The sequence below is a fragment of the Vigna radiata genome, chromosome 5 (genome assembly GCF_000741045.1).
Source record: "Vigna radiata var. radiata cultivar VC1973A chromosome 5, Vradiata_ver6, whole genome shotgun sequence".
Lineage (NCBI taxonomy): Eukaryota > Viridiplantae > Streptophyta > Magnoliopsida > Fabales > Fabaceae > Vigna > Vigna radiata.
Window position 1 is genome coordinate 26,631,535 of NC_028355.1, and position 67,950 is coordinate 26,699,484.

At 31.3% G+C, this 67,950-nt stretch overlaps 8 protein-coding genes across 22 annotated transcripts in view; 5 read left to right on the forward strand and 3 right to left on the reverse strand.

The window, feature by feature from the left end:
• Positions 1-4,284, forward strand: part of LOC106762867 (U6 snRNA phosphodiesterase) — a 9,739-nt gene extending 5,455 nt beyond the window's left edge. For all 11 annotated transcript variants that reach the window (XM_022781241.1, XM_022781242.1, XM_022781238.1 and 8 more), the window contains 4 exons: positions 2,444-2,693; positions 2,785-2,881; positions 3,390-3,455; positions 3,873-4,284. In XM_022781241.1, the coding sequence (XP_022636962.1) occupies positions 2,444-2,693; positions 2,785-2,881; positions 3,390-3,455; positions 3,873-4,067 (608 nt within the window). In that variant the 3' untranslated portion in view covers positions 4,068-4,284. The remainder of the gene's footprint in view (positions 1-2,443; positions 2,694-2,784; positions 2,882-3,389; positions 3,456-3,872) is intronic.
• Positions 4,285-12,987: 8,703 nt separating this feature from the next.
• LOC106761229 (annexin-like protein RJ4) lies at positions 12,988-16,011 on the forward strand. The gene is made up of 6 exons (XM_014644757.2): positions 12,988-13,143; positions 14,431-14,576; positions 14,708-14,926; positions 15,033-15,245; positions 15,368-15,457; positions 15,552-16,011. Exons 1-6 carry the CDS (start codon positions 13,071-13,073, stop codon positions 15,753-15,755), a joined length of 945 nt encoding a protein of 314 aa, XP_014500243.1. The 5' UTR covers positions 12,988-13,070; the 3' UTR covers positions 15,756-16,011.
• Positions 16,012-18,859: 2,848 nt separating this feature from the next.
• On the forward strand, positions 18,860-20,948 carry LOC106761518 (annexin-like protein RJ4). Its single transcript, XM_014645074.2, has 6 exons — positions 18,860-18,980; positions 19,167-19,312; positions 19,463-19,681; positions 19,966-20,178; positions 20,421-20,510; positions 20,594-20,948. The coding sequence occupies exons 1-6, from the start codon at positions 18,908-18,910 to the stop codon at positions 20,795-20,797; spliced, it is 945 nt and encodes a 314-aa protein (XP_014500560.1). The 5' UTR covers positions 18,860-18,907; the 3' UTR covers positions 20,798-20,948.
• Positions 20,949-21,344: 396 nt separating this feature from the next.
• Positions 21,345-28,275, reverse strand: LOC106759725. 2 transcript variants are annotated; one of them, XM_022781244.1, is made up of 9 exons: positions 27,820-28,275; positions 26,958-27,017; positions 26,551-26,799; positions 26,357-26,433; positions 25,603-25,679; positions 23,339-23,471; positions 23,045-23,252; positions 22,742-22,968; positions 21,345-22,028 (listed from the first exon to the last, which is right to left on the reverse strand). In XM_022781244.1, exons 1-7 carry the CDS (start codon positions 28,229-28,231, stop codon positions 23,097-23,099), a joined length of 1,164 nt encoding a protein of 387 aa, XP_022636965.1. In that variant the 5' UTR covers positions 28,232-28,275; the 3' UTR covers positions 21,345-22,028; positions 22,742-22,968; positions 23,045-23,096. The 2 variants fall into 2 exon arrangements, with proteins under 2 accessions (XP_022636965.1, XP_014498531.1); XM_014643045.2 differs by lacking the exon at positions 21,345-22,028 and having other exon boundaries at positions 22,486-22,968.
• Positions 28,276-29,660: 1,385 nt separating this feature from the next.
• On the reverse strand, positions 29,661-35,711 carry LOC106759694 (flavin-containing monooxygenase FMO GS-OX-like 2). 3 transcript variants are annotated; one of them, XM_014642999.2, is made up of 7 exons: positions 35,034-35,711; positions 34,797-34,867; positions 33,953-34,102; positions 33,653-33,735; positions 33,146-33,281; positions 32,426-32,599; positions 29,661-30,081 (listed from the first exon to the last, which is right to left on the reverse strand). In XM_014642999.2, the coding sequence occupies exons 1-7, from the start codon at positions 35,557-35,559 to the stop codon at positions 30,025-30,027; spliced, it is 1,197 nt and encodes a 398-aa protein (XP_014498485.1). In that variant the 5' UTR covers positions 35,560-35,711; the 3' UTR covers positions 29,661-30,024. The 3 variants fall into 3 exon arrangements, with proteins under 3 accessions (XP_014498485.1, XP_014498483.1, XP_014498486.1); XM_014642997.2 differs by lacking the exon at positions 29,661-30,081 and adding an exon at positions 31,549-31,903 and having other exon boundaries at positions 35,034-35,709; XM_014643000.2 differs by lacking the exons at positions 29,661-30,081; positions 33,953-34,102 and adding an exon at positions 31,549-31,903.
• Positions 35,712-36,958: 1,247 nt separating this feature from the next.
• LOC106760545 (CSC1-like protein At3g54510) lies at positions 36,959-47,913 on the reverse strand. 2 transcript variants are annotated; one of them, XM_014643968.2, is made up of 10 exons: positions 47,387-47,913; positions 42,929-43,069; positions 42,309-42,372; positions 41,925-42,137; positions 41,454-41,654; positions 41,047-41,345; positions 40,361-40,640; positions 39,855-40,133; positions 38,960-39,193; positions 36,959-37,308 (listed from the first exon to the last, which is right to left on the reverse strand). In XM_014643968.2, the coding sequence occupies exons 1-10, from the start codon at positions 47,671-47,673 to the stop codon at positions 37,156-37,158; spliced, it is 2,151 nt and encodes a 716-aa protein (XP_014499454.1). In that variant the 5' UTR covers positions 47,674-47,913; the 3' UTR covers positions 36,959-37,155. The 2 variants fall into 2 exon arrangements, with proteins under 2 accessions (XP_014499454.1, XP_022636966.1); XM_022781245.1 differs by having other exon boundaries at positions 47,357-47,913.
• Positions 47,914-53,874: 5,961 nt separating this feature from the next.
• Positions 53,875-57,181, forward strand: LOC106759838 (NADPH:quinone oxidoreductase-like). The gene is given in 4 exon segments (XM_014643187.2): positions 53,875-54,028; positions 54,108-54,299; positions 56,575-56,869; positions 56,871-57,181. Coding segments are annotated over 4 exon segments (624 nt in total). The 5' UTR covers positions 53,875-53,928; the 3' UTR covers positions 56,908-57,181.
• A 3,692-nt stretch (positions 57,182-60,873) lies between these two features.
• LOC106761197 (NADPH:quinone oxidoreductase-like) lies at positions 60,874-62,540 on the forward strand. The gene is made up of 3 exons (XM_014644721.2): positions 60,874-61,052; positions 61,333-61,524; positions 62,034-62,540. Exons 1-3 carry the CDS (start codon positions 60,953-60,955, stop codon positions 62,336-62,338), a joined length of 597 nt encoding a protein of 198 aa, XP_014500207.1. The 5' UTR covers positions 60,874-60,952; the 3' UTR covers positions 62,339-62,540.
• The last annotated feature ends 5,410 nt before the right edge of the window (positions 62,541-67,950 follow it).

Here is a 67,950-nt window from a genome sequence, read left to right on the forward strand (position 1 = left end):
TTACTAAGTGTATATGCAAGAATTGAATGAAGTTTTGGAAAAAAACATAGCTCTAGACCGAAAACAATCATTAAAATTCTTGAAAAATAAATCACAATTAAAACCAAATTGATCTATTATCAAATTCTCCTAGACATAGAGCCTTGCTTATCCCCAAACAAAAGGTAAATTCTAACTAAGAGCAAAAATAAAAGTAGAAAATGTAACTTACAAGACTCATAAGGACACTTGTACTACTATCTACAGTCATACTATGCTTTCTTATGTATAATCCCACATTCAATTTCAGCTAGGGTGTATACAACAAGAAACCATAATAAGGATGTAAATTTATGTTATCATTGGAATTATAAGTCATGACAATCCTTCAATAGTAAATCACATGGCTATACATCTCACTCTGTGTTTCTCTCTTCAGTTCAAGTGTATAATGTGAGTTTATCAGTTGAACCATGTAAGGAAATAAAAAATCACTTTATTAATGAAAATGACACCAATTACATTCTCATAATCTCTATTTGTAATAATCAAATTCTTTAAAATAAAGAAATATAAATATGTTAAATGAAATAGGAAGATTGGAAAGTTGTTTTTTCCTATTTACTATGGAGATATTGAGGATATTTTTATTCTAATAATATGCTATTTCCAACACATGATAGTTCATGAACTAAACCATTATGAGACAAAAATGTGGAGAATTGATGATTCACATATTCTATAACATTATCATACCTAATTCTTTTGGTGCTTTTTCCAAATAGATTTTGTACAAGATGAAAAAAATTAACACATTTGAAAGACCTCAAATTTACTTTTCATAATGTCCATGTGACATGTGTACAATTTCAATATAACAAACCATTATGCTCCACAAATAAAGTAGGCCCCAAACATTAAAGGGAATTAGGTCAAATGGGAACTCATACTCAAACCGTAGCCAAATGACATATCATCACCCCTTGGAATGGGCACAGGTCCTGATAACCATGTCTGCGGCAGTGGCTACAAGTGGACTCGTGCCAATATTGGTTGTGGCAAGTGATAGTGTATGACAACTTTGCTTACAACACAAATTTCAGCATTGTATTGCCGGTGTCGGACAAACCATTGACGTTAATGATGATGGTGAACAACTGTCGTGAAAACTATTAATGTGATAGTTAAAGTTGCGCTCCCAAGATTGAGATATTTGATAACAACTTGAACCATGTAACGAAATGAAAATCATATTTTATCGATAACAATCACAGCAATTATGTTATCATAATCTTTGTTTGTAATCAAATTCTTTAAAATAAGGAAATAAAAATATGCTGAAATGAATAAGAGGATTCTAAAGATATTTTGCTTAAGCACTCACTTATATATTGTAATTAGGCCATATTTATAGTCGATTTGGGATTTTCAACTCATTCTTTTATGTCAAGGATTGGACACCTCGAGCATAGGATTGAATATTTCTGGATGGTCTTATAATAGGTGGTACAATAGGTCCAACAAACTTTGCTAGTATATGCTTTGGTGCCATCTTAGAAAGTGGATTTTAAACTAAACTTAACCTTACATCCACTTATTGTAATTTGGTTATATATCTAATCAATATGAGATTTCCTACAATAGCTTAATTGTCCTTGTGAGTCTCACCGGTTACCTTTTCTCCTTTTAATTTTTCTCTTAATTAAAATTTACTTTTTTCTTGGGGATAAACAAAGGTTGAGTTTGGGAGAATTTGTTAACAACTCAGATTTGGCTTTGATGTTAATTTATTTTTCAGGAGTCGTTATATTTCTTTTATATTGTGATAATTGCTCTAAATAGAAAAAAAGCCATAGTAAAGTAAATCCTGAAAATTAAATCACAAGTAAAGTCAAATTAAGCTATTATCATACATTCTCATACAAAGATGATTTCCTTGTAGTTGCACAAGATATCTATGCCTCCAAATTCTGAGTCCTTTTCGGTTTAGATGTCCTTGTGCCCTGTGATGCATCTGCAACAAGCACAGAGCAAGGTGCACTTGGTCTGGCATTTCAAAGCACTTGTTGGAGCATATTGTGAATGAATGTTCTCGTATGAACAGACACCTTCACTATAACAAGGTCCTGCGTAGGTCAAGCAACTGGTCTGTTGTCTATGTCTGAACTTTCTGCCCTTGATTCCTGGGAATTTCTCGTGTTAGAAACAGGATCACCTACACGATGTAGTTGTAAAAGTGATATCCTTAAAATTGAAAGGGGCATTCTAAGTTTCAGTTATGATTGTCGTTCCTAGAATTTAGATCAAGTTCAACTACCACATGCAAGGCTATTTTATATTTTATTTTTCCCTTACCAGTACCTTGTTGATTTCTTCATATATTTTTAATAGACTTCACCATGCTAGTAAATTTGTTCAAAAGCTTTTCATGATAAATCATACAATGTGCAGCTTTTGTTTACAGTTAACATTTCTTCTCCGTCGAAGAAAGAACTATCTGCTTTCTTGAAAAAAGTGTCATCTCGGGTGCCAAATCTTAATGTTGTTGACGCTGATGTCCCATTAAACATCCTGTGCCAACATGATGAGAAGCTCGAACAAGTTGCCTTAGGAAGAGAATTTCACATAAGTTTGGGAAGAACGGTTCCAATACGAGTGCACCAGATTGACTCAGTGATCTCAATGCTCAAACAGAAGCTTCACATCCAACGCCAGTCAGTTTTATTTCTTCTATTCTTCACTTGTGAAAATGGAACAGTTTTTTTCTTTTCCACCTATTTTCCTCATTGTTTCCCTTTGAAGTAGGTATTGGATAGACTTTAACAAGTGGGAGGTCTTTATTAATGATGATCACACACGCACCTTTCTCTCGGTAGAAGTTGTTCAAAGAGGGTTAATAGAGGTATGATTTGTGGCCTTACATTTTCCTTTTGCATGCCCCTGTTACTTGTTTTACTCTTAAATCATACCCCATTTGGAATTATGTGTTGCACTTGTTGCTTAAATGTGATTGTTAGTGGCTTAATATTTGTACCTTGGTTTGTTTCCTATAAAGCTGCTGATTTAGAAGATGTTAATGGAAATCATGTCATTCGTAATATAACTATATAGGAAGTTTGGAATATTGCATTTGAAACTGAACAAATCATTTGGGTGACATGAAAAACTAAATTAAATAAAGATGGAAATGTAAATTCTCGAAACTCAGTTCATTCTTTTTATCTTGCATAGGAAGTTGCATATATATATAATTGGGAAAAGACTAGAGATGGGATGTGAAAATCTGGAAAATATAATTGATATGTGAAAAGACTACTAATTTCTCACTGTTTAATCTTATGCCAATTCCTTCCCTCCTTCTAGTTTATCAATTAATATGAAATATATTTTTTCTTTAAAATAAATTGCAGATTACAAAGCAAATTGAAGCAGTCAATACAATTTACAGGCTTCATAATCTTCCTGAGTTTTACAAGGTGAGTAGTTTTGTTGAGTAATGCCGCCACCCTAACCACTGCATCATAACTACTGTCTTATCCCCATTTTTTACCTTTCTAGGCAAATTCAAAACTGTAATTAAATAAATGGACAAAAAATTTCAAAATTACAGATATAGACAAGTCATACAATCTCCACACAATTTTAAATGAAAAAGTTGTACAGGGATGGACGATTTCAGTTTTGACAAACGTGTGGAAGTGTACAATTTTACCTTTTAACATATGTCAGAACTTAAGTCGTAAACTCCCTGCATGACTTCTTCATTTGAAGTTGTGTGGAGGCTACACTTCCTCCATTCATGTAATTGCAGTTTTCAATTTGTCTAGAAACAAAAAAAAAACATCTTATCTCTGTTTCTATTATGGTATTTGAACTTGAACTATACTTTACAGGATCCACGTCCGCACATATCCTTGGCATGGTCACTGGGTGACATTGCCCATTCACTGAAGAAAGTTGTGGACGAGGAAATGAAGTACGCTGGGGGAAAATCTTTCAAAAGTATTTTTAGCTGTAAATTCAAAGGTATTGAATGTAAGATTGGCAAGAAAGCATATGCAATATGCAAAATTCCCGATGGACAATAATAATTCGTGCTTTCTAAAGAAAATGTTTCCTATAATGTTGGGTTTTCTTTGTTTGGTGGCAATGTGATCATGAATAGATTACCAGGTAGATGTGAATGTGTAACATAACATCGTTATTTATTCCTTGTGAGTTGTAGACTAAACCAAATGCTTGTAGGAGTTCATCAGAGCTTTGTAGAGATTTCTTCGTGAAATATTATCATTATTGAAATATTCAGAGACGAGATGCATGCTCACTTTTCTTCCATTGCATTGTTGTATATTTTTTTATTAAAATAAAATAAAAAATAAAAAATTACATCGTTTGAAAAGAAAAGAATGCCATTAAAAAAGGTGAGTAATTGTTAAGGATACGGCAATTACTTTTTACACCCTGTTATTTCTTCTTCCTCTACATCCCAGAATGTGTAAAGATAAAATTAAAGTAAATGGCTATTATTTTCTGCATCGCCATGATTACTAGCTGTGTCCTGAGAATTACCAACTGCACCTCCACAATAATAAGAAAAGACTCATTTTGAAAAATTTGTTGAGGTGCACCTAGATATTGTGGGAGCGCAGAAAGTAAACTCCCAACTAAATTTGTATACATAGCCCAATATCTCATCCTATCTACACCCTCGTCTCTTTGCCTATTATTAGCTTGCTTGGTTTGGTTCACAAATATCTTAATTAATATGAAAATTATAATAAAAGAAAAAAAGAATTAAAATAAATAGTGTAATGTGGGACCCCAACCACAAGTTTCCTTTAATATATAAAAATAGTCTGTCATTATTTTTAGGTTTTGAATATAATTTGAGTGATGAGCTTAAATTTTTTTGATTGAATTTTGTATATAGCATGTTAGAAGATAAATGATTGCAAAAATAATTATTAGAATATCAATTAGGGTATTTCATTGATATATTCAAAATATTGTTCTTATTCTTGCAGAATTGAAAAAAAAAGGGAGAAAACGTGAGTACTTGACCAACTTTTCATAATTTTTTTTTTCTAATTTTAAAGAACTAATTACAACGTTTTGCAGTGAGATTATAGACTAGTAAATACTACACAATCGGATTAAGCTAAAAAAAAATTATCTCTAACTTTCAAAATATTGGTTATAACTAAAATTAGTTAATCTTTAATATTTGTTATTAAGTACAATTAATTATTAACAATAATTAAATCTTTAAATTAATAACAAAAATCTGTTTTAAAAAGTATTATAAATAATGTTATCATAAATTTACTAATAATATAATAGTTACTAATAATAATAACAAATTATAAAATTCTTAAAATTAATAAAAATACACTTACTAACATTAATTTAAACCGACACTAAAATTGTCGTTATCGATTCATGTTATTTAAATTAAATAAATAATTAAAATTTGAAATACTAACTTGTTAAATTTATATTAATATATTTTAAAATTATTTAAAATTTAGTTAGATAACATTTAAAAAAATTAGAAAGCCTGTAAAGACCTATAAATTTGATTTTAGAAATGACAGTTATTTAAAAATAGTGAAACTCGATTATTTTAATATTAAACAGTTTTAATATAATAGTTTTGTTATAAACGAGTTTTTAAAACACATATTTATAAAAATCACTTTTCTAGAGTCCTCTGTCTTTTCACTAAGAGTTTTCATCATCTATTCATTTGATTGAAGAACTGAGACTGTAAGATTGATCTTAGTAACGAGCTTCAATTTGGACCAATTAGCTTCTTTGTTTGAGTAAGTTGAGTTTCAATCTTTTTTTTTTTTTTTATGTTTTCTTGTACCAGTTGCATGTAGTCTTCGTTCAACTTGCATTTGTCTTTTGAGTCTTCAAGTTGAGTCTTCCTTGATCGTGTTTCTGTTGTTCATAGGAGCAGATAGAATTTTTTGAGCTTTTGGTATTGTTTTAGGACCCTATAACTTTTTGGTCATTTGTCATGTAAGGGGAGCTAGTTACTTTGATTTTAGTTGATAAGCAAGTTTTGATTAATGCTTGTATGCTTATATGCATGGCAGTTGGATTGTGTAATTGAGTTGTTTAATGAGATATGACCTGTTGAGTTATAATGTGATTGAAACTCTTCTATGATTGAATGATTGAGTTTGTATTTGGAGTGAATTGTATTATTGAAATGCTTATGATCTGAGAATTAGTTGGTTTGAACATCTGTGGTTGGTGTGAGATTGGTTTTGTAGGGCTGAAATAACATAAATCTGAAGAATTTTATTCTGTAAAATTATGCAGACTCATTGAATAAGCATATACTCGTTGTGCGAAGTCAAAGTCAGAGAGTTCACTGGCTTTTTAGTCTTTGGACGAGAATATACTCGCTAGGCGACTTTGAGGAGAATTTAAGTTTCTAAGTTCCAATTGTTTTTCTCGTTGAGCGAGCATATTTTGTTGAGCAAGTGTGTTGTCTGGCACTACTAGTTGAATAAGTAGATCTGATGGCTGAGTGAGAGTGCTTTCATTGAGTGAGAGTGCTTTCATTAAGCGAGAAGATCTGACAGCTGAGCAAATGGACTTTGGTGAGCGAGTAGATCTGGTGGCTAAACGAAAATACTAGAATTTTAACTAAGTTTTCATATATCTCTTATGATGTGTTTAATGAATGTGATTATGTGAATGTTAAAAACAATTATTGGTCTATAATATGATTAAGAGTATGTATGACATTTATTCATGTATGATAATATGATGACTAGTTTGTGATATGTAATTGAGAGTGGTTGGAATTGGTTGTGATGTTGTTAGTGTGTGCTTTGACATGTGAGGATTTTGAAAGTAGGTATCATGATATACTACCAACCATTCAACTCATATAAAGATGAATGAGATGAGGGAAAGAATGACAAGAGATCTTTATCTTGAACTTTTGGTCTCAGGTGTGAAAAATTAATTTTGTGAGTAATAAAGTGATAACCCATACATTCATGACTCTATAGAGTTAAATACTACGTACTATAGGTGTGCACCTATATTCAATCATATGTCAAAGCATGTATTGGATAATTGAGTCTAGAGTCAACTTATTATACGTTTATGAGTTATTATAAATGTTGAACTAATATATGATGTGTTAAATTGTTTATAATTTATTTTTTTCAACAATAGTTTATCGTGTTATTTTTGGTGTGTTGTTTGGTTCTTTTGTCATAATCTCCATGAAGGATAAATGTTGAAGATTTTTGGAGAACAATGATGTTATAAAACATCTTTTTATTGTTTAATGATTACATTTAGTTCTTTTAAATGTATTTATTATTATAGTTATTTAATTCTATATAAATATTAAATGTTAAAATTTGAATATTACAAAACTAACTCAGAAAAGTCAAATTTCAAACATGTTTTTCTACCATGCATACAAAATAACCCCTCTCTGTATATAAATACATAAAGAATAAAATCAATTTTAAATAAAAGTAACTTCAATTATATTAATTAAATTATCCTAAAAAATTAATGTTTCAACCATAAGAAACCTATTCTAAAAGCCAGTGAAAAATAATCAGAAATAATTCATCTCAAATAATAAAATACTGAAAATTAACATGCACTAAGAAAATAACATTTGTGGTAGAATGAACACCTATTCCAATTTATGTACTCTGTACAAAAGTGATTATTATGTTTTCAACACCGCAATGAATATTAGTTGGAGATAATTTATCTCAAATGTTAAAATACAAAAAATACTTAACAAATGAAAAACAACAAAATAAATAATTATTGATGGAAAAAATTGATGTTGTTTTGCATTTTATTATATAAAAGAGGTGATACACATCTTATATAAAACATTAAATAAAAGATGAACCAACCCACTATCTCAGCATGAACCTTTTACGAATAGTAACTTACGTAAGCTACTAGTCTTTGCAGTCACTTTTAGTTCAAAGACAAAGCTTAAAAATGATGTAAGTGTGAGAAAGAAGATAACGTATTAGAGTTTTGGTAAGAAAAAATGCAAAAACAATTCATTAAATATGTTTTCTTTTCGAGATGATGTTCAAGGAAATTCTAGAATGATCTTACATTGTCATCCTTTCTTTCTTATTGATGTTGTTAATGAGTTTTTGGAGGAAGAAATACGACTTAAGTCCAATCTTGCTTTTGATAAAAGAATTCTCTTGCTTTTGATAAAACAATTATTGCATCTCTTGGATTTCGTTGTAGTGATTATGACTTTTCTTTGTTTTTAACTACTACTATTATTCTTTAAATGTTGATTACACAATCACTAAAAATAACATAGATGAGATTGTAGACTTAAAATTTGTCAAAATATTTTGAAATAAAATATTTAAGTCCTCTTTATCATTTTTTTAGGATTGAAGTTTCATATACATGTAGAGCTTAGTCATGATTGTATAACATGTTTTTCTTTCTAATAATACTTGAACATTTGACTTCTCAATTAAGCTCAATGAGAAATCTATTTCATTATTGTATTCTTGTTGAGAATTTGATGTATTTCCATTACTTGTCCTAATATTATCCATATTTTTAGATATTTTTTTTCTCATTATTTTTTTGGATTATGATATGTTAATAACTTTTTAATAATAGACTATGTGTCACTATTTTATCAGTTCATATATTTGAAACGGACTAATCACGAGCTATTACATAAATGATTCTAAAAAAGTTATAAAAAAGAGTTGTTAAAAATATATTTTCCTATCTTTCTTAGATGTTATATATTTATTCTTATATTGATCGCGTTGATGACTTCACTGTTACGAGTCTATCATAGATTTTGTACATTTCTCTTATCATTTATAAGAGTAAAAAATAATATATTATTTCTCATTTTTTTATTGAAGTTGAATATTGTCCCATAACTCTAACCACTAATGAGTTAGTTTGATTGCATTGGTTTCTTTGGGACATTAGTCATTTTTTTCTTCTGGATAACTTCTAAGTAGTATGGTAACAAAAGTGCTATAAAAATTAGTGATAATTCAATTTTAACAAGCATATATGGAGATATTGATTGTTATTAGTCGATATTTTTATCATACTATATTTAATCTCTTTAGCCATACATTTTATCTACGAAATCTTACCCTGTTTTTATGTTTTGACTAACAAACTCTATGTTCATGGTGTTAGTCTTTTTGTTCTTATCATAATAATGTACTTATATCTTTATTATATTTTTATTATGTCTTAGATATATAAATTTTCTATTAAAGTTAATATTAGAAATTATATTCCTCTCCTGTGTCCTTATTTGTAATTTTATTGCTTTCATACATTTTTAGATCTTTTAAATAAAACTATTTAGTTGTCAAATGTTATTACTCGAAAATGACATGTGGAAAGAAAAAGGAGGTGTATGTTTTTGGAGTGGACAAATGGCTTTCAGTGGTAGTATTTAAATGATTTTTTCAAATTCTCGTGCCATTTTCAGATACCCTCTTTCTCTCCTAAAAATCTTCTCTCTTCTTTTTTCCTTCTTCTCTCTAAAATCCTCTTCCTTTTCTCTACAAATTCTAACATTTTCTTTCTCCAATCACCAATCAGCCACCGTGTGAGTATTCTTGGTGACCAGAGCTTTCATTCAAACCGATCAAGCTGTGGTTCTGAAGTGGTAAGTTCAATCTCGTCATTTTTATGGTCATGCGTTTCTGTCACATGCAAAGCTTTGTTTAGGCTTGCATGTGTTCCTCAACTCTTTCTCTTACACTGTTATCTACTCTTGATGTTATGGTTGGTCTCTCTTCACCAATCAAATCTTGTAGGAAGCCTTAAAAGTACATACGGTCTCGGCAATCTTGTGGAAGTCTATAGAAGTTGTATATTGGATTCAAGGTAAGGGAAACTTGTAATTTAATTATGACCTCTGTTAAGAATGTTGGTTGCTGGAATGATGTTATGTTGATGATTTGTGTGTTACCGGAATGCTGCATGGTTGTTGTATGTGTTGATGATTGAGAAACGGTATGAACTGGTAGAGATAAGGTCTAATATGAATTCTACAGTATTCTGCATAAGTCTGTACTGGTAGACCAAGAGGTCCTTAGTGATCGTTCGTCTGTTATGTATATTTGGTCTTAGCTGGATTCTTCTTTAATAGAACATCAGTTAATGACCAAACGGTATCGTATTATATAATAGAGTGTAGTCTTCGGCCATAAGTATAATTTATTCTGCCACTTGACATTCAACTTATCTAAAGTACAAAATATAACTAAATGTTTGTAATGGTGAAGTCGAATACACTTATCTATTCCTGTATAAGCTTGAGAGTGTTAGGTCTTATACTAATATTCGGTCTGGAGAGCGTTCGGTCTCAAACTAGTATACAGTCTCTTTAGTGCTCGGTTTCATACTACTACTCGGTCATGTGTAGTCTTGATAGTACTCGGTCATGTGTAGTCTTGATAGTGCTCGATCGTATACTGTCTTGATAGTACTCGGTCATGTGTAGTCTTAAAGAGTGTTTAGTCTTGTACTAGCACTCGGTCTCTTAACGAGTGTTCGGTCTTGTACTGACACTCGGTCTCTTAACAAGTATTTGGTCTTGTACTGAAGCTCGGTTTATTAAAGAGTGTTTGGTTTTCTACTGACACTCAGTCTCTTAAAAAGAGTGTTCGGTCTTGTACTGCCACTCGATATCTTGAAGAGAACTCTATGTTGAAGATTAGTATTTGATATCCATTGTAAGTGTTCGGTCCTTGACTGTGTTCTGATCATACTAGAGTTATTCTGTCACTTGACCGTTCGGTCATGTTCTTAGATCATAATGCTAAATTCCTTTCAGTTTTATTCATGATTGTGATCTTTCTATATTGTTTGGTTTGGTATATTGATAGTTAAGTATGATGGTATTTAAAGATGTATATGAAACAAATTATATGGATTTGAAAGAGAGTTCTAAGGTGGAATGTCTCCAAAAATGATTGTGATTGGTAAAGTATGAATGTGGTCAGTCTCTACTGTTGTTTGTCCTGATATTCCATGGTTACTCATACTCATGTAGAGAAGGGTAATTCATATGTGGGAATGGCAGGAGGTTCTTGTCCACAAGGTTGAGATGGACTAAGGATTGACCTTGGGTGGCAGCTGTTGAGGGCATCCCAGCTACTACACCACCCGAGTGCTAGAACGTCGAGCTACAAAATTCATACAATTCGGATGACTCAAGGAAAATGGTTGGTTATTATTGATTATACGTTTGGTCAAATCCTGAAATGGTTGTGATTGGTAAAGTATGAACCCGGTCAATCTCTACAGTCGTTCGTCCTGATATTCCATGATTACTCCTACTCATGTAGAGAAGGGTAATTCATGCGTGGAATGGCAGGAGGTCCTTGTCCATAAGGTTGAGATGGACTAAGGATTGACCTCGGGTGACAGCTGTTGAGAGCATCCCAGCTACTACACCACCCGAGAGCTAGAACGTCGAGCTACACAATTCATACAATTCGGATGAGTCAAATAAATGGTTGGTTATTGTTGGTTATACGTGCAGTCAAATCCTGAAATGAGTATGAAGATTGTATGTTTGATATACATGATTGTTTTATTTTTCTCATCTCTTTGTAAATGGTATGTTTGTTTGGAATTAATTAAATTACATAAGTTTACCCTTATTTTCCTGTCTTGTCATATTATTACGTTCGGTCGTTCTTTTCACTGTGATGATCACCCTGTGGGGTGAGCAGAACGTAAAGATATTCTGGAGCAGGCGCTAGAAGAAGAAGATTGTTTATGATAGGGTAAGACCGCTCAGTCTTGTATTCAGTTTGTATTAGTGTAGTACCGTTCGGTTCAATACAGGGTTATATGACCATTCTGTTTGTACTTGAAATCGTACCAGTATAGGTTTTTATATAAAGTTTTAAGTTTATGGTTATATTAGATAACTAAGAATTAACTTTATTTCTTTGTAACGGTTCTATTGTAATATAAATGTAAGAACTCCTGAACTCCTAAATATAGTTTATAGCTATATTTTTGGAATATTACATCAAATTTCTTAATTACAATTAAAATTTTAATTTTTTTTATTCATAAATATTAGTGGTTAGCTTTGCCAGGAAAAAAATTAAACCAAAAACTTCTTTTACCTTCTCTACCAAAACTTTCAAACTAATTTTATATCGCTCAAATGTTTGTTGAGAAAATAGAATCTAGAAGTTTTCTCTCCATTTTTTCTCCGACTCTTATCATTAAACCAATCTTGTAACTTCAAAATTATAAAATTATATAATTAATCTAATTTTTCCATTACAACAACTTATATTAAATATAAACAAGAACATAATTAATAATTTATTGAAGTATAACTATATATTAAACAGAAAGATTACATCATAGTAAACTTTTGCCATCACATAATATGTTAGAGTCAATTATCACAATATATAAAATTATTTAACTTCACTTTGGTTGATCAAGATAAGAATATCAATGCCTATCACACATGACGTAACTATACTACGCTCTAAAATTTGGTACTTCAGTCTAATACAGAGTACACTTTGAAATTCGGTACTTTAATAACGCGTGAAAGTTTGAATTCAAAATTAAGAAAAAGACGAAAAAGTAAAGAAATATAGAGATAATGAACCCTATGACAGTAAATGAGCCGTTGTACAGAACAGAAATAAAGAACCCTAAGACAGTGGTGACATTTGTTCTTCATGCAAACAGAAAGGGACAAAATCCCACCTCACGCTATGTAAATTCATAATTGACGCTTCATACGCATTTTACTACCAAACAAGCTTCTTTTCTCTTTCTTTACATAACTTTATATGGAATGCTTACTATTCTTTCCCTTTCTTCACTTTGTTTCTTAACGCGTTAAAAAGATGCTTATTGAAGAAAGTGCACTGAAACGTACTTAGAAACATGTAATATTGTGAAGGCGTTAACTCCAAGGGAACCATTCCTTCTATAAATTGAGATGAGAGCAAATCTGCATTCTCACATCACACACACATACTTTCTTTGAGAGTGTTAGAAAAGGTTAAGTAAGAGTTATTCCAATGGCTACTCTTGTTCTTCACCATCAAACTTCTCCTGCTCAAGATGCTGAAGCTCTTCATCAAGCTTTCAAAGGTTTTCATAAACTTATACCATTTTAATCATTTTACTTTCTCTGTTATCTTCTTCCTGCTACATTACTTGATTAACTTTCTTCTGTTCATTGTTAAGGAATTTTTTTGTTACTTATATTTTACTGTCATGAACCATTTCAGACATTCTTGAAATGCCAAAACCATGGCAGATGTCTACATTCTCTATTAATATTTCTTATTGTTCTCATTATTTTTCTTTTAAAACTTAGCAGGGACAAAATGATACTCTTTTTGTTCAATAAAAATAAAAGTTTTCTTGATTTTTAATTTGATTTTATTAAAATTAATTTTCTCTTCTCTGTACCAAATGATACACCTTGGAACAAAGTAAATCATGAGTTATTCTGTACACTAGTAACTTGTGCCAACCCAGTGAAAAGAAAAAGCTGGGGTACTGGACAATGAAGAATAATAATAATAATAATAATATCTTGAAAACTATAAAAATCAGCATAAACCTAACCCATGTTAAATTGTGTATTTTTGCAATCTTTTTTAGAATAAAGTCATAAAGACATTAAAGTTGATATACATCATTTTAAAATTTTTTGTACAAAATTGTTTTAATATTTTTATTAAGTTAATAGCTATATGAATGCACATGCACACACCTATCTATTTACTTTATATATATATATATATATATATATATATATATATATATATATATATATATATATATATATATATATATATATAAAGTTAAATAACTATATAAATGTCATGCACATAGATATTTACTTTAAATATATAATGTTTTATTATTTCATATTAGAGATAAGACAAATGATTTATTTTCTTAATTTGAGAAGCTAAAAAAGTTTGTAGAATTAAAAGGAATTAAGAAATATTAAAAAATTGTCCTGTCCCTGTAAATGCTGTCCCAAATATCAAATATAAATCTGATTAGAATAATATATATTTTATAGAATGAAAACACAATTGATAACACAGTATACTTCCAAGACATTGGTATTATTGAAGACTCTTTACAAAAATGTAAGAAAAAAACAACCAGTAGTCCTTGTTATCAAATACCAATACAGGAATTGCATGTCACTACAAATTCTTTAATTTTCGTCTGACATGGGATACAAACATACAATGTGAAAAAAATATTTTTCTTTAACTTTGTTCTAAACAACATTCAGTAAAGACATAACAATATAATTTGTTTTGTTTAATGAGATACAAACATAACTGTGACAAAATGAATATGATGACATGATACTTAAAACCAAACATGACATTGTTATTTATGATTTAGGATGGGGTTCTGATGGCAAGGCCATTATAGCTATACTGGGTCACAGAAATGTTCATCAGAGACAGGAAATCAAAAAGGCTTATGAAGAGATTTACCAAGAGAATCTCATCAAACGCCTTGAGTCAGAGATCTCTGGTGATTTTGAGGTATCATAAGAACACTATCCCATATGACTTTAGAGTATCTAAGTCAGTATTGGTTACGAGTAATTGGTTTTTGATAACAATCATGTACTTCATTTATCCTTACATTATGATGAATTGTGTTCATAAATCAGAGAGCTGTCTATCGGTGGATGTTGGAGCCTGCAGATCGTGATGCTGTTTTGCTGAATGTAGCAATAAAAAATGGTCCAAAAGAGTATAATGTGATTGCAGAGATTGCTAGTGTTCTTTCAGCTAAAGAACTCTTAGCAGTGAGGAGTGCCTATCATGATCGCTACAAACGTTCTCTGGAAGAAGATGTGGCAGCACACACGACTGGCCATCTTCGTCAGGCAAGTCATTTTCATACGAATAATAATTTGAGTGTTTGATTTTTTTGAAGTCTCTTAATGAAATTGTGAATACTAATGTTATCAAAATCTGTGATTGTTTGAGCAGCTTTTGGTTGGGTTGGTGAGCTCATACAGGTACGAGGGTGATGAGATCAATGAAAAATTGGCACAAACTGAAGCTAATATTCTTCATGAATCAATCAAGGAGAAGAAAGCCAACTATGAAGAAGTTATAAGAATTCTCACCACAAGAAGCAAAACTCAACTTGTTGCAACTTTCAACCGCTACAGAGATGAACATGGAATTTCCATTAGTAAGGTACTGATAAATGCAATACCCATTATATGTAACTCATTAATTTCTACATACACTAAATTTGTTTTTCCATATTTAGTTTATCTTAAAGAATGATTAAAAATAATAGTGTATTTTGTTTGCAGAAATTGGTTGATCAGTCATCTGATGATTTTGTCAAGGTATTGCACACAGTGATTCGTGGCATCAATGACCACAAAAAGTACTATGAGAAGGTCAGTTTGAAAACACAGCATTAAGAAAAAGACTAACAAATAAGTTTTTTTCTTATGGAATGACTGACCCTATAAAGTTTTGTATTATGAATAGGTTTTACGCAATGCAATAAAAAAGTTTGGAACTGATGAGGATGGTTTGACTCGTGTGATTGTAACAAGAGCTGAGAAAGATTTGAAGGACATCAAAGAGGTGTACTACAAGAGGAACAGTGTTCATCTTGAAGATGCTGTGTCCAAGGAAATCTCAGGAGACTACAAGAGGTTCATCCTTGCACTGCTGGGGAAGCAAGACTAAAGAACTTGCCCTAATTAAGGGCATACCTAGAAATGAGTTTCTGATGTGTTCCTTCATTAGGTCTGTTTCCCTGTAAGAGGTTCAGTTTGTGTCTTGTTTGAGGGCATATGTGCCTTTTCTTTCAGTTATGTGTCTTGTTTGTTTGACAGCATCTATATCTATATATATGCTGTTTCCTTTCAGCATTCCTTTCAGTTATGTTGTCTGTTACTTCATTTAATAAAGCTCATTATCAGAGATTGAGTTCTTCATTTAATTCAGTGTTTCTAGTAAGTGATAATCTTCTTCATTCAAACACTTGATAATGTTGAGAGATTTAATCAATTTACATAAATCTCTTAAAAGTACATGAAAATGAAAATGAATAATAAAATCTCATATTTTGTACCAAAGATATAATCAACAAAATAAATATTTACCAGAAAATGTGAACTTGAAACATTTTAAGAAACTCATAAGTAAAATCACAAAAGAAGAAAAAATAATAACAACTTATAGGTCAAAACACATAAATGTGTGTAAAACTCGTATTAGTTTCAAGAACTCTATGAATATAAAAAAAATAAAAACATAAATAAACGTGAAAAATATTAGAAGATAATGATGATGATAAAGATAAATGAAAAAGAAATCATAAGTAGAAACTGACAAAAATCCAAGATAAGGTTCAAAAATTAAAAGAATTCTAACCAATGAGATAAAAACAACTCTTCAACTTCTTAATGATTTACACTAAACTTTATTAACTATTTAAACCATACAAATATGGAAAATAGATCTATAGAGAACTCATAAGTCTTTGATTCCAAGATTAAGTTACATTATGCTGATACATTTTATAGTTTTTCGTGATCTTATTTACCCGTAATTTAAAATCAAATAAAGATATTAGTCTCTAAAAATTATGAAATAATATTTATTTTCTGCATAGAAAATAGAATTTTTTATATGAAAAAGACAACTGTTTTAATATTTTTTAAGAAATCTCTAATGATTTTTTTTATTTCTTTTTTATATCCAATAATCTCACATAATTTAAATATTGATATAAAAATAGTTTAATATTTTTAAAGACAAAATCCTAAGAGAAATTTTTCAAACTCAAAAACAAACTTATTATCTCGATAGCTTAAGGTCAAACACTTTTAATATTTTTTTGGTAGTTATTGTTTTCTTTTTCATTTTCTTCTTTATTTATTGACGAATTGTTAAATAGTTTAACTTTTAAAAATAGTCAAATTTGAAATAAGAACAAATTATTTTAACCCGTAAAATAGAACAAATTAAAACACATTTTTCATCGTATAGAAGAGAAAACTAGATGAAAAAAAACATGAAAAAAAAAAAACAAATCAGCTTTGATTTTATAGAAAAAATAATAATTTTATAGTGTGAGAAACATGAGAACTGATTTTATCATTTTTTTTTTCCTATAAAGTAATTGAATTTACAAACCCTATGCAGTGGTTGGCAAATTAGGTCGGCACCTAAAATTTATCATTATAAACTATTACTGTATTTGGCGGGAGGTTGTAACCAAACAAATAAGACAATCATGTACAAAATAAAATTAAAGGAAAATATTTTTTTAATAATTTTCTTTTTATAACTTTTTATAAGGGGTTTATGTATTTTTAATAACTCATGATTTATCTATTTTAAATATACATATCAATAATGGCACGTCACTGATTCGTCTCCATTCACTATAATTCATTTTTTTTTCAAAGTTTTAATTTCTAAAATTATTTTGTTCTCCTCAGCAACTTAATTGAGAATACTCTTTAATACATTTATTTTATAACACATTATTTGTGTTGGTTATAATTTATTGATCACTGTATAATTTATAAGAAAAAAAGAAAATCATTAAGGTGAATTTTTTAAATTTGCAATTAATTTTAATTAATATTTTTTTCTAAATTTAAAAAGGAGTTGAATTTGATTGTTTTGTGAAGGAAGGATTTGGTAACATATTGAAGGTAGAATGATAATAAATAGAAAGGAAGTAAAAAGCTATCTTTATTTCTAAAGTAATAAGTATATTTGTCATTGAAACTCTCAAGTCATATTTTCTATTTAATTATACCCTTATTTACTTAATTCTTAAGTATTTTATACATACCTTAAAAATAATACTTTTCATATTGGGAAGTTAAAGGGTAATATAAATGAACATTTAATTATGTTTCTTTATATGCGAGTGAATTGCCTTCTTAAACAAATAAATACAAAGAAATGGAAGCAGTAAATATTTACTTTTAGGTGAAATAGTACATAGAAACCATTATTTTATTAAAAAGTTTATACTTTAAATATGCTAATCATGGTTTTTAGTAAAAATGATGGTTTAAACTTTTTTTTTGTCCCTAAGTTATAAGCGGATGTTCAGTTTAGTCCATGTTTTTAAAAATGTAAATCTTTGGTCCCTAAGTTATAAAAAATGTATCAAATGAGTCCTTTTTTGACTTGAAATACTGTTTTTGGTTGTTTCTTAACAACTGATACATCTTTAGATTGCTCTGATTTGTTTCTTAATAATAACAACACTTTAGATTGTTATTTGTACTTTGACCATGAACATCCAAAAAGGACTCATTTGATACATTTTTTATAACTTAGGAACCAAATGTTTACATTTTTAAAAGCGGAGACTAAACTGAACATGCGCTCATAACTTAGGGACCAAAAACAGGTTTAAACCTAAAAATGATATATTTATTCACTGACACTTTTACCATTTACACAACCCAGCTATAAATAAAGTATTCCTTCCAAGCTCAATTTTAGCCAAGACAAAGAAAATTTATGGATTCAGATATAACTAAGTTTTAGCTTCTTTTTTTTTTTTTTCATTTTATCTAATGTTGTGAATAAAAAAATGTGATATCAATTTAAAAATGATAATGATATTTAGACTATTTTTTTGTATTGTGGAATAATTTTTGACCAATCACATATTGACATGTAATCAATATTTAAATGTTGTGAAAGAAAATGTTATTTAAATATCGTTATCCGATCACAGAATCAAATATGAACAGAGGACATAGTGAACACAGAAAGCTATTGTAATATATATATATAACTTTGCACCTGTGTGTATAAATTTAAGTAGCCAGAAGCATAGACTAAAAGTAAAGAATTGAAGCATGGCTACATTGGTTGCTCCTCCCAACCACTCTCCTGTGGAAGATGCAGAATCTCTGAGGAAGGCTGTGAAAGGTCAGATACTAACATGATTCATCATATTTCCAAAAATTCATTTGATCACAAGTTTTCATATTTTAAGTCCATGATCAAATTTCCAATTATTTGTTAGGAACTTGGAATAGGTGATGAGCATGTCAGATTTTTCAAAATTGTGATTTATACAAAAAAGACTAACATTAGATTCTGCAAATTTTGTAGGTTGGGGAGCTGATGGAAAAGCCATTATAGCAATACTAGGCCATAGAAATGCTGCACAGAGGACCCAAATCAGAGAGGCATACCAGAATCTCTTCCAAGAGGATCTCATCAAACGCCTTGAGTCCGAGCTCTCTGGTGACTTTGAGGTACACGAAATTGGCACTGGAAATCTCAGAAAAAGTTAAACACCATATTGCTTTAAAGTGGTGGATTAGAAGCTATGTCAATCTATTTTATTTATAATGTAATTAGTAAGTATTGTTGTGTTGTTGTGTTGGGTTTTATGTACGAAACAGAGAGCAATGTATCGTTGGATATTGGAACCTGCAGAACGTGAGGCTTTGTTGGCCAATATCGCCCTTAAGAGGGATGAAAAAAGCTACCAAGTGATTGTGGAAATTTCCTGTGTTCTTTCACCCCAAGAGCTTTTTGCTGTGAGATGTGCCTACCACAACAGGTTCAAACGTTCCATTGAGGAAGATGTGGCTGCTAATACCACTGGCCACCTTCGTCAGGCATGTCATATATAATTGCACAAAACTCAGATTGAGTTTCTTCATGTGATTCTTCTTCCATCTTAATTGAGTTTTGCCACCATAATTTAGGTTGACTTTTAATGCAGAACACTATGATTTACTGAATGAAACTAATTTTCATTGGAAAGTTTCACTCAAAATATATACATTTTGTAATTTATACACACTTCCTATTTTGCATTTGAAGAGAAAGAAGTCAACTGGTGAAAATGATTTAGGGTATTTATTCTTGATCTAATTAGGGTTTGGTCAATTTGTTTCAGCTGTTGGTAGGGTTGGTGAGCTCATTTAGGTATGGTGGCAGTGAGATTAATGCACGATTGGCACAATCTGAAGCTGATGCACTTCATGAGGCTATTAAAAACAAGAACAAAAGCAACGAAGAAATTATTAGGATCCTTACCACCAGGAGCAAGACACAACTTGTGGCCACTTTCAACCGTTACAGGGATGATCATGGCATTGCCATTACAAAGGTACAACATGGAAGAGCCTCTTATTTACTTTCTTAACTGTCAACTGTTAAGATTTGATGATGTTATAATCATTTTTAGACAAAAAATTGAAGTATGTCAAAATCATGTTATAATTATGTTTTAGACAAAAAAAATGTCTTCCATGACGTGTGTCTGTGTTTCACGTGTCATATGTGTCGGGACACAGGGAGACACCATTTGAAGAACTAGTTTTCTTAGCTTGTTCATTTTTCCCTATGCAGAAACTGTCCGATGAAGGGTCTGATGAGTTTCATATGGCAGCCAATTTAGCTATTAGTTGCATCAATGATCATAAGAAGTACTATGAAAAGGTGAAAATCTTGTGTGCTTCTTTGAATTTGACATGCAATACATTTGTCATACAAAGAATTGTTACTGTGAATCCATTATGCAGGTTCTGAGAAATGCCATGGAAAGTGTTGGAAGTGATGAGGAAGCACTGACACGTGTGATTGTGACAAGGGCTGAGAAGGATCTGAAGGAGATCAAAGATGTGTATTACAAGAGAAACAGTGTTCATCTTGAGCATGTTGTTGCCAATGAAACTTCAGGAGACTACAAGAAGTTTCTGCTCACTCTGATGGGCAATGATGACTGATTTATTTATTCTAAGGATACAATACAACACACATTTAACATATTTCATAGTCTCTTTTTTGTTTCATTTCACTAGTCTTATTTCTGTGAAGATATTTCCTTTTATATAGATCCTAAATCAAACGTTTAATTCTTGGATCAAAATTTGACAAGATGTTGTATTTGTTATGACGTATTAATTTTCTTGTTTTTTTTTATAATCGCATAAAAGTTAAAAATTAGTATATTGATGTAACCAAAGTGACTAAACAACCTAGTATAATATTTTTGTGAGAGTAAATTAATATAATTCTTTGTATTTTTTTCTTACTCTCTCATATCTTTCAATTCTTAATATTAATTTTTGTAAGAGTAAATTAATAATATTTTTGTAAGAGTAAATTAATATCCATTTCATTTAATTTTCTACACATTGCCACGTCAATGTCTTACATCAAAAAGATTGTCAGCACCACTACACAGTAATTGATTTCAAACAAAACTTAAGGGACCAAAATCTCACAATAATTGTTTTAATAAAAGTATATTTTACCTTTTATATAACCTTTATCTCATAGTTAATTGACGTGGAACTAAAAGAATAAAGTATGCAATGAACAACACAATGTCTGTTTGAACGTGATAAACGTCACTTTGTAAGTGTGGCGGCTCTGCATAATGTTATAAACATCACAAAATTAAATTTTATAGAAGTGAAGTTTGAAAATTGTAAATACTGTTAGTTAAATTTGTCGTAACTCTTATTTCAAAGCAATTTCAATGCAAAGAGATGTCTACAGATATTCGACAATCTCACATACACGTAGGCGAAGGTACTCGGAAACGTATTGGCTTGAAGAGTGTAAGTAGACAAATTGAAAGAGCATGAGTACATCTCAACCTTTTATAAGAACACAATCAAACACGAATACATTGTTCATTGCAGAGAGATCAGTACTATAAAAAAACAAAAAAGAATGGGTGTGAGAAAAAATTTCCCTTACCTAATTTTAACAACCTACGAAGCCCTTCGTACAGCACCATATGTCATCTATCCGTAACAGAAAATAAAACAAAAGGAAAAGGAACTTACAGCTAAAAGCAGCCAGTTTTCTCCGACTGTCAAGTGCTGATCAACATGTTTCCTTCGCTGAGTTCAATCTCAAATGGTAACAAATAGCCCTTTGCATGTACCTACCTACTGGGTTGCCAAGCCATGGTAGCATAAACCAAGACAAAGCAAGGGATGGCACCTAAACATAGAACTGTCTCAGGGGGCTCTGGTTGCAAGTAAAGAGGGAACAAGAAAACTGATAAGAGAATATGCAAGATAAATAGCACTAGTGCCAACGTTTTGTTATCCAAGACACTCATTTCTTCTCTGAGGAAAGCCAAAACCATAATGAAGAGAAAAAGAGGAACTCCTTTTATTGCCTTCTCAGATTCTTCGATTTGAAGGTTGTAATTTATCTCATGTATTCTTATTTCACCAACAACAAATGTACACAGTTGACACGTTCATTCTTTAATGTTGTGTCGGAAATATTAAAGCGTTTTTACCCAACACAGGATAAAAAACGTATCTACTGCTATCTTTTTTAGTAATCGAACTGACAACCTAGGAATGGAGGGGGCACTGTTACAATGTAATGTTATAGTGTGACTTTCCTTGGGGGAGAGATGGGAGGTTAAACCTAAAATTTGAGAAACTTGATGAACCAGTGCTGTATTTTCAACAACACGATAATAATACATAGAGTTGGGACCAGGGGTTCCCATTAAGGAACAGGAAGAGGGAAGAAAAGATACAAAATTAAAACTCAGTAATCCAGAAAGCCAGATTTCTAGAAACATTTATGTACAAAGCATTTGCCAAGAGTCGTGATTAATTTAGCACAGGTAATAATGCAGGTAAAAAATTACACAATCATGTGTAACACTCAGAATTATTCTGAAGATAAGCTACCGTTCTCACGATGACTGTCTCTACTGGTATCATTCATTTAACAATGTTCGGTGCAAGTTAGGACCAGCCTCGGAACATAACGGTCACTGGTTGAAACAGACATTATTCCTTTAATTGATGTCTGCTTTGGTAGACAAGGCGTAACGTATGTGGACCATCTGCATAATATATGCTATGTAGTACATACAGAGAAAAAGCAGTGTCACGTCAGATCCATATTCAGAACCCTGCACCAGAGAAAATGAACACAACAAATTACTTCAAAGATTTAAATAGAAAGTGTGAATGCTATATAGTGCTGACCTGTAAGCAACTTTGAAAAAGAAAATGTTTCTTATGTATAAGCTTCTGAGGCTCATATTTTACAATACAGAGTCTCCTCGATACTCCTAATTATAACACTCATGCTGCCACCGCTTTCCAATGCTTTAATAGCAGCTCGGTGCGCAGCTCTATGCCACTTGAGCAAATTATATGACTGCAAAACTGACCATCTTGCTTGGTTGGACATCTGCCCAAATACAAGAATGTCAAAGTTTAAATATTAATATCACAAAATATAAACCACCAGAGCAGATGTATCAGTTGTGGAAAGACCTCAGCTGTTGACAACGGAGGATCAAGAAGAAGACAGATGCCTCTAAATAGATTTTCATCATTTTCTCCACCCTCTGCCTCACCGTATACAAGCGCTTCAGCTGCAATACCAGCAAAAAGTACCATGCAGTACCTAAACCATTGGTTAGTGGTTGGTAGCATTACATAAAGCACCAGTATCACTTGGAAAAAAAATTTGGGATGGGGGGTGGAGAAGGAGGACTCGGTCCAAAACTTTCAGCAACAAGTTATTATGTTTCATATGTCCATCAACATAGGGCTAAATGGGCCAGAAGACAAGTTTGTATGTGCCTACTGGGATAGTGACCAGAATTGAAACAGGAATAGTGAATTAATACCTGAAGAACCTATAGGTAGGAATAAAATTATTTAACTTCACCATTACAGTTATTGATGGGAATAAGATATCAGAATTCGAGGACAGAGGTTCCTCCCAGAATAAAGAAGAGAAGAAAATCTCATTATATTCTGCATATATTTCTCATTGATAAGAATTAAACAAAGGATGAAGACACATGAAAAGGAAAAGAAATAGGATTTCCGATATTAACCCTAACAAGGAGTCTGAAGATAAAAGATACAACAAAGATCTTTGTTAAGCCTAAATAAAAATATGGTGGTGATCTTTCATGACTATATCATATGGTATGGGGATGTAGAGTAAAGGATTTCTATTATGTGTCTAGTAAGCCCTCAGCATATGGAAATTAAGTTGTCTAATGTGTTTGCCATTTAGAGTGGAAAGTAATATATTTTGCATATTTGGACTTCGTTTTTGTAACTATTTCTTCTATTTTTCCCAATTTTTCTTAGTACAGGTTCATCCTTGGCTATGCTTGTGTTGTAGGCACATATTTTGTGTCAAAAGAGGACTTAATCCATTGAAAAGAAGCTACAAGAACTCTTTGAGGAAGCTCAAGTCTCAAGATATTAGAAAGATGTTAGAAAAAACAAATTATAGAAGTTTTCATTAGGCATGACCATGGCATCTAGAGGCCTGGTTGTGACCTTCTCTCAAAGCTTATTATAACCATTATTTTAAAGGCAAGGTCGTCACCTTCTCTGAAAGCTTATTTTTCTCAATAGCAAAATGTCCAACCATGACATTCACAGGAATGACCATGGCCCGTGGCAGAAAAATGTCACCCCCATGACTTCTTTCTAGGCTTTCTTGTTCTACATTTTAATTGTAATTTGGGCCCATAACTCTCTTGCCCAATGTCTTTGAGTAGTTTATTCCTCTCTAGGCTTAGGCATTCTACATTTTATTCTCTATTAAGTAGATGCCTAAGGAGACCAAGGATTCTTCTCTTTTCTAGGTTTGACATTTCTGATACTTTACTTTTTCCATGACTATGAGTGAGTAGTGTCATGATTATGGGATTAAGGCATAAGTTGACGAATATTGAAGTTTAATTTATTTTTTCTACAATTTCTTTTCATTTCTCCTCCTGATTTCTCTTCTATTGGTTTTCATCTTTGTGAAGCGATTAACAATCATTTTTCATTGTCATAAATGCTTAGGAAAGGACCAAGAAGTGAATCTAATCATTGGAACTAAAAGGGAGGAACTTAGATTTACATCACAAGTGTAGATTTAATCCTTCAAGGAATCGATGAATTAGCAAGAACCTGAAAGTTTTCTTACATCAATTTTATCCCAATTAATATGCTTTCCTAGTTCCATTCTTAATTTTCTCCTTGAATTCTTCATTTCACAATCAATACCCAAATTCAATTAACTTCTTTTCCTTTTAATTCACATTAAATCGAAATAATTACAAAGCCAAAAGCACAGTCAGAAAGTTGATGATAATCGTGCACTTGCGATTCTTGTATCACTGTCAGAAAGTTGTATTGTGTAGCCACAAAATGTTAAGGCCTAGGTATTGGAGCTTGGCATAAAAAGGCTGTAGGAATGGTATTTATTAAGACAGGAAATGAGGTGAGAGGATGATGAGCTATGTTATCCATATGGTTCTAAATTTGTTGGAATTACTAGCTAAACCCCTATTGGAACTTGTAGCAATTAATTTTCAGATTTATGCAGAGTTTTTTTTGTACCTAGAATATACCATGATTATACTTAGAACTAAAATCATACTTGTAAACACAATTTTTTAGTGCAAATAGATACTATCTCAGCTGAGTAACTCATTCAAGCTACTCAGAAATTTCATCATCATAATGTCTAAAACTTTCTAATGTATCACTATAACTAAAAGTTGCAATGTTATACATACCTATCAAAAGTTGTACCATCAAGTCGGCCTTCAGCTAGGTTATTAGCAAGTTTTTCATCCCAAAATTGAGTCCCTGCCTGAAAAACAAGGATTTACTGCAAGTAAAATGATGTTGAACAATTAAAGAAAGACTTAGGCCTTGTTCACTTGAGTGATTTTGGGAGAGAGTAATTGAGAGGATTTGATGATAAAATTTTTTGTTGTTTATTTGAATAGATTTGGAGGTAAGTAAGAGTGAATTTGGAAGTAAATTTTTTTAATCTGTCACATAAATTAAATCCTACACTAATTCTCACAAATTTTACTTCCAAATCTACTCTCACTTACCTCCGAATCTATTCAAATAAACAACAAAAAAAATTACCTTCAAATCCTCTCAATTACTCTCTCTCAAATCCACTCAAGTGAACAAGGCCTTAAAGATTCAGGATTTCTTATTGTTACAATACAAGTACATAATGAAGCACATTATGTAAAAAAAAAAAAAACTATTACAGTAGAAAAATAGGAAATAAAAACAAGACTTGTACTTGTAACTGTACAAGTGTAAACAAATACAAATCATTCAAAATCAAAGACACTGCAGATTGATCACTAAACTCTCCGATGCATTAACCAATCAATGTAGTCAATTTTCAAAAATCAAAGTAAGATAATGAATGAAAAATATTCAATCATATTTAACACACAAATAATTGTACACTACAATGAAAGATTAAGAGCAAAAATAAACTATCCTTGAATAAAAAAATACCTGTCCTTGAATGCCCATTTGCATTGCAACTATAGGGTCTAAAATCACCCCCCGAATTGGGCAACCCATTAGGTAAGCTGAAATTGCATATCACGGACCTTGTAAGACGGGTAGCCAATTAATCAAACATAATCCAAATTGTATAACCCCACATGTGACCTTTAAAATCCATCAAAATAAACAACACTATTTACCTGTTACTAGATGTCCAGCTTCATGAACAAGAATTCGGCGCCTAAATGGTGGCCAGTAACTTGAGATTTGAGCTAAACAAGTACCGCCGAGAAATATAGCATCTGCAGTGGCTAGACCCAATACCACTGCAAGATTGGGCCTGAGGTCAATTCCTTGTGTTATAAGAAAGGAAACCGCACCAAGAAATGCAGCCAAAACAATATTTGAACCATCTGAAAGACCCCACTTCTTGGGAGCAAGTTTAGTCACTGCCCAAAAGAAAGGAAAAGTTATAAAGTATAATCATTTTTCTGCAGCATAGAATTGTATAAAAGGTTACTCGTCACAACATAACATAACTTAAAAAAGCACTTTTAGTAATTTATAGCTAAGGGGAAAATATTGTGTCAAAAATTCATAGTTGTACCTTCTAAACCAGTTGAGTAGCTCAAGACATCCGGTGTCACTTTCCTCGGTCCCTCCAAAACTATACAAGACACCAGAAAAAAGGGGGAGAGAAGATAAAGGAAAAATAACACCTGTTAGTGAGTGCATGAAAAGCCTTCACTAGAATGATTATAGAAAATTGTTAGAATCTTGTAAATATAGTAATAGTGAATATTAGGATTTATTAGTCTTAGAGAAAATATCATTTAGTGTGCTCATATAATTGATTGTGTGAGTTTTCTTGCTAAAAAATCACCGATTTCAGTGGGAAATAATCCATTATTAACGCATGCATGCTAAAAGTATGAAACGAAATTCCTATTTCACCAAATCACCCTGCTCTTTATTCCTACCATGTGTAATTTAACATCATATGGAAACAAGGACAGCACAATCGTCGCCTAAATAAACCAATTACCATCTGTCTTGTATTTTATCAAATTAACCACAGACACTTAAAAACTGTCTACTCAGATCTCTCCTCTTTTCACCTTTTTTATCTCAATCCAAACAATCTCATTTTCTACTCCAGTTCTTTCTTTTTTCTTTTCAACTCACTCACTTTCTATCACCCAATCTAAACAAAGTGTTATTCTCTGTACTATAAAACATTCCTTTTTACTCCCCGTATATATCATCTTTTAACCTCAGTCCTCAACCTAGAGACTAAAATAGAATAAAAGGAAACGCACGGGTATTAAAATGCAAGTGCCGTGGCTAAGGGAAGTTTTTATAAACACACTAACTATATAAATAATTAAGCAGAAGCAAAACTATCTTAACATTATTTATTACTAGTAATTACTGATATTATCTCGGAAAAGAAGATGACCAAAACTCACCAATGTTTCTGCATTTGCCGAAATTGGGCAAGAAACCCCTATCTTTGAGGAACTTGTAAGCGTTAGCAACAAGCTTCATGTCGTCAGCGTTCAAGCACGTGTCTAGAACCTCCCAATCCCTCTGCGGCCCGAACCGTTCCGACTCGAGGAACCGTAGCCGAGCCAACTCAGTTGCCGGAGAAACGCCGTCTACGAGCGGCTCTTGGCGTTCCCTTTCGAGGGACTTCAGGAACCTCAGAGCTCCGGCAAGGTCCTTCCGCTTCACCGCCTCCTCGTACTCGCGCCATTCTCGGAAAGCTCTGCATAGAGGAGTCGCAACAGGGAAAGTGCGGGAAAATCCGAGGGAAAATGGTTGGGGCACCAGAAATTGAGGGGAAATTTGGAGGTTAGGGAAGAAGTTCGAAACGGCCATGAAAACAATACGAGAAAAAGATGATAGTAGCGTGTCTATTCAATTATTCCGAAAACTGTTAAATCAATTATCAATTATATGTTTATGAAAAAAAAATTACCATAATATTCTTTTTTTTTCTATTTAAAATAACTGTCTACAAATTCAAAGAGTTCCTACCAATGATTAATTTACATCATTTTCAGGGTGGCTTGTGGTTAATGGTCGCCTTTAATAATCTTTTGTAACTAAAGTAAGAAAACAAAATAACTTGTTTGCAGATTAATTTATAAAAATTCTATTATATTAATTTCTTTAAAAAATTTAAGTTTAATTTATGTAAACTAAGTTTAGTTAATGAAAAGTTTTTTTTATATAAATATTTATGTACATTTATCTAAACAAGACTTGAGATAATATTTACTTACACAAGTTCTAAGTCAATTATGGTTAAAATTTTGATTAAATATATTTTCGACTGTCAAATTATTGACTAAAATCATATTCTATTTTTATTATAAAATATGTATCAATTTTGTCTTTATATTCTATAACAAAAAATGTATACTATCTTTGGTGGCAAAACAATAGTTAGGTTAAAGTCTCTCTCCTTGTTACAATTATCTCCTAGAGGTGGATTTCGAGGTGATGAACTTCTCGGTGCTCGACCTTAATGTGAAATTTGTGAAATTTTAAAAATTTTACTAATTAAAAAATATTATCATATATTATTATATATTAGTTAATATTTTAAATATTATTACAAATTAAAATATATCATAAGATATTATGAGATATTTTTATATACATTTATATATTATTTTTAGATAATATAAATGAGAATAAAATATTGTAATCTTTTAGAAACATTAGATTTATAAATATATGGTTAAGTTTTGAAGGGAGTTTTTTTTTCCTTTTATGATTCTAAATTTTGGAATAAATGCTACATATTATGATTGTAATGACATGTAAATGTATGTTGTGTGATGATGACTCAATGAAAGGTGGACACTCTCATAAGACTTGTGGGAAGTAATGGGGAGTGATCTTTGTCCATAAGACTTTTAAGAAACACTGAAAAAGGTAACTCTTCACAGTTGTACCAAAGGTCAACTTTGTCGAGACTCACAAGGAGAGTAATGAAAAATGACACATGTGAACTTTTCCCACAAGATTTCGGGAAAGTATAAAATGTAACACCCCAATTCAAGATGTCCCGAATCGTAATTAAAGTTAAGATGTTTCAAAATTCTTATAGAACGAAATGCAATATTAATTAGAAACTTCAACATTTAAAACGTGTAGAATTAAAACAAAATTTTAACTTTACCAAAAATATGATCTAATTACATAATTATGAAATTAATAAAATAAAAAATAAAATAAATCCAATTACATTGCTTCTAAAATTTAAAACACAAACTTTAAATAATCTCAAGTCTTTTTTCAATCTAGCATCTTTATCATGCATTTAGAGCATTTGCAACATTCTCGGCTCTCGTATAACCAAAGGTATACGATCATCACACAAACAAATATAGGCAAGCTACAATTAACACAACCAATAACAATATAATATACACATAACAAAGAAACATAACATAATAACAAACATTCATCTATAGCGCTATCCATACTAACATCATCATTTCTACACATGCTCGTCATCAACATCTTCACCAACCATATCATAACCATACCATCGATGTCATCCTTATCAACACGGTCTCCAAACACATCGTCATCACAAACCTCCCGACATTATCATGAAGAACCTTAATCTATCTCTTGTACCCAATCTCACACACTTGTTATTCCGAACAAACTTGCTCGAGTCGTCCCACCCTCGTGACTAAAGGATTGTTTTCCTGCACCATAAGGACTTACAAAATAAAAATGTCGGCACATCACGCACCAGATACTATACTCAGCAATGAACCTGAGACTAGACAAAACATCATTCCCCCCATACAAAAAAGTTGCAGTACTCGAATGTCACTCTCTTTTCGAACACAAGGCCAAAGAGAACCTATTTTCCGTATCGCACGGTCGAAAGCCCAAAACTTAGGATTTACTAGATACACGAATAGACACATCCATCAGCTTATAGACATATCACAAAAAGGCCAAACCATATATTATATGGACTTCACCCTCAAAGATATAATAAATCATACAATTATATATATATATATATATATATATATATATATATATTATTTGGTTGACTAATAAACTATATATACTTTAGAAGTTTAAACGAAAACAAATAAAAACAGTATATGTATTGACGTATGAGAAATTTTCCATCAAAACATAAACAAATTCGAATAATAGTCACAAAGACAAGTTTAAAATGACAAGTAAATAAATATATAAAAACCAAAATAAATCATAAAAATAAATATAAATATCAAATTACTAATTAAATAAATAAAAACTCTCATAAACACTATTTAACAAATGTGAATTTTTATGAATCCATACATCAACATAGTCTGAATATGAGTAGTCAATCACTTTAAAATAATCTTACGTTTTGCACATTCTACATATGAACATGTAGTCTTTGATACCTAACAAGTATCTAAAAACTTTCTTTACAACTTTCAAGTAATCCATTCTAAAATTACTTTGATATCGACCTAACATCATAATAACAAAATTAATATCTAGCCGAGTACAAATTTAAGCATACATTAAACTCTCATTCACTAACACATAAAAAATAAACTCCATGACCATTCATTCCAAAATATTCTTGGAACATTTAAACTTGTCCCTTTTCTTAATCGGTACTACTGTACAAGAGCATTTTTTTCATTTTGAATCTCTCTATCGAATTACTAATTAAATAAAAAAAAAAACTCTCATAAACACTAAAAAATCAATAAACTAGCTAGTAACCTCTTTGACTAGCCTATTAACTCCATCAAACACACTCTTAATATTTTTCTAAATTCATTTTTATATATTACCATTTTAAAATAACAATTTATAAATACTAATCTTCTTAAATAATAAAGAATTGCGCTACTCAATTAAAAAAAAAGAAGAAGCATATTCCATAGTCTTTGATGTCTTCTTTTACCAATTATGTCCATTACATTGTCTTATCTACATTACAAACCATTTTGTAACATTTTTATTTCTGAACTAATTTGAAAGAAAAAAAGCTTCAGTAACTAGTATCCTTATAATATACCTTTTATTTTATTTCTCTTCCTTTTAGTTCATTTTCTTCTATAATTAAATTCCTTTTCGTTTTGGTATCTAAATTCCAAAGTCGGTATCAGAAATTCCACGGGATAGTCTGGCAGAAGGAATAATTGATCTAAGAACCTATAAAACTCGTTTCCCCCCCCAAAAAAAGTCATCTTAATCGTCTTACTTTTACAGTTTTACTTTTACAGTGTTCAACATGTGATTTAACACCAAACTTCTGGTAATTTAAGTTCAGAAAGGAAATTACTTACAATACTTCTATAGGGAAATTACTACATTATTTCATTTTTGTGTAAGAGATGCATCTTTGATGATTGCATTCCAGTGAGCATCATCCCATTGATCTCTGTAATTTTCTAGCGTGCCAAGTAATAAAGGTTTGATGCTCTCTAAATACATTTCCTCTCTCCAGGGCTCTCTAGGAGGCAAACCTACTTCAGCAGCTAACCAATTGCAATAGCCAATCTAGAAGAAAATTTTGAAAATGTGAAAGATAATCAGAAAGTTAATGGTTGGCACCTTCATTAAAAGAAAAAAGGTAACAGAAATTTTGAAAAGAAACACCATTTAGTATGTGACTTTCTATGAAAGAGTATATTTTTACCAATAAAGGGTGCAAATGAGTGAAGAGAAAAAAAGACAACTACAACATGATCAAGAAAGAAAAGTTATATATTGTTTCACAAACTACTTTACATTTTAGCATTTTCCAATGTGAAAACATTGGAGGATTCTACCAAAGAAGTTGTCATATTTTAGAACTGAACAAGATTCAATACTTAGAGTAACAACCAAATCAATGTTCATGAAACATTTAGAGTATTTGAAGACCAATTTATGACAAAACTGATGCTACAGATAAATCTTACCAGACTACATGGTTTACTTTTCAAAACTGCTAAAACATACACACGCTTGTGAATGCTTAAAGATCTTTCAGCACTCATCCCACAAATATTACTGGAAAAGATAAAGAGAGAGAAGTACCTCTTTAAAATGCAAGTAATGAGTCATGTGTCTGGGAAATCCATCTTTTTCTATTTGTTGATAGTATTCCTCAACATAATCCATCATCTCCTTTTCAGTTGGTAACAGGACCTTACCAGATAAAACACGTGCTACCCACTTGCATTGCAACTCCATCATTTCGAAGATGATGTCCTGATCACAGTAAATTATATACATTTCAACATACAAGCAATATAATTTTGGTAAATTTTCTGACATGGCTTTTTTTTATGATGATAAAAATCCAAGTATACGTAGACTTTGAACTTATACTTTTGAGACTAATGCTGATTATACATCTAATTCTTAAAATCTAGGAGAGACCAGAAAGAAGAGTGTGAGATAGGATAACTGATGTGATGAAGAGTGTTAGACATCTTAGATATCCTATCTTTTATCTTTTATCTTTTATCTTCTGTCTATCTATTATTATTTCCTTTCTATCATTATTTGTATTTTGGACTTGACCTATATTTTTTTATTATAAATATACCACCCTATGTTTATTTTTTACACAAGGGAAAAATTAATCTTATATCTAGTTTTTACTATATTCAATAAAGAGAGATAAAGAAAAAAAGAGTTGTAGGAAGGAAATGTTGTAAAACTTTGTCGAATGTACTCTTGTTTTCAACATGGGAACAATTGTTTTCACAGTGAGTAATGGCATTACAAGAAGAGAAAACTGTGGCCAATTACCTTTTCAGTAATACCAATGAAAGAGAGCCAAGGAGCCAATGCAGGAGGAAAGACATGCTTGTATAATGGGCCAACACGATTATCCTCAATGGTCACTATTCCATTTGTTTCAAGAAATGGATAGTGATGCTTGTATCTGTCAAAAGTAAGCCATAGATGGTGTAAGCAACCAACATCAGAATATAGGTCTTCTTGGCTCTGGTTTCTTTTTCAAACTATTTTCAAATCAATTCTGAAAAAAATAAATTATAAAGTCGGTTTGAAGATCAAAAGTTTGAAAAAAAAGTTTAAAATGAAGTCATGGCTATAAGATCAAATCTCTATTTCAAAATAGTTCATTAGTAAAGCAGTGTTATCCCAGTCTTTTATTGTTTCTGAAATAACAAACTCAAATATCTATATAGTATTATTATTTTCTATCTCTTGAAACACCTTTCTAGTTCAATATTTAAAAAAAAAAAAAGACCATAAAACACCTATCATATTATAAATATATTATATGCATACCCAGTGCAGTAGAGTATGACATCTGCATACACAGAGGATCCATCGTCAAAAGCAACCAACCTATCTTCAGATACACATTTTACCTGTACAGACATGATTGATATGAAACTTATTTCACAGGATGCCTACATATTACGCTAGTTATAATGAAGCAAAAACAGCTCCTCAGAGACACCAAATGAATTAGGGGACAGCAAATATCCCATTTCTCATGTCATGTCCAAAGAGCAGAAAAATGTAAATAAGATGTTTTCTGACTAAAAGGCAACAGTAGAAGCTACTGCCAACTGTTTAGCATACCATTTTATGCTGCCACATGTTATCATGATTTGCTAACTTCACAGCCTTTACATCTGGACTTCTAGTTGCTATATGAACCTCCTTAGCTACTTTTGAAATTTCTATTGAGATGTCAGTGGCACTAGATGCAAATCCAATGACAACCACGACCTGTTAATAAGGAGGTATCGATACTTAGTAATTTTAATCAAAACTATTAGGGTTATATTTTAATCAAAAACTATTAGTGATACATTTCATATCCAATTGAATTTTATACTTTGTCATATACAAAGCTACGATATTACTTTAATTATTAAGCATGGAAGTAAAACATCAATTGAAATCAATACATGCAATAAGAAACAAAATATATCAAAGCAACACATTAGAGCTAATTTTCTTACAAAATGGTTTAGACTTAACTTAATCCTACAAAACCATTTTACTCTTGGAACATGCATAACATAGTGATTGGTCATTTCAATGTATCTAAGATAGACTTTGATACTGTCTTACAAAGTGATTTAGACATAATTCAACCATAAATAAACTCATAAAGTGAGGATTTATATATTGTGCTTTGCCACTGTCACTATTTTATTTTATATGGGAGTTGGATTTTTCCCAATAAATTGTGTTATCTACAATGAGAAAGAAAGCGAGACAGAGTCCTTAGCCTTCAAGTAAAAAATGCTTCAACAACACTCACTAATTAATGTGAAGCAGCTATCCATTTGGTTATTGTTGCCTGATACTACTTTGCAATAAAAAAATAAGATTTAGAAGATAATTATGGTCCACTAGGAATCTAGGATACTACTTTGAGATATAGAAAGGTCTTGCTTAACACTGTTTACAGCACCTGATCCCGAAAAGGTTCTGGCACTCGGTAATTGTGACTATGAATTTGGTATCCTGGCCACTTTTCAATCCCTGAAAGACAAACCACAAAAATGAGAAACCCTGTGGAAAGTGAACTGTTTCAACATCTCTCCGCAAACCATAACCTGGGCGAGGAGCATTGTCTCTTGAGCTGAGCGACCATGGCGTCGCTTGAGCGACCACATTTCACTTAAGTATGCAATTATTCTCTACTTACCAGGAATTGTTGGCACCCTGGGTTGAGTGAAGTGACCAGAGCAAACAACAACAGCTCCAAAAATCTCCCGACTCAAAACCGAGTCACAAGTGCTCGACTCAACCACCCACGAGTCACTCCTCCCCGAGACTCGCTCTACCCGAACAACCTCCCACCCGAACCGGATCAACCCGACAAGCCCGAACTCGTCCGCGAACTTGTTCAGAAACCACAGCACCTCCTCGTGACCCGGAAAAGTCCTCGAGTCCCCATCCGGACGGTCCGGAAATGGGTAGTCGAGAAAGCCCATGAGCTGCCTCGGCAGGTTGGTCCGGAGGGAGCGGTAGAGGCTCGTGTGCACCACCTCCCGGTTCGGATCCGAGCCGACAGGATCGGAGTCGATCCGCTGGTCGTAGCGCCACGTGCCTCCGAGGTGGTGGCTTTTCTCAAACACGACGACGTCGAGGCCCTCGCGGCGGAGCTCTCGAGCGACGGCGAGTCCGGCGACGCCAGCGCCGATGACGGCGACTCTGACAGGGTGAGACATTGCGATGGAGAAAGGTGCGTCATGGTGGTGTGATTGGAGCTCTTATTCTTCACACTCTTGGATTGGAATGGAAAAAGTGTTCATAAGAGAAAGTTGAAAGTAACTTCTTATCTTAACCTTTTGTTTCACCATAGTCATGGAAACTCAGAAATAAAAGAAGGAACGAAACAACCGTGGATTAGAATGAAAAATGCTCTCAGAAGAGAAGTTGAAAGTAACTTCTCATCTTAATATGTTTAACCGTGGTTATGGAAACTGAGAAATAAAATAAGTGGAAAATAACGGAAATGAGCAATTGAATCATGTGAAATAAAGACAATTTTTTTAATTCTATAAGTTTAATAAAATGAAATTAAATGTAAATTTTTTTATTATTTTAAAAATTTATATTCATGTTTGAAGGTAATTTAATTTTCACAATCACTTAGTTATGTTGTTGTTGAATTAACAGTATCGACACATTAATGGTTACGACACATTAATGGTTCGTATACTATATTTATAAAAATGAGAAATGATTCTTTTCATATGTCTAAATTTTTTATATTTATTTGATACTATTTTTATTTATTTTTTATTTTTATTTTTTTGAAAAACTACAAAATTTTACATTTTTTAGATTATTTTATCCTTTATATTCTGTGTCAAATAAATATAAAAGTGTACCATGATATTATTATTCCTAAATATCTCATCTAGATTATCCTACTTAATTCAAAAGTAATGAAATTATACGACAAAATTATTAAAGGTTATGTATCAAATGCACTTAAGTTTGTTTTGAAACATTAGTTTCAATACAAAAGAATTTTAAAATTACCTAAAATTTAATTAATCCTCAAAATTTTATGTTTTGTGATTTGTTTTTCCTGTCTCTTCTGGCATCAAGTTCTACATAAAACTTATTTCAAAACTATCTAATTGTATTGTCTTTAAAAAGTTACAATATTTAAAACTTTTATTCAATCTTGTTGAAAATCTTAACCATAAATTAAATTTAAAATATAAAATCTTACGTATAAAATCAATTTACAATATGTAAACATAAATCTTATTTTATAAATAAACTTTATAAAATTAAACTAAACTTAAAATTTTCTCCTTTATAAATAAGTTTTATAAAATTACATTAAACTTAAAATTTTCTCCTTAATAATATAAGAGTGATAAATTTGTTATCTATTACATCTATTATTCTATCTATTATCAAACCACTTAAAACTTCACCTTAAGTTTATCATATCTCATTTCTTCCACTCCAAGAATGTTGACAAATAAGTCAATTATTAATATTTAAATAAAATAAATTGATATTATAACTTAGAAGCAAACTAAAATAAAATAATTAGTATTTTTTCAGAAGCATATTAAATAAAAACTAAAACTACAAACTCTCACAAAAGGAAATAAAATAAAATATTAGAAACAAGTGTAATAGCTAAAATTTAAAAAGCAAAGGGAAGATGTAATGCACGGATTCCTACAAATTTCCCTCAGATTCCTTGAATTGACAATGCCCTTTCTTCTGCACTTCCTCATATTCCTTGATTGTGGTTTTTTCTACTGAAAATAAATAAAACATAAATGCAAAATGAATTATGAGGAAGAAACCAATGGTGTGGAGCTGGATTCTGATGCCATGAAATTCACCGGTCGTAAACCTGGTGGACAATAGGCATTCATTGCATTCTCACAATGTAACTCCAATAGTCCACATTTCTCATCAAGTTCATCATTTTCAGCAGCATCCTAAACGAAACATAAACACAGTTTCACCAAGATATAGCAACACAAAATATCTCTGTATAGGAATAGATAGATATGCACATCATAATCATACATGAAACCATAGGCTTCAAATTTATTCAGACTTTGTTATCATAAGGGTCTTTCTAACTTGTGTCATTGACAAAATTGTTACCAATTTTGGGTCATTCATATATATATAATAAATCATTAAATGTGTTAGTGTCATTATATTTTATTAATCAACTTTATAAAATAATCTAATTAAGAAAAGATGACTAAGAATATATTTGTCATGAAAAGTATATTGTGTAGAGACTAACAATAATTTTAAGGTTTAATAGGTTCAGAGGTCCCTATATTTGGGGGTTTGTTTCAATTGGGTCCTCCAATTTTGAAAGTGATCAATTAGGTCCCTAATTTTGTCAATTTGAATCAATAAAAGTCTTTCCATTGAATGCAGTTAACGCCGTGAAGTTTTTGAACATGTGGCACGCTCAGGTGGCACGGTTTCACGTGCATAGGTGGATTATAAAAGGATGAAATCCCTTTTAATTTAGGGATTTCACCTTCAAATACACCCTTTTAATTTAGGGATTTCACCCTTTTATAATCCACCTATGCACTTGAAACGATGCCACCTGAAAGCGTCAGCGTGCCACATGTTCAAGAACTTCACGGCATTAACTGCATTTAACATAAAGACTTTTATTGATTCAAATTGACAAAATTAGGGACCTAATTGATCACTTCAAAAATTGGAGGACCCAATTGAAACAAACCTCCAAATATAGGGACCTCCGAACCTATTAAACCTAATTTTAATTTGCTGAAGAGACCAAATTATAATTATTAAAACTAAAGAAAAGTAAGCATTAGAAGTTATATAAGGGGCTATGGTCCCCATTTGTGAACACATGATTCGTTCCTATTCTTTTATCTATATCCCCATGAGCAGAGAAACTATTGAAGAAACCTAAGGTGCTTTACAGAAGAAAAATCAGATACAAACACAGGTTGATTCCTTGATTGTTTCCAATGGGTCTTCTAAAGGATATTGGGAACTACATATGTTCAGAAAATTTATTACTCATTAATTGTTAATCTATGAATCAAATTCTAACAAAAATAGGTTAAGAAATCAATAATTGAAAGTGGTTTTTGTCTAAGTCTAATGGGTTTATATTTTTACCTAAGGGGGTTTTCATTGTGGAGATAAGTCTTACCACATATAAGTCATTTACCACCACTTTTAACCAAAAAGCTTAAGGTTCTAAAGGAATTAGTAAGAGTGTATATATATATATATATATATATATATATATATATATATGATTTTAGTCTAAATGACATAAGACATTTGATGCTACTTTTAACCCAAAATCTTAAGACAGAGACAATGAACTTATGGATCTTTCATCTTATATAACGTTTAACTTTGTTTTTTTATTCACTGTCAAACTTACGCTTAGATTATTCCTAACAAAGTCACAACAACAATGCATTAGAAACCACAGAGATGCATGATAACAACTTTTTAATAGTTTGATTCTCTTAACCATGTCTTATTAACCATGTCTTAAGTTACTGGTTAGCATTGTCTTATTTTTAACCATATAGACTTGTCCTCATTAATAATTGTTAGTAACTTTACCAGGAGAGAATAATGGTGGAAGGAAGGGAGAAAACGCATCTTGCAGTACTCATTGAACATCAATGTGAACATGATTAATGGAATGGTTGAAATAGAAGCAGCTGGTTTTAACTTCAGTCCAAATAAACCAATCATGGTTATCTGCATGAGAATGATTGCAAGGAGAATGTAGTGATGAATGTACGGCCAATATTGTCCACATGTTTGGTAAGTAGTTTCATACACATCTTGAATCTGCAAAGTTAAGTTTTGCACGTCTTTAAGACAGTATTCATGGAAGACAAAATGGAAAATACCTAAATATGTGTGTGAATTGGATATTTGTCCATGCAAGTGGGTGCCTTTTCAGAATTCAGCATCAAAAAGGAAATATGACTGCAAAATCTAACTTACAATAATGATATTTCTTGAGTACAGAATAATAATGTAGTAGAAGCATCAAGTATCAACCGTTGCATATATATAGTGTCGATTGCCAACTTGCATGATACAATCTAAATCTAATCTTAGAGGCATTGTTTCTAATGTTAACAATTTGATGGGTCTATTTCATATAGGGAGTTCATTAAGGAGAGATTTTATATATTTGTGACTTGAGTTTAACCTATATAAGGTATTAATACAATTTTTAATCCAAAATCTTAAGACATTGAATTTATGGGTCTTTCATCTTATACTGTATATACTTTTATCATCTTTACTTTTATCATCTTTACTTTTATCATCTTTACCTGACGTGAAACTTAAACTCACACTTGAATATTCCCAACACAATTTAAACTAACACAAGATCACATAGTAAAGTATCTTAAACAGACCAAGTCTTTTAGTGTGCCTATGAATTTGTATTATAAAACACATGAAATGAGTGTTTGCAGATACTGAGAAAACTCACTTGGTTGACAAAGACGACATAGCCCAAACAGAAGTAGACGATAAGAAACGGTAGCAACAATGGTGCCACTACTGCATACACTGTGCCGATTAGAATTGAGAGAGAGACTAAAGGGATTATTCTAAAGTAAGGAAATGAATAAAGGTAAGGACTTGTCTCTCTTTGAGAGCCATAAACACAAGACTTCAAAATATCCCAAATTAGCATGCCAGGCTGGAGAACCTCCAAAGAAAAACCAGAGAGACCATCTGTCAAGATGTATGTCACAAAGAAATCTGCCTACATTGGGTACAGAAGAAAGAAATCAAACTCATTAGAGGACTATCCAAATGTAACAAAAATAGGCATCCAAATGAATTTTTGAAATTTGGGAAACCAAAATTGGATTCACACCAAGTCTAAGATGTTAAAAACATAATTTAGCCTAAAATAGTTCTTGAAAATGTGGCTCAGTTATTGATTCAGAACTATTATGAAGATTAGCAGAAATGAAGTAACATACTTACTTGGGCAGAGACAGCTCCGGCAAGATGAGTTGGAATGGCTTTGGGTTGAGTAATAAATTCTCCAATTAAATCAAGAAGGGATCCTGATAACACACTCCAGAAGAACACATTTCCAACCAGAAAGTAGAAAACCATGTTGCAGGCTTTCATCTCCTCCTTACTTCTTGCAATACATCCAGCTATTTTAGCCATAGCAAACATTGTAAAAGGCACAATATATATAAATGCTTTGAGTACAACACTTGGAAGAAAACCAGTCACTATAGAGCTTAGTCCGGGTCTGATGAATGGACAATTTGTTCTCAGTCAGAAAAAGATAAGAAACAAATACTCTATATTCTACGTTAGGAACTAATCAATATATTACAAAGCATATGATATCAAACTTAAACAAGGAGATGTTCGCTTGCATAAAAGCTTATTTGTGAAAACTCTTTCTTCTTTTTTATAATGAGAAAAACCTTGCAATCTCTCTATCATAAGGACCAAATTGATTTACTTTTATATTAATTGATTGAGTAGTCACAGGAAAATTTATCATAAAGATTTTGGAAGTGTTTTGCTTAAAGTAACGCTACAAAACTGTAAAACTTGACAAGATGTAGCCATACAATATAATGAAATATTCAAGCAAATGTGGTATTTTGTTAATTATCAGAAGGGAAAGAACTAGTTATGATTCTCACATGAGCTGCACAGCCGTGGCCGGAGGAAACCATTTTTTAAGTTTCTCATATTTTGCTATTCCTTGAACAGCAGTAACTGGAATGGCAAAGAAAACTGTAAGAAGAGATGCTGCAATTACAACGCCTAGTCTATAGAGTGGAACTACTCTGTAGGATACTCTCATATTCCTCCATGAAACATCCCTTGGTTCTGGAGCAAGTTCAGTGATCCAAAGAAGTGGATGAGAATGCTGTTGCAAATGAGCAGCTGCTGCAGCACCCGAACGCGACTTGAATATTACAAAAGCAACAGGCAACTCCTAATATATGAGACAATTAAAGATACTTTATTTTCAGCTTTTGTGTAACCACACAATGAATACAACCTTCATAGATAACTTTTACTTTCATTTTCAATGAAGCAATACCTTTCTCTGGAGCATGTCTCTGCATTGTAACTGATGGATCTTGTGACTAAGGGCTTGAAGCTTTTCCTCGAGCAAATCAGAATCAGCTTTTGAAGTCTCTCCATGTAATAAACCCAAGAGTGATGACCTATTCTTACTTTTGTTGGCTATACAACTCTTTCTCATGTCCTCTATTTTTCTTGAAAGGGACTTTGCATGGCTCTACATGTGACAATATACGTTAGAGGATCCATTACGCACGAAAAGTTCAAACTGAATTTGTTCTCTTTGATGCTTTGAACAAGTACAAAATACTATTTTTCTGCCATATTAAGGAGCATCTCAAATACTATTTTTTACACAATATCTTTATCCAATGCTCATGATTAGTCCATAGCATAATAAGGATAAATTACAATGAAGCAATGCATAAATATCATATTTAAGAAATCAAAATTGTAAATTGTGACAGTGCATGACAACATGCCTTACCACCGATTCCTCAAGTTCTTCAGTTTTGTACAGCATTTGGTAGGAACGGTAAGTGTTTGGATAATGTCTCCTGAAGAAATGATCAACGCAACAGTCACGAGCCTTGTGTTCAATGCATAATGGAATTTCACGAACTAGCACAGTAAATTGATCAGGCCTATTTTTTAACTTTTGAATTTGCTGAATCCTTCTAATCAAAATTTCATTGTATTCCTGGTTTTGCATAAAGGAAATAATAATGTTAACTTGACCAAACATTAAATTTGCTGAGTATCACTACTTTTCTAACACTATTGGAGCATTATTGTTTGTGAGAGGTAAACCATTCTTCCAATAAGTCTTTTCATGCAATAATGGAAATAGTTATCGAACAGAGAACTTCACCTTGTATAGTAGGAACATCCCGTAAAAAGATATAAAACACAAGCAAGCAAAGTGCACCCAAAGCCTGTTAGAAAATCATGAAACAGATCATTTTTAATGCTATCACCTAAATGTGAGTCAGAATTACATTTGGTCTAAATGATAAAGGCTATAACACGATCAGAAAATGAGCATACAACAATCAAAATCATGACCTGTTACCTAGTCCAGGATTGAAGATTATTAAAAGAGATTTGACAATCAATGGAAGAGGAAAAGATTGCAGGGCACCACAACCGTTAACCTATTGCACAATGAAGTAAATATATTGAAGGGAAAATCACATGAGGAAAAAGAATTGTTGAATAATAAATATATTAAAGGTATGATCTGTTAACAAAATTTAACATTTTATTCTCAAATATTCTATTTGATTTTCATTAATGACATTCTTTTCATAAAAAAAGTCATGGTTTTGTCAACATTGCTTTGATTCAAACCCCTAAACTTGTGGTTAGAGATTCAAAATTAACGTGCCCAATTCACAAAAACCATTTCTTTTAGACTTCCATAATAGGGGAGTGAGAAATCTAAGTACATAAACTCTACCAAACAGATGAAATCTTCCAAAACAACCTCACCTATTTGAACCTATTTTAACATTAGATATTGTGAAAGAATCCATTGTAAAGTAACTCCCATTTTGAACCTCCTGGGCACCATAATTGACAGGGAGAAGAACCATCAACCCAACAAGAGAACACACAGCGAAAAACTTAATGCTGCAAACACAAAAAAATAAGTAAATATAAACATAAGAATAAAATAGTAAAATTAAGAAAAATACAATAATGGCAGTGTTATTATTACAGTGCAGCAACAGGAATGTTAAACATACCGTACAAAACTCCTTTAAGAAAATTAAGGTAATTTGTTATTCCATAAGATAAACCTCTTTTCTTTCTCATTTTACAAATCAAAATACTAGTCTTTGAGCGTGACCTTCTATCAATTTTAATGCAGAACTTGCAGATGACAAAATTAGAAATTATAGTATACCTCAACTTTATTTTTTGATTTTTTTCATTCATGGACTCGTTAAACTTTGGAAGAAATTCCCAGTTCGATTATTGAAAAACTCACTGATCCAATTTACTTTTCTTATGTTACAAGTGCAAGATATGTAATCCATAATCCTAACATTCACTTGATGAAAAGACTAAGATATCAAGGATCTACACAATTAGTTTATACTTTTTTCTAGGATCAGTGTTATCTTAAGGGATAAATTTTGGTAATCACTCTTGTTCTTATTTCTTAAAAAAAAAAAACCAGTATGATAATATTTGGTCACTTGTTAGTTGTTATCCTACTCAAAAAAAGAGGAAAAGCTGAAGAATTTTATTTTGGGCAATAACAAATAGCAAAATGTTTTGGTTCACTGAACTTCTTCAAAATTTTAAGGAGGATTATAGCTAGAAGTTGATTTAGTGAGTAAAAAATGTTAAACTTACAAGTATATAGAGAAATTGTTTGGAATCTAACTGGGAGCCCAACTCCCACATTAGATAGAAATGAGAAAGTAAAAAACTATATAAAGGTGAAAGACCCATTAATCTATTGTCTTAAGCTTTTGGGTAGAGAGTAGTGTCAATCCCTTATATGATTGGGTTTATATCTCATTGATATTTGAATCTGACAATTGACTCAACCAATAGTAAATTGAACATAGTTGTTAGATGTTTTTGATTGTGATGCTTCTTCATAATCAATATTGTAAGCTATCTTGGCGCAATAGATATAGTTTCCTTTCTTTACTTTAAGTTTAATGAAATTCTTCCTTGATAGAGATATATGGCAATACTAACAAGCGTGGGGTTCAAAAAATAAGAAAAAAAAACAAAGTTGAATGTCATTTCATCAAGAGTTGATTCTGGATGAACTGAATGTGTTTCTAGTATCTAGAAAAGTTTAGAATGCAGTTATAAGTATACAATTTGCAAAGGTCAGGAGGTTATTCACTAACTAGGAGTGGTGAAAATACTCATCCAGTATAAGGTAGCTCAATTGGAGTAAACCAATATAAAAATATCTATGCAATTATCTCTCTCTTCTCTAAATGCTTCTCTTATAAAACTTGCAACTGTGTTTTTTATTTCTAAATACAAGAACATTATGCACTAAACGATTAATCTTCAACAAAGGAAGTTCTTATGAACTATGTAGTATACATTATGAATAGCACGAAACAACTATCTTTTATAATTACTTATTAGGTCGACTGTCTAAGTGTTTATCATAAAAACTTAAAACTCGACAACGTGCTATATTAGAATGGTTGTAAAAAGAATTTTTCCATTAACACTATTCAACCCCCCCCCCCCCTGTTTTTCAGGTACTTCAAGATCTTATTAGTGTTATGTCTCCCCAACGAACCTCCTCCTTGATAAACCTAACAAGTGTTATCAAAGTCGATGATTAGTCTTAGTGACCGGCACAAACGAGTACAATATGGTCTCTGTATTAAAAGTCTTCTTCCTAGCAAGGATTTAAGGTAAATGTGTCTTGTTAAGATAAACAACACTACAAGAATGTGTACTCGTGGTTAGGAATGCTTCTTAGGAATGCTTCTGCTGGAAAGGGAATGTACCAATGTTGAAGGGACTCACCCTTGAGAAGGAGATTGTTGAGAATCCAAGTGTGAGTCTGAGCTTCACATTGGGTAGAAATGAGAAAGTGGAACACCATATAAAGGTGAAGACTCATGTCTTAAGGTTTTAGGTTGAGAATGGTATCAATCTCTTATGTGGTTGGACTAAAATCTCATTGGTGTTGTGTCTCCTTAATGACACCCTCCCTTAATAAACCTAACAGAGGACGGGTAAGACAACATTTTATCAAGGGTGGGAAAAAATGGGTGAGTTGAATTGCAGCCTCCATCATAAAGTCTATAATCATTGCTGGGAAATATTGCTCATTAAGTTAGAATTGTCCATCTCTCACCAAACAATCCATTGCAAGTTCCTATATGTCTTCTCAATTTCATCAATTATTTGACCTCTACTTCAGGCGCATTCATTTCTTCTTCAAACACATTCAATTTTTCTTTCCTAACATCTTCATTCACCTTTTACTCCACAATCTTTTCTTGTCCTGCCTCTTCACCCACCATTTCTCCACTCTACATATCAATGAAGTTAATTATTTTAGCCAGACTAGAAACATGTTGAACATATATATCAACTTCTTCATTATTAGTCTTTGTGTAGTTAACGAAGTATATTGTTTCTCTATAATCACTCAATAATCTCAAATTTGTTGTGTAATGTTTGTTTTGAACACTTTCACCAAAGTTTTTCATTGTCACCATATTTGAACTCTTTAATTATTTCTAATGCTTCAAAGTATGACCATAGATTAAGATAGATTCCTTTAACTCTATGTAATTTACACCAACATATATCATTCCCTTATTGTTTTTCGAATTTGCCCTATGATGAGAAATAATATTCAATCCCATATTGAAATCTACATTATAAATCACGACTCAAACTCAAACAACCATCCATAACCCAAAATACACACACTCATTATTGCACAGAAAATAAAACCAATTCACAAACTAAACTCACTTAGATAAATCACGATTTAGTTAATCAAACACCTACCTTTGAACACGAACTCCAGAAATTATAGTTTTTCTCGTCTTTGTTAATTCTAGCAAAAATTCTACATGTCTTTTCTTATTCGTTTAAACACTAAACTCTAATTTCAATTTAATTTGAAACTTGAAGGACGTAAATATAAGCTATTTCATTTTTCATAAGTGTTTTGAAGATGTCGAACATCGTTGGTCATATAAAAAAAATTAACTAACATTAATCATAGAAGATTAAATCCATGACTTTCTATCAATATAAACAAAATTGAAACAAAATTTAAAAAATAAACAAAAACCAAAATCACTTTTAAAGATGAAAATTTATTTAACTCTAAAATATACTTTAATTTCATTACATTCATAACTATATTTAATAAAATCTTATATTTTTTTCATCTTCAATTACTAAAAAAATTACATTTTAATTAATTATTATTAAATATTCAATATCTTTTATATAAATTTGTTCACAAATAGTATTATACGAATTTTATTATAATTTATTACTAAAAAAATTCATTTTAACAATTAATTTTTCAATGTTTATAATTTTACACTTCAAAATTATAATTTTAATCTTTTAATTATAGTTATAATTTTTTAATTATTGTTTATCATTTTTACCTTAGTCAATTTTCTAATGTCAACTATATTTTTTATAATTATTTTAAATAATTTCAAAACATATTTAAGATTTTTAAAATTATTTATCATCGCATAACAAAAGAATAAATAAATTAACTAAACTTTATATCAAATTTTTTAATCATCAATAATAATATTTATTTTATTTAAATTATTCTATTATATTTTAGTCATATTTAGAATTATAATTATACTTTTTACTGATTTTTTATATTTTTTTAAGAAAAATAATTAACAAAAGTTTAATTCTAAATAATATTTTAAAATCAAATTCACCTTAATTATGTTACCTTCCTTCTCTAAAATGAATAAAAAATTAACTTTTATATCTTTAATCAATTATTTTGAATTTACTTTTTTCAACTATTAATTTTATTTTATTTTTAGTTATGTATTTTTTATACCTAGTTTTTAATAAAAATCCTACAAATAATTAAAAAAAAAAACAAAACTTATGAAATCTTACTAGCAATTGACATAACTAGATAAGCGAATCAGGGACAAAAATTAAAGAATACCGGATTTCTATCCTTTACAATGAATTAGTTCATCTTGAAAAATAAATGCTAAATTGTTTTTTAAAAGAAATGAAAAAAGAAAATGTATGGTTATAGTCTGAAATTTGCTATATTTCACTAGAATACAAGTTAAACACATAAATGTGTTAATGAATGGCAGTTTGAATAGACGGAAGAAACACGCACTAAACAAAAGCTAAAAATAGAGGGAAGAACGAAAGAAGAGAAAGTGTATGTGAAAAAACCTGAGAGAGGAAGTGGGAAGATGAACTGACCCGAATTTGAAGAGTCTGATGATAACAAGAGAATCGAGGCCATGAGCGTCGAGGATCTGAGCTTCGGTCACACTGAACGCGCGGAAAACCCAAGAGAGCGAGGGAAGGAAACGGCGCAGAGGCGAGGAAGGAAAGTGAACGGGAATTTGACGGCGGTGAGAGAGAGGGCGAGCGTAGTAGACGGAAGCATTGGAAGGCTGCTTCTTGAGAACGGAGAAGAGCGAGAGAATGAGTAAGGCCAACCCTATGTTTATGGCTGCAGAAGCCAAAAGACTCTGAGGATTCATCTTCCAACCCAAGCTATTACTTATTTGCAATTTAATTTTGTAAAGAAAGAAGAAATCGTGAATGAAAATTGGTGAGAAAGAAGAAGGTGTGAGTGTAATTGTAGTTGGTTGCGTGGCACAGCTGAAGCGAGGACGAGTAATGTAACTCACTCTGTCAGTGTTTGCATGCACATTCGGTGCCACCTAACCTTTTTCATGTACCTCTGCAGTTCTTCTATCAATTGATGGGACCCCTGTATCTCTATTATTATTATTATTATTATTTAGGATAATGATACTTTGACATCTGAAATTTTTTTTATACCAGATGGTTCACCTGTTTTAAAAAATAAAATGATAGAATAATATGAATTTATTGTGGAGTTCAAAACAAGTGGTTCTCTTTTGGTGCTAAAAGTTAATCTAAACTATCCAGTTATTTGTACATTGCTATCACTTTCTTTTCTGCACCATTACTTTAAAGAAGAACGTTTCTTTTGGGATGAACTTCAATATAAATGTGTTCTTAAATGATGATGAACTTCAATATAAATGTGTTCTTAAATGATAATTAATGAATTTTATTCAATAAAATTGGTTAAAAATAAACTGTGAAATTCAAAACAAGTGACGATTCAAAGATGTCTTCCTCGTATTAAAAGTTAGCCTAAACTACCCACTTATTTGTATATTAATCTCAGGTCTGTTATTACACATTGAATCTACATCATTATCTCATTTTATTTTTTAAAACATGTGGATCATCCAGAATGTGACACGTGACGGTGTCAAAAATTTGTCACATTCTAGGTGTCAAAGTATCATTATCCTATTATTTAATACAATTAGTTTATTAATTTTCTTATTTAAGGTGATGAATTAATACCGAGAATGATATTTAGACAACATTTTTTTATAACATTTGAACATTGATTACGTTTCAATATGTGATTGGTCAAAAATTACTCTATAATGATATTTATGATTATTATTATTGATTCTGGAGTAATTTTTTATCATTCACATATTAACATATAATCAATTTCAAATATTATAAAAAAAATATCATCTAATTATCCACTTAATATTAACAATGTAAAGCATATGTAAAAGGAATTTAATGATACTGTATCTGTAGTACATATATCCTTCCATATACTTCGCTTTTATGGTATAAGAATATATTATTGGCTTTTTTATAATATAAGAATACATTAGGAACGAATGGCGGTTAAAATAATTTTTATAATAAGCATTTATTACGTTAATTATGTTAGCTTTAAAATTAACGTATTATTAAAAAAATTGATTAACTAAAAACTACTTAATTATATAAATTAGATTCATCCACTTAAAAAAGTTTATAAAGTTTTAAAAAAAAAAGTTTATAGATATATATAAATAATATAATGAAGTAAATAATTATTTTTATTATTACAATTTATATAATTTATATTATTATATGACATATTTGGTAAACTCAAGTATTAAAGTATTTTTTGTAGATATATTTTCTCGATTTAAAAGAGACGTAGATCTAAAATATTTTAATTGAAAAATGTGAAGTTGGAAGGAGAATCTTTCTTGATTAGAAATCACATCCAAGTTTTGAAATATTTCGATTTGAAAGTAAAGAATTTTTGCTGGAAGAAGTTTGAATAGTCTTCACAAAATGATTTCAGAATATTGACATCCACGTGGAACCGAGATGTAATCTGCGAAGAAAAAGATATATAGTGTTTAAGAGTAAGATGACAAATACAAGAGAGTTTAAAAATCCCTTTAGTGAAATGGTTATGCTAATAGCAATGCAAAAGGATTTCCTTGTCATTTCGATCTTAAGTTGTCATCCTTACCATTTCATTCTCAAAGTTCTCATTCTCGAAGTTCTCATACTTTTCATCTTAGTCTATGGTGGCTTAATACATTTTAGTCTATGGTGACTTAGTACATCTCAACTTATGTTGGCTTGTTACATCTCAACTTATGTTAACTTGATACATTTCAGTCTATGGTGGCTTAGTACATCTCAGTCTGTGGTGGCTTAGTACATCTCAACCTATGGTGGCTTAGTACAAATAAGCCTATGTTGGCCTGATACAACTCAATCTATAATGTCCTAAAATATAATGGCTTAAGATAGTTTGAAACATCCCAACCTATGATCGAATTCTTTTAACAAGGCACATAATCAATGCAATCAAAGGTTTCACCCATGTATTGAACTCTTTTTAAAACTTTCTTAACACAGAAAACTCTACAAACCTTCTTAGTTCCATGTTGCCTATTTAGACATTCCTGGTTGAACTTTCAAGCAGTTCCCCATTGCCTACGTAAGTGGTCCTCGTTGAACCTTTCAAGCATTTCCTTACACCTATCTAGGCGAATCTAATTGAACATTTCACGTAGTTTCCTACTGCCTACCTAGGCATTACTGGTTGGACCTTTTAAGCAGTTCCCTATCTCCTACTTAGGCGGTATTGGTTGAACATTTCAAGCAATTCCATGTTGTGTACTTAGGCAATCCTAGTTGAATCTTTCAAGTAGTTCCTTGCCACCTACTTAGATGGTTCTAATTGAACCTTTCAAATAGTACCCTACTACCTACCTTGACAGTCCTAATCAAACCTTTCAAGTAGTTCCTTGCCGCTTACCTAGTTGTTCTTAGTTGAACCTTTCAAGCAGTTTCCTACCGCCTACCTATGTGATCTTCGTTGAACCTTTCTAGCAGTTTCTTATTGCTTACCTAAGTGGTCTTAGTTGAACCTTTCAAGTAATTCCTTACCGCCTACCTAGGCGATCCTAGTTGAATGTTTGCATGTTTGGACAAAAATCAAGATGATAGGGTGAATTGGTTTTTGTTCTTTAAAATTATTTTTCTTCTCATTTTTTAAACTTACTTAATAGATAATATCAATAACAATAAAAAGTGTAGAGAAAGAGAGATTTGCACAAGTAGTTTTATGCTGGTTCGGATCAACAGATCCTATGTCCAGTTGCTAATCTCTATAACAAGAGATTAATGATTCACTAAAAACAAACCAAAACTTACAATCACAAAGATAAAAGTTAAGGTTTAGAATACACCTTTCTTGAAGTCACAAGAGATGAAACTTACTTCCCTTGAATAGTCACATCAAGTTCCTCTATGCCACCTAGTATGACTGAACAACGTGACTGATCAGGCACAACATGGTCTGATTATCAATGATAACGACTCATTAAGCTCTTAATCCATATTAGACTGTTATTGGATTGTCATCAGATCGACAAAAAGTAAAGGCTCATCCCAACTACTATAAATAATGGTACTAGGTATGACTTTGCATGATCATCATACACATAATATACATAGTTTGTTGTGCTAACTGAACTACCATAATACTAATTTAAGCGTCAAAATGTCTCCTACAAGAAACTTCCGAGATGAGTGACAAAAGTGGAGAATGTTATAACCCCCTATAATATTTTTCTATTATTAATATCCTTTCTTTAACTTCTCTGAAAGAAAATAAAATTTCTTCTTTGAATCCCAACCCTTCATATTATCAATATTGTTGTCTTGACTAACTAGAAATTCCCAACAAACCCTTTCATGGGTCTTTAAAAAGAAGGTTCATTAGGAAGACTGATAATGTTAATAAAATTTAGGTTTAATACCTATTTTGGTCCCTCCTTTGGGAGGGTTTGTTCAAAGTGGTCCCTCCTTTTTTCAAAAGTTCACTTAAGTCCTCCCTTTTGCAAAAACTGTTCAAAGTGGTCCTTTTTGCTAACGGTGTTAATTTTCTTAACGGCACAGCTGCCAGGTGGCTAATATCTGCTGAGGTGTAACGTTTTGGCTGTGCTGGCACTGTTGTGTGTTTTAAAAAATAATAATTAATTATGAAGTGGAATTTAATAAAATTAGGTTTAAATTAAAAATTAAATTTAGGGTTTCTGAAATTGGGTTTCTGAAATTGGGGTTGTTTCGATCTCGATTCTTCACTACAAACCTAGGTTCATATCTTGGGTATCTTTAGGGAATGAGAATTAGAGGAGGCGCAAGGGTGGTTGTTCCGGTGCTTCCCGATCTGAAATGGAGCATAGACAGAGAAAAGAAATGGCTCTGGCGGTCACCGGTGTCGCGATTAGTGCTGCAACGGGATGCTGGTGTGGTGCCATGGAAAAGAGGCGTTGCTCCATATCTAGATTTGGTGAAGATGAAGACAGTGCGTGCGGAGAAGATGGGAAATAAGAGTGTTATCGACGGTGCAAGGGACGTTACTGGGCGCATCGTGAGGCAGTGACTTTGGTCGGAGGCGTTCAGGCTGAGTTGTTGCTTTGGTTTGATGGAGAAGATGGCCACAAATGGAGGAAAGAAGAAGCTGTTCCGCATGAATGATGAGGAAGGAGGTGCGCAAGCAGTGCTGACAGCACTGCCAATGACCATTGTCGCCGGTGATGTTGACCTGGGTTTCTGGGTGGAGGAGAAGATGACCTATCATAAGTTTATGTGAAGAAAAGAGAAATTCGATAGATTTTTTTTTTAATTTAATATAATGTTATTTTATCAAATTTTGTTTCTGAAATTGGGGTTGTTTCGATCTCGATTCTTCACTACAAACCTAGGTTCATGTCTTGAGTCTCTTTAGGGAATGAGAATTAGAGGACAACTTCATATCTGGAAGCTTTTCAGATTCAACTTCATATCTGTGTTTGAAGAACTCTACAGGATTTGTGAATTCTTTGAATTTTCAGTGTTTGAAGACCTGCGTTTTCCATTGCAATATTATAATTTGATGGTTCAACCAGATTGAAAAAATTAAAAAAAAAACCCCGATAATTTAAACCTAATTAATCCCAATTAACCCCAAATTCAATTTTTAATTTAAACCTGATTTTATTAAATTCCACTTCACAATTAATTATTTTTTTTTAAAACACACAACAGTGCCAGCACAGCCAAAACGTTACACCTCAGCAGATATTAGCCACCTGGCAGCTGTGCCGTTAAGAAAGTTAACACTGTTAGCAAAAAGGACCACTTTGAACAGTTTTTGCAAAAGGGAGGACTTAAGTGAACTTTTGAAAAAAGGAGGGACCACTTTGAACAAACCCTCCCAAAGGAGGGACCAAAATAGGTATTAAACCTAAAATTTACATAAGATATTGAGATCACTTTCAACCCAAAATGTTAAGACAACAAATTTGTAGATCTTGATTCTTATGTGATGTTCAACTTTCTCATTTTTATCTAATGTGAAGCTTATACTAAAAATCCTTTCTAAATTCACTTTTATATAATTTTTTTTTTAGCTTTTAAATCCAACTTTCTATTACTCAAGACTTTTATGTCATCACCCTAACACCTTCCATAATCCATATACTAATCAGTAATGCAATGCAAAGTCACACCTAATAACACCATTGTATAAACTAATGGCAATCAAGGGATTAATCCTATTATGTCATGCCCAACAACACAATTTCCCTTCTTCAATCATGTCTTTCCCATTAAAAAATTTCCCTCTAAAGACGCAATGATTCCTTTTCCTCCATATAAGCCAATTCATTAACTCTCCCACAATCTCCCAATTTTCCTATTAAATACTCTCTCCATCGTTGCATATTGCTCAAAATGTTCTTATATGAAGAATAAACAATATAGGTCACATGAGGCAGATTCTTTTTGTGGAGTTGTTATTTTATTGGCAGCTTCCATCAATCTCTACAAACCAACTCAACTTTGGAGGAATTTTATCCCTTCATATTACTACAAGTTTTGTTTAACTAAATTTTAGTTATCTTATAAATTTAAATATTTCTAATTTTGTATTTCAATAAATATTTTTATTCCATTAAATACTTCAAATATTTTTTTTTTATTTAAGTAAAGTTTGGTTTTGTCTCCTTTCATTACTTTTATAATTCCCCTATATTGAATCAATTTATCTTTTTCTTTTTCTTTTTCAATAACAAGCTGAAAATTAATAAGAAGAAAATGAATCAATTGATAAATTGAAGATTAAAAATTAAAAAACAAAATTAAATAACTAAATAATCAGATCGAAATGAAAAGTATTTTAGTCACTTCAAAATTTTACAATAAAGATTTGATTAGAAGTATTTAAATTTACTATTTGCTTAAAAATTAATGAAGTTAATAAAATATTAGCATCGAGTTTAGCATGTTAATTTTGAAAGTCTATAAAGAGAGAAAAACTGATTTGATTTTTCGTTATACACTTCCCTCGTCACTGTTTGGAGTCAACGAAAGAAGACACATAGCAAAGAAACATGGCAGCGGTGGCCGGAGCATCCTCGTCGCTGATTAAAGTGGCGGCGCTTTCCGGTTCTCTTCGGAAAGGCTCTTACAACAGGGGCCTGGTTCGTGCTGGTTGGTTTCTGATACACACTCTAACTTTATTCGTTTGTTTTGATTTTTAATTTTTTATTTTTTGGGTTGAGTTTGATAGCGATTGAACTGAGCAAAGGAAGCAGTGTGGGACTTCAGATCGAGTACGTTGATATTTCGCCTTTGCCTTTTTTGAACACGGATCTTGAGATAAACGGCACTTACCCATCCGAAGTTGAAGCGTTTCGCCAGAAGATTGTTGCAGCTGATAGCATCCTCTTTGCTTCCCCTGAATACAATTACTCTGTCACAGGTACTTCTGCACCTCACCAAAACACTGCCAAAATGTTCTTTAGGGTTTGTAAAACGATTTCTTCAAAATAGAAAAATGTGAAGAAATGATTCAAGATTTTTAGAGGTAATTAGTTAATCAAATGAATGGTCTGTAAGTAACCTAAAAGAGGATAAAGATAACGATACTACATATTCAATTTTCTGACTTAAGTTTTGCAAATTACTTAATAGACTTTGACTAAACCACATCATAGAAATTATACCAATTAATACTGTTATAGTTACCGCATAATTATCATATCGATCTTAATTATAAGGTATAAAATCAGTTGTGTTTCTACTGTTTGACTAGTCTCCTTCAGTGTTAGATCCTTGAGGATAAGTATTTTGAAGAATATAATGACAGATATTTTGTGTGAGAGTTATGTTATGTTGTGCAGGTGTTGAAGAGTGTTCTTTTGAAAATAAGAAAATAGAAGGATGTGACCGAATTGTTAGGAAGATTTTTTTTTCTAAGTTAGTCTAGTCTATATGAATAATACATAAAGGATAAAGATAAAGACAATACTACTTTGAATCCTTGAAATCACCTTAGAGACTTTAGTTAAAGCAAAAGCTATAGTACACACTATCTTTTTCTTTTCCTTTTGGATTTCGTGTTTGAGACTTGAGGAAAAAACATTAATTATTTTAAGGTTTAATATCTATTTTGGACCCTCCTTTGGGAGGGTTTGTTCAAAGTGGTCCTCCCTTTTTTCAAAAGTTCACTTTAGTCCTAGTTTTCGCAAAAACTGTTCAAGTAGGTCCTTTTTGGTTATGGCGTTAACTTGACTAACGGCAGAGCTGCCAGGTGTGTAATATGTGATGATGTGACATTGTAACTTGTTTTAAAAAAAATATATAATTGTGAGGTGTAAATTAATATAATTAGGGTTGAATTAAAAAATGAATTAGGGTTTAATTAGAAATTGAATTAGGGATAATTTTGGGTGGGTAATTAAGTAAGAAAATCTGGGAAAATTTGGGGTAAAATTTGCGATTCGGATTGGGGAAATCTGGGCAACTTAGGGTTCATCCTCTCAATCCATCCTCTTCGTCCATCAGCGCGCAAGGGAACCTACGGATATGCAGCTCCTGAGTATCTAGCCACAAATACTGCTGGTTTTATGACACCAAACAAACCATTTCATGACCTTTTCCATTTCTGAATTTGTTAAGTTATTCCAGATTCAGCTCTTTGGTTAATGGCTAAATTGTTACTGTAGGTCATCTTACTGTCAAGAGTGATGTCTATAGTTTTGGAGTTGTCCTGCTAGAAATGTTATCTGGAAAGAGGGCAGTTGACAAGAATAGACCATCTGGACAACACAATTTGGTGGAATGGGCTAAACCATACCTAGCAAACAAACGTAAAATATTTCGTGTGTTGGACACACGGCTTGAAGGACAATATTCAACGGATGATGCCTATAAAGTGGCCAACCTTGCCTTGCGGTGCCTGTCAATAGATTCCAAGTTCAGGCCAAACATGGATGAAGTAGTCAGAACATTGGAAACAGAAAATCTCAAGCACGCTGATGAAGGTGGATTGAAGGTTGATGAACCCTAATCCTAATCGCAATTGCAAGCCAAGAAAATGCAAACCCCGCTGATGAAGGTGGATTGAAGGTTGATGAACCCTAATCCTAATCGCAATTGCAAGCCAAGAAAATGCAAACCCCGCTGATGAAGGTGGATTGAAGGTTGATGAACCCTAACAGCAAGCACATAAATTCCCAATCGCAAAGGGAAACTTGGTAAATTTTCGCATCTGACCAAGACTTTGGGTTTACCTAATTAACCCCAATTTCAATTTTTAATTAAAACCTGATTTTATTACATTACATGTCACCATTTTTTATTTTTTTTAAACACATAACAATGCCAATGTTACACGTCATCAGATATTAGACAGCTGGACAGGTCTGCCGTTAGCAGAATTAACGGCGTTACCAAAAAGGACTAACGTGAACCGTTTTTGCAAAAAGTAGGACTTTAGTAAACTTTTTAAAAAAGGGAGGACCACTTTGAAAAACCCCCCCAAAAGAGGGACCAAAATAGGTATTAAACCTTATTTTAATAATGTTGACAAATTAATAGGTTTGTAAATATTTTTTCTTGTGTATTGCTCAGATATCTTCATTTCTACTCATGAACTCAAATTCAAAGTTATAATCCTTCCTGCATACGTTATTGCTAAACAATAACAGGTTGAAAACCAAACTAAAATGCATGTATGCTTTGATTTATTGAAGGACCACTAAAAAATGCAATTGACTGGGCATCAAGAGCACCAAATGTTTGGGCTGGTAAACCTGCTGCAATAGTGAGTGCTGGAGGAGGCTTTGGTGGGGGAAGATCACAGTATCATCTACGCCAAATTGGAGTATTTTTGGATCTTCATTTCATCAACAAACCTGAATTCTTCATCAATGCATTCCAGCCACCAGCAAAGTTTAACAGTGATGGTGACTTGATTGATGAAGATGCCAAAATTAGGTTGAAGGAAATCCTTCTGTCCTTGAAGACATTTACCCTTAGACTTCAAGGGAAAAATTGAGACAACCATGATTCCCAAAGAGTGTTGAATGGATTTTGGCTCATACCTTTTATGACTGTTTTCTGCAGAGACAAGATAACGTACATGTTTTTACATTTTGTAACTTTTGTCTATATTGGTGTGTCTTGGTTTGTTTTGCTGCTATTTGAGTAAAATCCACATGCCTTAAATTATATTCAGTTCTACCACGTGATGTGGCCATGCATGGGCTTGCTGTTATATCAGTTTCCTATATACATCTATATATTTGTAATATAACACAGATCTATCTCTTCATTCATAATAATAATTCCTTTCTTGCACCTCTTCTCTTTCTCTCGCTCGTACAAATTCAAGATGATCAAATCCATTATATAATCGCAAATATTTTCTTTTTGTCTTAAAATCATGACATGCTTTCTTTACTTAAAAAACATGCTTGAGAATGTATTTCCATTTTGAAATATTCTTTTTCACATAAGTTCGTTTTACATATACCTTTAAAATTAAAAGATAAAATAATGTTATAAATTAAAATTAGTTTATACGTGAATTAAAAATAAAACATTAGAAAATTTACACACAAAAAACTGTAAATTACCATGAAATTTTATTAACGGATTTAAATTCATTGATAATTATAATTTATCAATAGTATTACTAACAAAATTCTTTATTTAATTTGTTGTTGAAATTATTTGTCGATATGATCATAAAAGAAAAATTTTGTCAAAAATACTCGTCAATAATATTATACAAACATTATTGAAAAAAAGACTAGTCATTAAATTTAACAAAATGAAAGATATCAAAATTTCATATTTCTTTCCTACTTTAGTGGGATGTTCGCTTTTTCTCCAATCCCTTTACTCATCCACGTTTCTATCCTTAATTAACTGATTTACTGTTTCATTCATTGATTCATGCATTCGCCTACTGATATCGTTAGTAAGTTTAAGGTTTTGATTTTAGCATAATGTATTTAAAGAATGGTTCACTTATTCATTCATTCTAGCATTTTGCATAGACGTTTGATTTTGAATGTGGTTCTTGAATTATAGGTTAGTATTTGAGTGGACAATTCTAATACCATTTTTATCTCTACTTGCAAAGGTTAGAAATTTTGTTCATTTTATCCATCTATTTTAGTTCCAAGTTTGTAGGTTGAGCTTGACAATATTACAATCGGGTAGCTTGAGCTCGGCAACTCAACAAGACGAGCTTGGCATATCTAATTTGCTATATTGTTTTTGTGAGTTGGTTTTCAAAGTTGTTAATGTAAATTCTACATTTGCCTGGTTTGATTGAGTTGCATTCTCAGTTTCAGTATATCACAACAATTATGTTATCAGCATTAGGGTTGCGTTGTACTTTCATTCAATCTTTTATCGACATTGGTTTAACATTTAAATTACCATCTAAAAATTATGCATGTGTTCATTGAAAACGCATAGAATAAATCAATTATGATATCTATTTTGAATTCAATTAAACATTTCATATAGCACTGCATGTTATGAATTAAAATATGTTATCATATCATAATAGGTGTAGTAAAACTAGGTGTAATAAAATATGAATAACAGCCAGGGAGCTTGAGCTCGACAACATAACTGCGTAGGCTGAGCTTGGCAGCTCAACAAGACAAGCTCGACAGTTGACAGCCTAAGCTCGACAACTTGACCGTCCTAACTATGCAGAGGGACAAACTAATTAACTTAATTAGTATTTATACTTTCTTGAAACTAATTCTAAAACTAAAAATCAAAACCTATACTAAACAAACTAACTAATCTAGTTTAGTAATTAAACATGATAAAGACAACCTTGGTTAAGTGTAGCTCTCCAAACTCCCTTTAAGCTTTCAGCATGTGCAATCAAGTGATGTTTAAGGTGTCCAATAACCAAAACTTGATTTGGAGCTTTAACTTGAAAAGTCAACATTGGGGTCAATTATGCATCTTTTGTCATTTTAAGTTGTGGTTCAAATATGAACCCTTGCTGGATTTTTTTGCTTGATCAACCTCTAATCACCTTTAATTCATTGGACATTTTCCTCCTCAAGCTCGTCACAGAACTTTACCGAAGTTCCCATATATAACCGTTGTTATAGTGGTAGGAGAGGTATGAAGAAAACTTTTGTCATAAGAGTTGAAGAGTTTGTCGAGATGACTCGACAATATAAATATTATGCTCTTGATAAAGAGATAAAATGCACATACATCAGGTTCGAATATAGTAGAATTTTGAAAGATGAGGTGGTTAAAGTTCATCCAAATTACAAGATTTGTACATTTTATGGTGAAGAAATTCCCTCTGTTGATTTAACTCCACGCAAAAGTTGCCATAGTAGTTCAAGCACTTTTGTACATAATATGAATCAATTTATGTATATGCAAGAGATGGTGAATAATACTCTAAGTCGATATACTTCATTTGAACAAGCAACGATAGTCGTTTAGAAGATTCTCTAGATGAAATCATTCAGAGGTTTTACAATTTATTGGTAAAGGAAAATGAGCTTGTATTTGAAGGGGTAATATAGAATCAAAACTATCAGTATGCATTAGACTTATGGCTTGCAAATCTAACTAGAACGTTCCCAACCAAGTATTAGACTTCATTTCAAAAATATTTTTAGATCAAACACTAAATAATTCCTTACCAAACAATTATTTTGAAGCCAAGAGACGTGTTTCTAAGTTGGGATTGGAAGTGAAGAAGATTGATTGTTGTGTGAATGATTGTATGCTTTTTTATGACAATGATAGTGGAAAAAATTATGCATCTTTGCATCAATGCAAATTTTGTGGGCAACCTTGGTATCACACAATCCATCCAAGATGAAAGCAATAAATAAATAAATTATTCCATTAAAGTTGGTGTTTTACTTGCCTATAATTTCAAGATTATAAAGAATGTTTGATTCAGTGCAAATAGCACATGACATGATATGATGATAAAAAAGCACAAGGAATGCTATGTTAGATAACACTTTTATTAACTAAAATTTCTTTTTAGCCTTAGTGTTATACAAGAGATGGACTTTCTTTTTCATAAGATGTTAGCTGGTTACTCATATAGTCTATTAGATGATTTCAAAAGAGAAACACTTTATTTAACGTTGCTTATGATTTGTGTTCATTAGACAATTTAGTCTAGAAAAAATTATTCATAAGCTTGATTTCATTTAAAATAAACGTTATAAAATTTGAATTACTTAAACGTTATTTTTGTTCATTACACTTTATTTGACGTTGCTTATGATTTTTAATCATTATTTCTTTTAAACATCTTTTGATATATAATAATATTTCGTCTAATGTTTTTTATTAAACTTTAAAATCTGAATTACTTAAACGTTCTATTCTTTAGACAATATTGTCTTAACAGAAAAAGATTGTAAAATTATTTCCATTAGAAGTGATCATAATAAGAAATTCGAAAACAAATTTTTTCAAATGTTTTGCAAAATTGAAGTTTGCAAAGAAATGATCAAAACTATATATTAAACGATTTTAATACTCCTAAAATTTATGGGCTGAAAGAGTTAATATGACCTGTTATCTTCAAAACAGAAAACCCAACATTTCTTACTTTCATCCATTTAGTTGACAATGTTTCATATTAAATATCAAAAATAGTTTAAGAAAGTTTGACTTCAAAATTTTAAATCATGACCCAACATTAAAAATAAGACTAAGACCATTACTTATTCTCCTTTTAAAATAACTCACAATTTGTGCTAGAAAGAACACAAATACAAGCATAAAAATATCTCTAATATTAAAACTTTATAATTTAAAATATTTAATGAACATCTGTCAAAAAAAATGTATATATGCTATTTGTTTTATCTCTTCATATAACGACAAAATTAGCTAAACATTTAATTCACCACCTTGTGGGAAAGCAGCCCCACCAACCAACCTTCTGCAACTTTTTATATATGAAAAGTCTAAAATTAAATTCAATGTTTTAGTACAGACTGGAAGACGGCAAAAAGAATTCGTTTCCACCCAACAACGTTGACGTCCACATAATCAATTACAACTATATATAGCATCCACTCACACACATCAAAACAACAAAACATGGCGTCGGCGAACAGAGCATCCTCGTCGCTGATTAAGGTGGTGGCGCTCTCCGGCTCTCTCAGGAAAGGCTCTTACAACACCGCCCTCATTCGTTCTGGTTCCTTCTGCTTTCCTTTCTCTTTTTCTTTCATCAGTACAACATTCAATAAATAATAAATTTTATTAAGATAATTTATAGATAACTTAGGTCAATTACATAAAATTTTAATTTCCAGCCGATTTTATATTTTGTGCAGATAGTCTTTTCCTATGTTTTGAAGTGAGTGATTGAGATTGAAACTTTAAAGTGGATAAAATCTTAAATGTAATGATTTTATTTAAAGGTCGAAAGATGAAGATGGAAAAACAGGAATGAATTGTAATTTGGTTTGACATAGGTATTGAGCTGAGCAAAGGAGAGGTTGAAGGGATCGAGATTGAGTACGTTGATATTTCGGATTTGCCTTTTCTGAACACTGATCTTGAGAAAGATGGAAGTTATCCCTCAGAAGTTGAAGCTTTTCGGCAGAAGATTGCTGCAGCTGATAGCGTTCTCTTTGCTTCCCCTGAATACAATTACTCTGTCACAGGTCACTGCACACCTCTCTTATCATCGTCAAATTTATATGATAACATTCTTCATAAAACAAAATAGTCTTAGGGCTTTCATAAATACTGAAAGTTAGACTTGTGTTGAAAGTTGTACATCAATCGGATATGAAATTAATTTAAAGTATATAAGTAGGTGTAAACTTTATCTTATGAGTTAGTTTTGTGAGATTGAATTAGGTTTAAGGTTCATTTCTTAACATGATATCAGTTAAGTGTGAGTCTATTTTAATTGTGATTCGTTTGGATATATTCTTCTACTTGTTATCGAACCATTATTTAATGTTTAGTGTCACATTCGATATGTATATACTTTATTTTATAATTTGATTTTCTGAGGTTGAATTAGAGATAAAAATGAGAAGGTATGATAGAAGTCTCTTGCTCAGGTACGTTAAACCTGAAAATTGAATGATATGTTGCCTTCAATTAGAATGAGTTTTAGGTTAAGAAAAATGGCTAATTTTGTGTTTGTTTTATTGAATATCAGGTCCTTTAAAGAATGCAATTGACTGGGCATCAAGACCACCAAATGTTTGGGCTGGAAAAGCTGGTGCAATAGTGAGTGCTGGAGGAGGGCATGGTGGAGCAAAATCACAGTATCATCTACGCCAAATTGGAGTGTTTTTGGATCTTCATTTCATCAACAAACCTGAATTCTTCCTGAATGTATTCCAGCCACCACCAAAGTTTAACAGTGATGGTGACTTGATTGATGAAGATGCTAAGAACAAGTTGAAGGAAATCCTTCTCTCCTTGAAGGCATTCACCCTAAGACTTCAAGGAAAAAATTGAACCAACTCTACTCCTCAAAGATTGTTGCAATAAGCCATGGAAGAACTTTCAAATAGTTCCTACTTTTGGTTCTTTAGTTAAAATAATTGTGATGTTCTATTCTTTAGTATCTCCAATTTCCAATTGTAGTTTTCCCATTTGTGTCAAAGTCAGTTATCCAACTATTTTAATTATACACTTTCATTCCATTTCACTCAGATAACTTATTAGCTTCTTATTATTCATTTTAAATCAATTTCTAATTTTAAATTAGAAATTAATTTATTATGTAGACTTGTTTATTGATATCAATCTTTCAATTTCTCTCCTCATAAAAAGCTTCGCATTAATATAAGAACAATTCAGACGAATATGATATAAAAATTATTAGAGATCAATATAGACTCTAATTTATAAATCAAATGTAATTTTTTTATTTATAATAAAAATTATTTTAGATACCAATCATTTTTAAGATTAATTAACTTTTAATCTTTAAAATTAATTATTATTTAATTTTTTTAATAATAGTTTTGTAGGTTAAATTTTGATCGATGAAGTCGTTTTAAATAATTTAGTTCATAGAAAAATGTCAATAAATGAAATTATATCTTAAAAAAAATAGTTATTATAATTCTACATTTTTTTTTGTTCATTGAGAAATATCTCTCTGCCAAACACGGAAAAAGTAAATATTATTTTAAAAATACCATTTTTCGGACCAATTAATTATGATTCAACAAAGCTAATCATACAAAAATGTATCAATTTTCATATAGATATTTTTTTTTATTGAAAAGTTGATCAATGATTTGATACTTGTAATATTTTTATTAAAGAACGCATTAGAGATTCGTTTTTATTCTTGATAAAGATGCATCAATAATCTTTCTAAAAAAATGAATTAGTGTCTTTAACATTTTGTCTTTTATATATGTTTGCAGCAAAAGATGTGATTAACTTTGTACTTAAAAGTTAAAACCATCGTTTTAATAAAAATTATAAATTTGGTTTTTATTTAATCAGTAAAGTTCCCACCATAACATATAAAAATGGAAGATAAAAAATTTAGCAGCCCAAATTTTTGTTTGCTTGCGTTGTCATGTTATCATCAGTGCTCAGCATCACCAATTATATGAAATATAGAAAACCAAACAGCCACTATTTCTTAATATAAATTGCAAATAAGTGAATGATTATGTATTTTCTTTCCTTGCTTTCTGACTTTGTTCTATATTTTTTCTTTTCATTCTTTGTAAATTTTGTTGCTCATATCTTATATCTTTCCTATTGTATTTTATAATTGTTGAGAAATTAAGAACATTTAAGATTTTCAAACACGGTAAATTTTTAATTACTCTAAAGATTCTTAATTATCTCTTTTTTTTTTTAGATTTTATTATCAATATTAATGAGACCTGTAAGTAATTCTTTCAATTTAATTAAATTCATATTAAAATTTTATTATGTTTGGATAAATTTTTATAGGTTATTAAATTTTAGATTAATGTATTATACTATTTAATTGATAAGTGTATCAAATTATGCAAGAAATAAAATGAACAAATTCAAATATATTTCTCAGTCTTGTTCGTAAAAGAATATGTTTATTCATTAATTAGAATTAAAAAAACTTTCAAATAATAAAAAGTAGGTTTAATTTCGGATGTTCCTATTTGTGCATAATCGTTTCAAATAGGTCATTGTATTTTTTCATCCCAATTAGGTCTTTTATTTTTTTGTGAGAAATTGAATCAATTTTGACCTTGCCGTTAAATTCAATGGACAACGTTAAAATTGGTGTGTCTTAACTTGCTGATTGTGCAATTTTTTAGTGACATGGCAGAGTTACGTGGAATCTAATTATTTTAAATTTTGAACTCCATGGGTGGGCAGAGAGACTCCAAGACTGGACAAGAACTCAATGGGTTCATGTGGTGTCAGTGGCTCGCAAGATGATACCAGTTTGAATTGCTCATTCCCCTGCACATCCTCTAAAGTTATCCCCAACCATGACCCATTTTTCCAAGGTGGAAAAAATCCACCTTCCATGTTTCTTTTCTTCTGTAAAACCTTTTCCAAAACAACAAAAGACGAACTTAATTAACCCAGTTAGCCTTAACAATCGAAAAGAAGAAAATTTGATGAACCAATTTCTGTTTTCCAACAAATTTGATGAACTCTTATTATGCTGTGTGAAGAATGTATGGGCAACACCTTTCTTACCAGCTCGTCCAGTCTGCCCAATTCTATGAACATAATCTCCTGTAGTCAAAGGAAAACTATACTTTATCAATACTTCAATTGATGAACTGCCAAAGGCCATGTACCACTAAGCATAACCATTTGACGATCAAAACTTGTCTGACCCAGTATAGAGCGGACTATTTGCTCAAAACCCATGTCAAGCATCTTATTTGCTTCACCGAGTAGGAGAGGGCACGAGGCAAAAAGGGTTTCGTCCCCTCAAACCTTTACCCTTCCGCTTTCCCAAAACATGCATAATCTCCGGTATCCCGAACACCAACGTTTTCCCTGATCCGTTGGCAACAATTCCAACCAAATCACAATGGTCCAATAAGAAAGGCCACACCCACGATTGAATTGGAGAAGGCTTCTCGAAACCCTTGCAACATTCCAACACATTCTTCGGCAGTCCCGAATCTGAAAAGCTTTTCACTACTGCGTACTTCGCACCTTCGACATTCTTTCCAGTAACCACTATAAATTCGTTCGCCACTGTTTCATTACGATTAGAGTTGTTGTCGTTGTTCTTATCACCGTTGGTTTTCCTTGCATTCTCTTTGGAGTCGTGGTGTTTCTTCTTTTTCTTCTTCTTTGATTTGGTTCCTATCATCCAATGCAATGTTCTTCCTATAAAGCTATAAAGCTACAAGAGTCAATAAGTTGTTTCAAATTTTTGCGAGCACATTAAGGCTCTATCAACCTTCACACACCCTCTCAAATTAGGTCAAATTAGGGATTTAACGAAATTCCATACTTTTCTTTTATAATAGGCAATTAGGTATACAAAGAAGAAGTTGAAGAAAAATCAAGAGCATAGGAAGGTGACGTCAACGACACAAGCGTGAGATCCATGGAGGATCTACCAAGGAAGGGGATGGATCAATCAGGCAGTCTTTTTGCTTGTTCTGTTTCTATTTTCTTTTCTTTTATTTTTTATTTTATTTAGGTTTAGTCTTTTCCTTTTTCATTTGTAAATTACACATAATGAGACCATGTCATTAAAAATTGTATAGTCACAAGCTGAGACAGAAATTTTAACGTCGTCCACTAAATTTAACGGCAAGGTCAAAATTGACTCAATTTTACAGAAAATGAGACCTAATTGAGATAAAAAATGCAAGGACCTATTTGAAATGATTCTGCATAAATAGGGACATCCGAAATGATTAAACCTAAAAAATATTAATTTTTATAATAAAATAATTCTAAAATGATAGAAATCAATTAAATTGATTTGATGAACGAGTTAGATTTCATGATCCAATTCCATGTAAAAATACCAAATATATACTTTTAATTACTACTTGAATATTCATACCATAGGTAACAAGTCCTAATGTCTGAGGGATAAATCTAAACTTTAATAATAAAAACTCTAATGTGTTAGCAATTTTTATTATAAGTTTCCATTAATTAAGTTTAACATTTCCATGTTACTAATTGTTTCACATATATGTCTAGCATATGAAATTTAATAATTGTCGTATCTCAATCAGGCATCCTAAAGTATTTTTCAGTCAGTCGGTCTATCAAATATGCAAACAATAGTAATCCAGTTAAAAAGAAGAATAGAACGCAAGTGGAAAATAAATTTATTCAATGTGAAACTCATTTTCTGAGTGCTCAATGTGGTCCCAATTTTGAAATTTATGTTTAATTTGATTTTTTTTATAATGTTGTCTAAATTGTTGATGGTATATAAACAGTATGTACCACATGTCAAGTTCGTAGTTTCTTTTAATTTTTTTAATTTTCTTTCAAAAAAAAATGGATGTTTCTTAATTTAAAAACAATTGTCCACGTGTCAAATTAATATAGTGTCATGCAACAATGTCAATGCCACTTGTCAAGTCAGTATTAATGCCATGTGTCAGGATATAATCATTGTCACGTGCTAGATTAATGTTATGTATCAATGTTTTATATTCAATTAAGTCCTAATTTTCGTTATTTTTATTCAATTTAGTCCTAAATTTTATTAATTTTGTTCAATTCAGCCCTAATTTTAAATTTTAAAAGGAAAATCTTCATCTAATTATTTTTAAAATTAGATGAAAAATTCTTCATTATTTTTAAAATTAAAAGAAGATTTATTTTTCATTATTTTTAAAATTTGAAGGAAAGTTCTTCATTATTTTTAACATTAGAAGGAAAATTCGTCAATATTTTTAAAATTAGAAGGAAATTTATTTATTATTTTTAAAATTAGAAGAAAAATTCTAATTTATTTCTAAAATTATTTTTAAACCAACTATAATCCTATTTTTTAAGTGTAGAAAAAAATCAAACATAAATCTAATAATTATATTCCAATAATATAGTTAGAGTCGATTTAAAAATAATTAAATAAATATTTAATTAAAATGTGAATTTTAATAAAATTAAATTTAATCTTAATTTTGAGAGGGACAAAATTGAAATTGAATTCAACAAAACTAACAAAAATTTGGACTAAATTTAATAAAATTAACAAAAATCGAAACTGAATTAAATATAAGACACTGACATGTAGCATTGACATTGACATGTGACACTGATACTAACTTGACATGTGGCATTGACACTAACTTGATACATGATACTAGCATTGTCACGTGATACAATATTGACTAGACACGTGGACAACTTTTTTTAAATTAAGAAAAAATTTTAAAAAATTAAAAAAATCACTAACTAACACATGATACATAGTGTTCACTTGTCGTTAACAATTTAAATAATATCATAAAAAACAATCAAATTAAATATGAATTACGAAAATTGTAATCACGTTGAACTCTAAAATAAATAAGTCTTATATAAAACAAAATCAACCAAAATAAAGACAAAAAAAAACATTTAAACCTAGCTAGAAATCAATACAAAAGTTAGTTACTCGTATACATAATAAACACTAGTATCAACACCGAATTTCGTCCGAGTGACTAAATAATAGGACTTGTTTTTAGTTTTGTCTTATTTTATTTTTATTTTTATTTTTATTTTATTTTGTTTGCTATTTGGTGTCTGGTTTAGTTTTTTTGTTGATAAGCCTCTCCATTGTGTGCGTGAAATTGGAACTTGGAAGAGAAGGAATTCCAGCAACCGGCAGCGGAAAAAGGATGAGATGTAGTGAGTGGCTGTGACGGCAGAGAAGGAGGTGGTGTGGTCCTAGCTTCAGGCAGCCTCCATTGTTGGAAGAAAGCTAAGAGGTGGGAGAGAGTTGAGAGAAGAAGTGACTTTGGCAAGCATTTGCTAAGTTGAGAAGAATTGCAGAATTTGCAGAAATTTCTCATAGAATCCAAAGTATTCATACAAGCTAGGCCAAGAGAATTTATAGTTGAATCTCTCGGCCTCCACCAAAGGAAATCTCAGATNCACTATTTCATCATGTGTTAAAGATGCTA

Bases quoted from the DNA above. Each gene is read 5' to 3' on its own strand.
- LOC106761229 (XM_014644757.2), top strand. From the start codon at position 13,071: ATGGCTACTCTTGTTCTTCACCATCAAACTTCTCCTGCTCAAGATGCT. The intron at 14,927-15,032 runs GCAAGTCATTTT...TTGTTTGAGCAG, and splicing joins CGACTGGCCATCTTCGTCAG to CTTTTGGTTGGGTTGGTGAG. The intron at 15,458-15,551 runs GTCAGTTTGAAA...TATTATGAATAG, and splicing joins ACAAAAAGTACTATGAGAAG to GTTTTACGCAATGCAATAAA.
- LOC106761518 (XM_014645074.2), top strand. From the start codon at position 18,908: ATGGCTACATTGGTTGCTCCTCCCAACCACTCTCCTGTGGAAGATGCA. The intron at 18,981-19,166 runs GTCAGATACTAA...CAAATTTTGTAG, and splicing joins TCTGAGGAAGGCTGTGAAAG to GTTGGGGAGCTGATGGAAAA. The intron at 19,313-19,462 runs GTACACGAAATT...TGTACGAAACAG, and splicing joins AGCTCTCTGGTGACTTTGAG to AGAGCAATGTATCGTTGGAT.
- LOC106759725 (XM_022781244.1), bottom strand. From the start codon at position 28,231: ATGGCCGTTTCGAACTTCTTCCCTAACCTCCAAATTTCCCCTCAATTT. The intron at 26,800-26,957 runs GTACAACTATGA...TCTTTTGGGCAG, and splicing joins CTACTCAACTGGTTTAGAAG to TGACTAAACTTGCTCCCAAG. The intron at 23,253-23,338 runs GTCTTTCCACAA...GTATTTGGGCAG, and splicing joins CTCCGTTGTCAACAGCTGAG to ATGTCCAACCAAGCAAGATG.
- LOC106759694 (XM_014642997.2), bottom strand. From the start codon at position 35,559: ATGTCTCACCCTGTCAGAGTCGCCGTCATCGGCGCTGGCGTCGCCGGA. The intron at 34,103-34,796 runs GTGCTGTAAACA...CCTTATTAACAG, and splicing joins CAGAACCTTTTCGGGATCAG to GTCGTGGTTGTCATTGGATT. The intron at 31,904-32,425 runs GTACTTCTCTCT...ATTTTCTTCTAG, and splicing joins ATTACTTGCATTTTAAAGAG to ATTGGCTATTGCAATTGGTT.
- LOC106760545 (XM_022781245.1), bottom strand. From the start codon at position 47,673: ATGAATCCTCAGAGTCTTTTGGCTTCTGCAGCCATAAACATAGGGTTG. The intron at 43,070-47,356 runs GTTTTTTCACAT...TTGTGTTTGCAG, and splicing joins CTTCCCACTTCCTCTCTCAG to CATTAAGTTTTTCGCTGTGT. The intron at 39,194-39,854 runs GTGAGTTTTCTC...TTAACTTTGCAG, and splicing joins ATGTCGTCTTTGTCAACCAA to ATTCAAGATGTGTATGAAAC.
- LOC106761197 (XM_014644721.2), top strand. From the start codon at position 60,953: ATGGCGTCGGCGAACAGAGCATCCTCGTCGCTGATTAAGGTGGTGGCG. The intron at 61,053-61,332 runs GTTCCTTCTGCT...GGTTTGACATAG, and splicing joins CACCGCCCTCATTCGTTCTG to GTATTGAGCTGAGCAAAGGA. The intron at 61,525-62,033 runs GTCACTGCACAC...ATTGAATATCAG, and splicing joins ATACAATTACTCTGTCACAG to GTCCTTTAAAGAATGCAATT.